Raw genomic sequence first — 72089 nt, forward strand, 5'->3', positions numbered from 1 at the left:
ACAAAACAAAACCCTAACTCCCCCAGCCCCCATCCAATATAGTACACATACCTAAATTTCAGTCCTATAGTTAAAATGGTTGCAAGTGTTGAAATAATTATAAAATAAAAAATCTGTTTGAACACATGTATTTGTTTTGGAGATATCTTCTAAACAAGCCCATTTTTTTTACAAACATCGAAACCTGCATTTTGAAACACAATGAAACTTCATGATGGATTTTGAAACCCGGTGAAACCCAATGAAATCTGAGTTGTGGTCAGCACGGTTTGGATGCAACCATTGTGTGTTTCCTTAGCATTTAAAATCGAAATTCGATGTTGGTTATTTTTTATCAATATATTATAGGTTTGACCTCCAAGAAATTCAAACCAAAGTTTTTTAAGTTTCAAAAGGTGAATTTCAAATATTGTCAAAATATATTCAATTTTGTACTCGAAACTCTCCTCATTAGGCACCCAAATATTCCAATATTTCACAGATTGAACTTGTGGTTCAAAAGCTACAGAAGTTTGAAATTTTAAAGTTATATCTAATGAAGTATGGAATGGGAGGGAGAGAAGTGGGCTGCATAAGATTCCTTAAAATGAGGAGGAGAGAGAAGGTGGAACCATCCACGCTAGATAACGGTAGGAATGCCACTGGAGTGAGTTTTCGTTTTATCTCCACGCTAGTATAACTTGTTATCGGGTTTGTTCATCTTTAGTCTTTTTCATCATGGTTGTGTGCATCCATGTAGAGGCCGAAAGTTGAACTCGTCCTTCTACTCATCTAGATACAAAGCTTAGAATTAGTAAAAGACTCCATTAAAAAAGTATATTTGTGATATGGAGGAGAAAAGATAATGGATGAGGAGCACGAAACAAACTTTTAATCAATCTTATTGACTTACTAGAATAAGCTTAATTAAGATACTCCCTCCGTCTTTAAAAAAAGTGTACTTCTATCGTTTGTCTTAAGTCAAACTTTCTTAATATTGACCAACTGGAGTATACTGAAAACGTAGCCACATTTATTGCACCAAATTAGTATCACTTGATCTATTTAAAATATAGTTTCATAATATACAAACATGATGTCATATGTTGCTACTCTTTTGTATAAATTTGACCTTTTTTTGACAAATTTGACTAAAGGTAAAGCTAGAAGTACACACTTATTTGAGACAGAGGGAGTACATCATACTGCCAGGGTTTATACTGACAACCCTAAATTTCGTGGAGAGGACAAAGAGTTGAGTGACTTGGAAAATCTTGGTGGCAATTGAATCAAAATTGATTTCGGTGCAGCTTATCAAAAAATTGTTTTCTCATTGGCCCTCAAGTTTTTGTTCTCTCTGAGTATTATTTCTCCTCTGCTTTACGTTACTCAAAAGTTTTTTGTGAAATGAGAATTTAAAACGTTGCATTTTTGTGAACAAATTCAAGTCAATTGCCTTTGGTCAATTTTTGTCAGCCAGACCACAAGTAAATGCAGCACAATTCCCCCAAAGGGTAGTTAGTGCTTCACTTGGAAACTTAACAGACGACTCCTTGGATTAGGCGTCGTCGTTCCGAATTCCAAAATTGCGTTTTAATTCAAGCACCTCACTCACACTATTTTCACTATATAAATAGGGAACCAACACATAAAGAGGCACAACACTCTCTCCCTGCACAAGACTAGCTTAGCTCACGGTAGAGTAAGCGAGGATGACCACGGCAAGGTACAACGTCCGCTTCGGCTCCGCCGTGATCGACACCACCGTCACCAGCGACACCGCGGCCGCCGACGAGTGGGTCCGCAGCGTGCGCGCCTCCAACGTCGACGGCCGCGGCCTCATCGTGGGGCTCGACTGCGAGTGGAAGCCCAACTACCACTCGTGGACGACCTCGAAGGTGGCCATCCTCCAGCTCTGCGTCGGCAACACCTGCCTCGTCCTCCAGATGTTCTACGCCAGCCGCGTCCCCGCGGCCATCAGGGCCTTCCTCGGCGACCCCACGGTGCGGTGCGTCGGCATCGGCGTCGGCGAGGACGTTGCCAAGCTCGCGGACGACTACGGCCTCGTCTGCGCGGCGCCCGTAGACCTGGAGGCCCGCTGCAACCGGCACCTCGGCATCGGCGGCGGACTGGGCAGGACCAGGCTGGGGCTCAAGGGCTACGCCAGGGAGGTGCTGGGGCTCACCATGGAGAAGCCGCGCCACGTCACCATGAGCAACTGGGAGAAGCGCCAGCTTGACGTGGCGCAGGTGCAGTACGCTTGCATCGACGCCTACGTCTCCTACAAGCTGGGCGAGCGTCTCCTCGACAACTGATGTTTGGAACTTTGGATACTGCAGAAGAATTGTCAATCTAGGGTACCTTAATCGTAATCTGCAACTTCTCTTTCGGACTGCGCCAACCTGTGACGCGTTTACTTAGCTATGCGAGTTTGGTTTCATGCATGTTCTATTGATGTTGTGCTCGATTTTAGATTATCTAATGCATCTGAGTGGAATGGAGAAAATGACTGATTGGTATGTTACGGACAATGTGCTGTTTTGTTTTTTCGAACGAGGCAGCAATTCTACCGTTATATTGCTCCAGAAGAAGTGGTTCAGAATGACCCAAGCCCCATATAAAGAACTTTCGAAAAAATGCAAAAAAACACGATCTACGCACTATTAGTGCAAATTGTTTTGCTCCTGCCTGAAGCCAAGCCTTTCAGCTCTTCTTTCATTTTGATCACCACCACAGCTAGCATAGATGATTTGCTGGAAACTCTCATGTTTCACTATTTTTCAAATGGGAAAAGACACTGCCCTCTGCATTTATTATTGCAATTGGTTTTTTTTATTAATTGTGAGTTTCACACTTCTATAAATTTCTACATGATTAGGATTATATAGTGGATCGCAATCCTGTGGTGGTCAACGCAGTTTTTCTTCACATATGTGGGTGTCCCAGCTGGTTTAAACCAAGGTCCCAATATGCTTCAAGATTCATGTTTGCAAATTTACATTTTCATCTTAAACATTTTCCATCGATCTTATCACCCTTATGGAAACCAAAACGTACTTGTGCACCTCGTTTTCTCCTCTAGTGACATATACCTCTCTCGTTATTCTCCTCTTCCCCCTCAACTACGGTGTAGCTGCCTCTCTCCTTGTCAACCTTCTCCTCCATCAACACTCCTCGTCATCATTTTCACGATCTGATTTGCTTTTGTTTGATACTTTCAAGATGGAATTGGTTCCAATCTGATTTGCCTCCATTTGTTGGTTCTTGATATTTTACATGGCTCAAGAACAAAAGGAGCTTCCATATATGATTCATGTTTTTTCTTTGGATCCCTCCTTTCCCAGACCTAAAATTATAAATGCTTAAGGTTGATTCTATTGATTACATGGGATTTTTCTGCTCTGTGTTCGGCCATATCCATTTTTTTTTGTATGAAGGGTTAGATTCAGATTTTTTTTATGAGAACATGTTCAGCACTAAGTATATTTGCTTTTGATCAGAATATGTTCTGTACGAAGTCTATTTGCTTTTGGATTTGTTGTATTGTTTGGATCATATAAGAATTCCCTTCCATCAGGAGTCACAAGCTGTTGCATATCCGTGTATTCATTGTATTCTTGATGGAGTAAGAAAAATGATTGCATATTCATACGGCTGAGGTAGAAATGGTACAGAACGGGAAACGACATAAGGATCTCATAGTAAAAAAGCGGACAGATTGAAGGGTGTTTCATGGTGTATGGTGTTTCCAACCATACACTAATGGTTTTTATTTTTTGCAATTTACTCGTTCATTGCACCGGCCTTGAAACATATTTTGGAAGCCTAGGATAAATCGGAGACACCCACTTACACTAGTAGAAAGAGAGGCTATAGTTCCGGTTGAGAGCGGGCTCCAGTCCCGTTTTCTAACCGGGACTACAAAATCGGGACTAAAGGCCCCATATTTAGTCCCGGTTGGCCACGCAACGTGACGAAAGGCTCTGCACATGGTTGCGACAGCGTGTTGGGGCTGGATGACCTTTAGTCACGGTTGGTAACACCAACCAAGACTAAAAGACGCGCTAGGTAATACCAATCGGGACTAAAGAACGCGCTAGGGTTTAGGGTTTAACACCTTTATTTTGTATTTTCCATTTTTATCTTGTGTTTTCCATTCAATTATTTTTCATTTTGTGTTCCAATTCTTTTTCATTTCAAACAAGTTTTCGTATACATATTCTATGCTACTACGTACTGTACACATTGATGCATATATAATATAGTTTCTCTTACGATCGAGTATACATATATATATACAATTTGGCATATTATCTATCTAATTACATGGAGGCATTAGTGGCAATGGTATTCTCCGTCTGCAGATATGACCTCTGCAAGCAAAAATCATGTCAATTCCTCTTGAATTGCTTGTACGCGGTCCTTTGGTAGGAGCTGATCCCGCATCTTATCGTTCTTTAAAATAAGGAGATCAATATAAATATATGAGCTTTGCGTATATATATCAAATCATCATACAAGAAACTATGAATGAAACTCAACACAATTGATGTTAATAAAAGAAAATTGTGAATATTGTTTACGTACTTGAAGGAAATCAGCTATGTGCCACGCACTGGTTCATCATGCTCATGTACTCGCAGACATAGAATGCACATAAATTAGTCTTCCGTTCCTGCCTCAACCACTTAACGAGAATATAATTCAATAAAATAATAGTCAAGCATGCCAATGGTATTGAAACTAGAATTAAAGAGATGCCCAGCCTAGTACTACTTTGTTGTATTGTGATCCAAATTCATATACTAAAGGGAGGCTAACTTCTGACGAGCGGAGCGAGGCCCGTCGCCGGAGTCTTGGGCCGAAGCGTAGCGGAGTCAGAAGTTAGCCCATACGTCGTGCCCTGCAGGGACGCCTGCGAAGGGGGGTGCGGGGGGCAGCCCCCGCGGTACGATACGGATCGTTGGCACCGCCTATATATACATCTTGTAAGCCGCCAGCTAGGATTTATCAGATTATAAGATAACCCACGGCGTTTGTAAACACCTCCCGATATAGTGAAGTTTTGTCGGCCGGCGCCCGTGGTTTTTTCCCCTTCGTGTTGGAAGGGGTTTTCCACGTTAAATCTTGTGTCCCCTGCGTGTGTTCTTGTTTCGTTCTTCGTTATTTGCTTGTCGCTTTTATAACAAGTGGTATCAGAGCCCGTGTTTCAATCTAGGGTTTTGCGACATGTCTTCCTTGAAGTTCGATCTACCGCAGTCTGGATTACACCACGAGATTTTCTCTGTGGCAAGTGAAGATGAGGGCGATACTTACCCAATCTTCTGATCTGGATGAAGCTCTCGATGGTTTTGGCAAGAAAGATGCCAAGACCTGGACCGACGATGAAAAGAGGAAAGACCGTAAGGTTTTTTCATTAATTCAGCTTCATCTATCCAACAATATCTTGCAAGAAGTGCTGGCTGAGAAATCCGCATCGGCGCTGTGGTTGAAACTGGAATCGATCTGCATGTCCAAAGATCTAACCAGTAAGATGCACGTGAAGATGAAGTTGTTCTCGCACAAGCCGCAAGAAGGTGCGTCAATGATGAATCACCTATCGATCTTTAAAGAGATCGTTTCTGATTTGTTGTCCATGGAGGTAAAGTATGATGATGAGGATCTCGCTCTTATACTGTTAGTCTCGTTGCCTAATTCTTTTGCGAATTTTCGAGACACATTATTATACAGCCGTGATGAACTAACTCTTGCCGAAGTTTATGAGGCCCTCCAGCAGAGGGAAAAGATGAAATCTATGGTGCAGGCAGAGGGTTCGTCATCTAAGGCAGAAGCACTGCAGGTCCGAGGCAGGACCGAGAACAGAAACAACAACTACAACAGAGATAAGAGCAAGACCGACAGAGGTCGCTCAAAGTCCAAGGGACGAGATGGTAAGTTCTGCAAGTATTGTAAGAAAACTAGCCACAATATTGATGATTGCTGGAAGTTGCAGAACAAAGAGAAAAGAAACGGTACTTACCAACCGAAAAACAAATCTGAGGGTGATGGTAAGGCTGCTGTTGTTTCCAAGTGATAATTCCGATGGCGATTACCTAGTTGTGTTTGCTGGTTGTGTTTCGGTAATGATGAGTGGATCCTTGATTCTCGCATGTTCGTTTCATATTTGTTGTAACAAAGACTGGTTCAGTTCTTATGAGTTTGTGCAGAGTGGAGATGTTGTGCGTATGGGAGATAACAACCCACGTGAGATCGTGGGCATTGGCTCCGTTCAGATCAAGATGCATGATGGCATGACACGCACTCCGACAGATGTGAGACACATACCTGGCATGGCCAGAAATCTGATCTCTCTCAGTACCCTTGATGTTGACGGGTACAAACACTCCGGTTCTCGTGGAGTTCTGAAGGTATCAAAAGGTTCTCTCGTTCACATGATTGGTGATATGAATTCTCGCAAAGTTATATGTTCTTAGAGGTAGCACTTTGTCCGGTATTGCTGCTGCTGTTATTCCCGATGAACCTCGGTAAAACTAATCTGTGGCATATGCGTCTTGGACATATGAGTGAACATGGCATGGCAGAATTGCACAGGAGAGACCTGCTAGATGGCTGCAATTTGAGTAAGTTTGAGTTCTGTGAGCACTGCATTTTTGGTAAGCATAAAAGAGTTAAATTCAATGCTTCCGTTCATACCACTAAAGGGATACTAGATTATGTGCATGCTGATGTGTGGGGACCTTCCCGCAAGACTTCTCTTGGTGATGCAAATTACATGCTTACTATCATAGATGATTACTCCGGAAAAGTGTGGCCTTTCTTTACGAAACATAAATCTGATGTGTTTGATGCTTTTAGAAAGTGGAAAGTTATGGTAGAGAAGCAAACGTAAAAGAAAGTTAAATTGCTTCGTATCGACAATGGCATGGAGTTTTGTTCTCATCGTTTTCAATGATTACTGCAGCGACGAAGGCATTGTCAGGCACCACACCATCCCATATACTCCTCAGCAGAATGGTGTGGCGGAGAGGATGAATAGAACCATCATCTCCAAGGCTCGCTGCATGTTGTCCAATGCTGGTATGCATAGACGTTTCTGGGCTGAAGCAGCCTCCACCGCTTGTTACTTGATAAACAGGTCACCTTGCATTCCGCTTGATAAGAAAACTCCTATTGAGGTATGGTCTGGTTCACCCGCTGATTATTCACAGTTGAGAGTTTTCGGTTGCACTGCTTATGCTCATGTTGATAATGGAAAGCTAGAGCCCAGGGCTGTTAAGTGTGTGTTTCTTGGTTATGGTTCAGGAGTTAAGGCATATAAGTTATGGAATCCTGAAACTAAGAAAGTTTTGCATAGCAGGAATGTAGTCTTTAATGAGGCTGTCATGTTTTATAAGAGTTCATCTACAGATGTTACTGATGCTGTTGATTTTTCTGATAATTCTGATGATGAACAACAGAGGATTAGCGTGCAGGTGGAGCACGTGAAGGAGAAAGAAAATGATGTTGTTGAAAATGATAACACTGTTGTTCAGCACTCACCACCTATTTTGCAGCAAATGAATAGTTCCATTGCTGCTGATAGACCGAGGCGTAACAAAGGTCCACGTCCTCGTTTAATTGAAGAATGTAATCTTGTTCATCATGCTTTGAGTTGTGCTGAACAGGTGGAGCATGATACTGAACCTGCTACATATACTGAGGCCGTTGCATCCGTTGACCACGTGAAGTGGATTTCTGCTATGCAAGAGGAGATGCAATCGCTTGACAAGAATGGCACATGGGATATTGTGCCCTTGCCCAAACAAAAGAAGGTTGTCCGCTGTAAGTGGATATTTAAAAGAAAGGAAGGTTTGTCTCCTAGTGAGCCTCCGAGGTTTAAGGCAAGGTTAGTAGCAAAAGGTTTCAGTCAAATTCCAGGTATTGATTATAATGATGTATTCTCTCCGGTTGTGAAGCATAGTTCCATTCGTGCATTCTTTGGTATTGTGGCTATGCGTGATCTTGAGCTTGAGCAGCTAGATGTAAAGACTGCTTTTCTGCATGGTGAGCTTGAGGAGGAGATATACATGGACCAACCTGAAGGTTTTGTTGTGCCTGGTAAGGAGGATCTTGTTTGCAAGTTGAAGAGGTCCCTTTATGGTTTGAAACAGTCTCCAAGACAATGGTACAAAAGGTTTGATTCATTTATGCTTGCACATGAGTTTAAGAGATCTAAGTATGATAGTTGTGTTTATATCAAGTTTGTTAATGGATCACCAATATACTTGTCTGTTATATGTTGATGATATGTTGATTGCTGCCAAGAGCAAGAAAGAGATCACTACTTTAAAGTCACGATTAAGTAGTGAGTTTGAGATGAAGGATCTTGGTGCTTGCTAAGAAAATACTAGGTATGAAAATTACAAGAGACAAAAAATCTAGTGTGTTATTTCTTAGTCAGCAAAATTACATTCAGAAAGTTCTTCATCGTTTTAATATGCATGATGCAAAGTCTGTTAGTACACCAATTGCTTCTCACTTCAAATTGTCAGCATTACAATGTCCTAGTACTGATGAAGATATTGAGTACATGTCTCGAGTTCCATATTCTAGTGTTGTTGGTTCCTTGATGTATGCCATGGTTTGTTCTCGTCCTGATTTATCATATGCTATGAGTTTGGTCAGTCGATACCTTGCTGATCCTAGTAAAGAACATTGGAAAGCTGTTCAGCGGATTTTCAGGTACCTTCGTGGCACATCCAAAGCTTGCTTGAAGTTTGGCCAGACCGGTGAGGGACTCGTTGGCTATGTGGATTCAGATTTTGCTGCCGATTTGGATAAGAGAAGATCCCTCACAGGTTATGTGTTCACTGTTGGTGGATGTGCTGTGAGTTGGAAGGCAACGTTACAATCTGTTGTTGCCCAATCTACGACCGAAGAAGAATATATAGCAATTAATGAAGGCGGCAAAGAGTCCGTTTGGTTGAAAGGTTTGTATGCTGAGCTTTGTGGAGATGATTCTTGCATTAACTTGTTTTCTGACAGTCAAAGTGCAATATACCTTACTAAAGATCAAATGTTCCATGAGAGGACAAAGCACATTGATATCAAGTACCATTATATTCGCGACATTGTTGCTCAAGGTAAACCAAAGGTATGCAAGATAAACACTCATGATAATCCTGCTGATATGATGACAAAGCCAGTTCCTGTTTCCAAGTTTGAGCTTTGCTCGAGCTTGGTTGGTATAACTGTTTAGCCCAAGTGGCTGTTGGCGCCAGCAAGTGTTTTTCCTTTGTTGTTCAGGAGATTGTTGAAGTTCATGTTACAAGATGAAATTTGTCTCAAGGTGGAGTTTGTTGTATTGTGATCCAAATTTATATACTAAAGGGAGGCTAACTTCTGACGAGCGGAGCGAGGCCTGTCGCCGGAGGCTTGGGCTAATCCTCCGATATAGTGAAGTTTTGCTGGCTGGCGCCCGTGGTTTTTTCCCCTTCTGTGTTGGAAGGGGTTTTCCACGTTAAATCTTGTGTCCCCTGCGTGTGTTCTTGTTTCGTTCTTCGTTATTTGCTTGTCGCTTTTATAACATACTTACTGGGACCAGTCGAAAACGCAGCTCCGGTTTCCATTCACCGACAATCTCCTTGATGATATGTTACCAAACCCTGCCCGAGAAACAAAATGAATAAATGAGTTATTACTTACTTGATATCAGGAAATGAAGGAAAGAGGTCGATATAGTGCGATAATGATTGAAATCACCCCCGAAGCATATAAACGATGCTCTCATACTCCTTAGGGTCTTTCTGTAATGGGTCCATGACATCAACCGTTCCGGCGTCACCTTGAATGCTTAACAGAATCTAGTGGAACATGTGCACGTTTATATATGCAGGCATGCATAACTCATCAATTTGCACTAAACATAGATAAGCAAAATATAATGTATACAAGATAGAACACTCACAAGAAAGTTGTAAGGAAATAGTACTTCCGATTCTTTCATTTTGTTTAATTAAAAACATTAGCAAGTTAGCCTCTGTGTCATTGGTGTGGTTTTGTACCGTGAGAAAATGATTGGTATATGGGTCAATGAACCTAATTTCATATATTTTTCCTCTTTTGCATTTGAGAATCTTCATTCTGCATAATAGCGTACAAAAAAATAGTGAGGATAATTACTGGCAATGAACGAGCTGAGTTGGATACTTAATTACATAAATAAATCACTTACAGACAATATCAACTGATGAGAGATTTTTCGAGGACGTCTTGATTGTACAAGTGGAAAAGTTCTTCAATCATAATACATATCATGTGTCACAAAAGTAATGCTCTTCTTTAAATTTTACCATGAGCATGTTCACCCGTCCTATGAGGATTCTATGTACCAGCCATGCCATCTTCACATTTCTGTTGGTAGATGCGAAATCTGCTCAGTCTGACCAGAGGCTTCCTGATGGAAAATTTTCATGCTAGTTCAGCCTTGGGGAAATCTCCCTCTCCTATCACCTGAGCAACAATCATACCAAGATTTCTAGCAATGTTCTCCACATGTTCTGCTGACTCCTTATCGGAAAACACGTTGAGCGGGGGCAACAATTGTTTTTCATGTTCTCCAAGGTGGAGAACTTTTTTTCCCGCTTGCACTACTTTTCGTCCGCTGCATTTCGTTATATGACTTCGCGCTCATAGTCTGATTGCCTATTAGCCACATGGTCTGGTGGTTCGCTCAAGCATTTCCACAAAGTTTTGTCTGATTTTTGGATCTATTTTCACAGCTGGCTGGGGCTGTTTAGGTGCCATATGTGTTTTCACTTTGGCATCCACGAAGTATTTGGTTTCCTCATCATTCATGTCATAAACTAACTTGGTAGGAGCTGGCTTGGCTTTCTTCGTTGCACCTGCTTTCTTCCTAGTGGTACTAGTCGACGTAGGGTGGTATTCCGCTTTTGCACCTACGACTTAGTGGGCGGAGTCGAATGACACGCCGGAGATCGAGATGGACTCGCGCTGGGGTCCCTCTCGAGGAGGGGTGGAGATGGAGGTGGATTGCGACTCTCTGAGGAGTCGGTGGCCTTGGCCCCGAGTCTGGAAACACGATGTTTTCATTTTTCCATAGAATGATACCATGCATGACTTCTCCTAGTGTCGTCTCCCCTTCACATATAGGGATGTCAAGATCCAGGTTCTCATATCCCTTCAGAACTTCATCCACCCGACACGAGCATAGCTAGCTGGAATCTCACAGCCACGGAAGCATGCTCCAGGTTCAGCAGGTAAAGCAAAGCTAACCGCCACCTTCATGGATATGTTCTTCATTGACTGATGTAGATCACAACTTGCCTTCTCCGTGATATCATCCACGGGGTAGCGAGCCGTCGATGCATCATCCATCAGTGCAAGATCATCAGCCCAGATCCCCGTGGAAGCCACGCCGCTTTTCCGCTAAGATGGGCCGCTACTAGTGAATGCATGATCTTGCTCCGGCTGAGATACCCTTTGCTGTCTAATTGCATCTAAAGGGCATCCAATTGCTCATGATGCCGCATTAATTAATATGCGTTCCAATTCATCGTTCTTTCTTTCTGTCTTCTGGAACCGCTCTGCCTCTTGTTTCTGCTTTCTCTGACGGCTTCTATAATTGTTATTCCACTCGGAAAACCCAGCCTTCCACGGAACATCGGCTCCTTTGCCTCATGTTCATCCTGGATGTTCAGGATTCCCTAGGGCGCTTGTGAGCTCGTGATTCTCTCTCTTGGGATAGAAGGTTCCTGCTCGAGCATCGGTTATTACTTGAACAATGTCTTTGGATGGTTTTTCAATTTGTTCATTTCCATAAATACACTTTCCTATTAGTGGGTCCAATGACCCCCCCCCCCCCCCCATGCCCATAAAACGAGTTTTTGACCGTTCGGGCCAATCCGCTATCTTTGGAGTTATCCCTTTACCGATCAGGTCAGCCTCAGTTTCTTCCCACTTAGGCATGCCACTCTTGTACCCACCTGTCCCCATAACATGGTGATATTTCTTTTTCGCCGCATTTGCCTTATTTTTTGGCCGACCTTTGCAAAGCTTTAGACGATTCCTTGTACTCTACAAATGAGTCCTAGTGATTTCTTATTTTCTCTAGTGGTCCAGTGAAATCTGGAGTTCTTTTTTTCTTGATATACTCATTCTATTATCTTTTAGTCTGAAATTGTGTGGCCATCTTCTTCAGAGTCCACTCTTTGATTTTCAACTTATGTTTTTCCTCTTTGTCGCACTCTGGCGGTAGGTTCAAATGTGACAAAAGCGTATCCCAAAGATTTTTTTAGATCTTTGGTCGACATAACTAACTCTATATGCATTTGACTTATTCCATTCCCGAGTGGTGATCAGGATGTACGTTATAGATGGGAGCAATCGGTTGGCCATCTTCAGTGACTGCCTCGATCATGAACATTTGATGATTGTCCAACTTTTTGGTCGGGCCTCGTTTCCTTCAACCAGCTAGATTAGCTCGATCCGGAGGGGTAAAAGATGAAAAATTCGTTAATATATAGATACACATAAATTAATACATCTAGCCATTATACTAGTGCGGCGTGCCGCCGCACCAATCTTCGCTTGTATAGTACATATGGGAGTGGCGAGACTTGAGGAGCTATGTCAAGGACAACAACATAGCGGCATCGTCCATGTCGCATGGTTTGAGGACATCGCTACATCGTCCAGGTAATTAGGAAGTAGGTACCATAACCAAAGGGACATCTTGGTGGTTGTTGTACTGTTGTTGCTAGGGCTGGAGTACTGTTGTTGCTAGGACTGGAGTACCGTAGCGAGACTTCTTCTTTTGTTAGTTTTCTTTTCCCAGCACCAAGCAAGTCCCTCAACATCATGGAGAATTGAACCTTCTTTAGCTAATCCCCCAATCCCGCCTTCATGAAATTCTTTGCTTCTGACTTCACCATGGACCAAAAGTCTCTTGATGTCAACACAGAATAGAGCTTCGCGCCGCTCCATCCAGAACCAAACGGTCGGAATAAAAGCATGGGTGCGCGCGACCGAATACCACCCGATCCTGTGAACTCCATGCAAAAGATGCACTGTTCCATTCGTTGTCGGAGCCTTCTGAAACTCATAGGCTAGATGAAGAAAGATCGGCATCCAGAACGTCTTCATCTTCGCGAAAGAAGAACCCTAGGACCATCACCATGAAAGCCGGAACGGCCGGCCCCCACGCTGCCGCCATGGCTGGGAACCACGGTCCATCTTCCTCCTCAAACCCGGCCGGTGGAGGTCAGCAGCGATCCCGCTGCCGCCTTTTCCCCGTCGAGTTCCCCCACACCACCACGTCTCCCGCCATGATCTAGGTGAAGTAGCCGAAGGCCACCGCCACCAGACCCGCCGTCCACCGTCGCCGCCCCTGGAAGACCCCGCCTCCGCGCGAAGGGGAGTCCATGGACGCGCCACCACCGCCCCTGCCTTTGGCAGCCGGACGCGGCCGCCACCGCCGACCCCAATGGTGGCAGCGGCCAGGAGGAAGAAGATGGGCCGCCTCTTCTTGGGTTCGGGTCGTCGTCCGGAGCCGCCTCGCGCGAGATGACCCGGGACGAAGGTGGGAAGGAAGGAGAGGGGATGGAAGGAGGCGGTGGTGGAGGGTGGAGGGGCGGCGGCTAGGTCAGGGGAGCTTTCATCATATTAATGCATACCATCATTAGTATATATAGATTGTCATGTACATAACTTGTTTGTGAAACTCTATGGTTTTTATGATATATGTTCTAAATGGTTCCTAATTCAGTAATTTCAACCCGTCTATTGGTGCTCCCACATCCCAGAATAAGACCAGGTCTAGACAGTTCTTCATAGTTCATATACCATCGTCAAACCTGAACCATTATCTTTATATCAAGAACACGTGAACCACATGATCACGCTCCGTCTTATTCGAACTGCCGGTAATTTACAACCCGTGCTAGCAAGATGTTTTCTACTATACTACTTAACTATCATCACACAAACAACAACCCATGTTTAAGTCTCACGCGTTCAGGTCCGTCACATACGCCAATATTGCACACGCCGTACTCTACTAATATTCCATTGCTAAAACTAACTACGACAAGACGGGTGAGCTCGCGAGCATCGATCCCTCCATGTGCCCACTCGCAAATCAATGAGGACGATGACTCGATGAGTCAACACAGTGTGCAAGGCATGGCAAGAGAAGGATAAAGAATACGCAGGCATGTCAGTAGTTCTATTCTATTCCCCATACATAAAGCCATTTTACCAACAAAAGATAATATTCCCCATACGTAAAGCCAACTTGTGTGTCCAAACGATCCGATAGCATATCTTCCCTTCCGCGGTGGCGCAACCACCAACGGCAACTTTGCACCTGACCCCCAGTGAGCATCTTCGCCATTGCCGGTCGATGTTCAAAATGGACTCGAGACTCGACCAGATTCCTTTCCCTGCGTTCTAGCTTTTGCATTTCCAATTATCATGCAGAGTATGCTACTCCATCGCACGAGCTTTGCTTTACCAATCACGCGCATGAGTTGCATGAGGAGCCACCTAACTAACCAGATTAATTTTACATTTTTCATCACTAACAACTGGGAACGTCAGATTCAGGGACTTCTTTTTATTCACGGGATTTGGGAACGTAGTAATATAATACGTAATGTAATAGCAGAAAATCTAGAATTACAATGTCACGTCCACACCGTGATTTTGCTTGCACCGAAGTACCAAACTTTGTTTGCTTGCACCATACAACAACAAAAAAAATGATTTTTCAAAATGTTTGAGTGGATGAAAGTATCTTACAAAATGAAGTGCAAACAAAATAAATCTTATAAATAGGTATATACCATAGATATTGACATTTATTTCATATACTTGGCCAAACTTTATGAAACATTAATTTGACTAAAAATAGACAATGCTATATTTTGGCATAGAGAGTAGAAATATTTGTACATGAATGTTTAGGCATTAATTCTTCAACCAGCTTATAAGTGGAGCCGGATCCTAGCCCACCCAAACTTATTCTGACTTTGGATCACTGACAGACGGATCTTATATCCGATGGCCCCACATGTGATTGACCTAAAGTTAGGGTGGCTAAGTTAGAGGATCCCGTTCCTTACAAATATAGAGCGGGCGATGGCAGCAGTTGGATGCAAAGGGGAGGGACGTCATCCAACTTATTAGAATGTATGCATATATATGGTCCACAAAAGTTGTTTTCTCTCTGGGGTCCGTAATATAGAATGTTATTATGTGATGGAGGGAGTAGTTAGCTACCAAACTAGCCAGTGACATTTTTCCTCTAACAACCGAGAATGTCAGATTTTATGGACTTATTTATTCCCATGATTTAGGAACTTAATAATACGAACAAATGTAGAATTGTCATCAATTGCCCCTACACAAATTGTCCAGCATTTTGTTTGCGCCAAACTTGTTTGAATGCAACATAGAAGAAACAACTTCTTTGAATGTTTGAGTGATGAAAAGTCTCTTATCTATGAAATGTATTGCAAACAGAGAAGATCCTACAAATTAAAAATCGAGCAAATTATTTTGGCACGTAGTGAGTATAAACAAAGAAAAGGTTCAATTGGCAATACACAATAAAAGTTCCTTAACTGTAGAAAAAATTCAACACCAGATAAATCCTACAGAAAAACATGGTATGAATAAAGGAAGTATGATTTCGACGAAATAAATATGAGGGCAGAGCCGCCGACCAGTGACTCCGTGCGTGTATCCGTATCGGGCTCAGAAGGAGTCTACGCGTGGCAAGATCCGAATCCGAGCTTGTCTGCACTGCACGCAGCACCCCTATATAGCGCACTGAACGCCTCCCACCGTCCTACCGAAGTGGACTCCCTCTCCAAGCTCAATAAAAACGAGCCACCGACTCACCGACCAAAAGCCAGGCGACTGGGGCGCGCGAAACAGTCCCCCTCCCCCACCGCCCGCCTTGAATCTTTCCCCGTTGGCCGTCCTCCCAAATCCGCGCCAAATCGGCCCATCGCCATGGGAGCTGCCTGCGACGACGCCGTCCAGCAGCTCGCCCGCTTGCTGGACCAAGGTGCGCCGATGCTCTCTCCTCTCTTCTCTCTTCTGAGCCTGTGTTTTGTTTCTGAAGTTCTAGTCATTTGTTTTATGGATTTTGCGAGCGTGGACCTCCACTCCTTCTCTCCCCGTTGTCGGATTTCTCTTTGGATTCTCGGTATAGATATGTGTGTCAGTGTGTGATATGCGGTGCTTGGTGCTGAATGCTGATTAGCGTGTATTCCTTGTGGATTTTTGCAGTCGAGGAGCCGCTGAAGAAGACCTTCCAGGTGCGGTGGATCCTCTATGCATCCGGGTTCCAGTTTTTGCACACCTTAAAAGAACTATTGGTTATTGCGCGTGGTTAGCTGGATTTGGACCATTGCTTGCTTTAGTTCAGCTCAGCACTCTGCAAAACCCGTTTCGTTCAAATGGATCAGGGGACATGGTTTGGTATTCTTATCTGACGATAAATGCTTGGTACAGTACTAGTATTAGACACTTCATCGGGATTCGCTGGCTACTTTACTTTGGCTTTCGGAATAGTGCACTAGTTGAGATCCCTGAACAGGGCTGATTTACTGAATACTGACGAACCAGCGCTAGGTTAGGTAATTTTGATCACGGAGTATGATAGTGACTAGTGAGCCTATGGCAGACTTTCGGTAGGGAAAGTTGGCGTACTGTTGCTTGGATTTGGATGCAAGGGTCTTCTTTTGTTGCTTGTTGTAGCCCCCCTCACCTTTTGCAACTTTGGGGGTAATTTTGGGTTGTCCGACAATGATGTGAGGGGTGTGTCTCTCAGAAAATTGTTCTGATCTCAGCTCCACTAAGTCAACTAGTGGAAAATGGAGGTGTTCGCACTCGAAGCCTCCTGATCTGTTTTGGGGGGCATCGAACCTCCCGATTAGCTAGTTTTCCTTGTTTTTCGCGGCTACAGATTCTTTTAGCAGACACTCCAAGTTCTCCGGCAAAATTTCCTTGTTTTCTTTGCCTTTTAGTTTGTTAATATGGTGGCACTGCACAGTTGTAGTCTCAGGTATAAGCCACATGTTGATACACATCCTAATCGAAATTCCTTGGCACTTTTTATGCTTTTGTGGTTACTGAAATGCTCTTTTAAAAAATAAGGGCTTTGGATGCTCTGAGTGTTGATCAGTAGGAGATGTCAACTTATTCGACAGAAGAATCTCTTATTTAGTGGAGTTGGAATCAAGATGGGTAGTGTGCTAAATTACAGTATAATTGTTGTGCTGAAAATTAATTATTAGGTAGACAAAGTACTAGAGCATGCAACTACGAGTCTACTTTAATTCAAAATGATAACAGTAACCAAGTCCTTCTATAGGGAAAATGCATCTCTGGTCTCAAAGGATATATCTGTGCGTATAAGTAACAAATGCATGTGAATTTGTTATGTTTATTTTCATACTTGTAGAATATCTATAACACTATGCAGAATCTATTTCAAGGGCTTATATGGGAAAAGAATATTTCCTCATTCAGTGATAAGAAAACCCAGCTTTTAAGGCTAAGATTCTATATTCCTTCTGTCATAACAAAACCTGACTTTCAAAGACAGATTCCAACCATGGGAAAAAGATTGAAAGACACTGAAGATAAGCATATACCTAGCACTTACTCAGCTACATCTGGAATCCTATCTGCTATGATTGTACTAGTAGTATCTGATCGTGGCTGGTTCCTTATTCAGTTACTCTAATTGCAAAGTTTTCCTTCTAACTTAAGGAATACTTAATGTGATCCAGCTATTATTGGGACATTAGCATATGGTAACACTGTTACGACTATGAGTGCTTACAATAACATGACAAAAAAACCATATTTTTGAGTATAAAGTTAAGCTCTGTGTTCATACTTCCTACTACCGCTTAATATGAACTTTTTACGAGTACGAGTGCTTACAATAATATGATTTATTAATTTATTTTGGAAAAATGAAATTTTATTAGTGCATCAAAATGATCAAAATAAACTCCACTAGGCCTATGCCAACACAACCCGAACACAGAGGCTAAAAAAGGGAAAGCCAAGAAGAGTAACTGTCCACAGCTGTCATCCTCAAAGAAAACACCACCTAGCCTCTTAGCTTCATGGAAAAACTAGCATGAACTACATTCGGCGTAAGAATACTATATATTTATAAGATATCAAATTAACCTCAGTGTTACATACTACCATGTGGGGGAAGAAACGTGAACCATATTTTCTGCATTTCAGCTGTTTGAGATTTCTATAATTTATTACTGTTGGTAATTGTAAAGTAGCTTTCATATGAGAGCTGAGTTCTCAACTACATGAGTTTCTTTTCCAGAATGTGCACCAGGGCTATCCAACAGAGACACTAGTGCGCTTCCTTAAAGCAAGAGAGTGGCATGTAACAAATGCTCATAAAATGGTTAGTTAGATTACATTTGATTAATACTGAAGTAAATGTTTCATGGATTACTTCACTGATTAAGAATATTTTGTATGTTCTAGCTTGTAGATTGTTTGAATTGGAGGATACAAAATGAAATTGACAGTATACTGGAGGTGAGCAACTTTCTTACACGAGATTGCCTATAACCTCTGCTCGAGGAGTAAATATATTTTTCTGTTTACATTTTCTTATTACTGATCCTCTGCATGTGTTGGGAAACTGCAGAAACCTATAGTTCCAGTAGATTTGTATAGATCGGTACGAGAATCACAGCTTATTGGATTATCAGGATACTCAAAGGAGGTATAACTGTCTTAAGCCAGTTATTATATTTTAATTTTTCCACTGTTGGTTCCTATCATTTCACTTTTGTAGAACTTGTTTCATCAGAATGTGTTTTTTAACATGCACTGTTCTGCATAATTGAACCTGATGCAGCTATATGTTCCATATATCCATTATCGCATACCAGTATATTTTTTATACGGCTGCCTTTTGATGCTAGCATATGATTGAATTATCCATTGTAGATACGTTTATGATATGGATAACATAAGATACGTTCACATTCAAAAACATAACAGTTGCGCTAATAAAGGATGTATGTATATTGAACATCAGTTCTAACAAATTTGAGAAAGGGTCCAGCTTTGAACTTCTTTGATCAGAAATGTTCGGCAGATTGGTGTCCTGATGACATGATTTTGCGTTTTAAAACTATATTTATATCTCTATGGAAGTACTACAAATTTGAGAAAAGGGTCCAGCTTTGAACTTCTTTGATCAGAAATGTTCGGCAGATTGGTGTCCTGATGACATGATTTCGCGTTTTAGAAATATATTGGTCCTTGTGGGTCTTTATGAGATACAATTGTTGGCATCGAGACCATAATTAAATGTTACATACATAATCTTTAAGTTATGTACGCTAAGCTTTATTTTTCCTTTGCCAGGGCGTCCCAGTATTTGCCTTTGGTGTTGGACAGAGCACATATGACAAAGCTTCGGTAATTTATTATATACTTGTGCACATTGGATGTTTTCACTTTCTCCTCTGCAAATACACTTCTAATGACTGTTTAATTTGTCAGTGTGCATCCATTTCAATTAGAATATTACTAAATCCCCGTTTCAATAAAAAATACTACCAAATTGTAATATTAATGAAATTGAAAATGTATTTCTACTCTATTAATACTGTTTCATACTTTATGTGCATTAAAATGATAGTATGTTGTATTTTCAGGTCCATTACTATGTGCAGTCTCATATTCAGATAAATGAGTACCGTGATCGTATTATTTTGGTGAGTGTGGAACTGATCTTCCAATCATTCAGATCACCCAGTTCATATGAGGTTGCATAACACATGTTTTTCCTTGCTTATGTTCTATCTAGCCTATGACTTCGAAGAAGTTTACACGGCCTATTACCACATGTATAAAGGTTCTTGATATGACTGGTTTGAAGTTGTCAGCACTGAGCCTATTGAAGGTACGTCCTATACAGGATGGCATGTATTTATATTTTTGTGGTTACATAGAGGAGTGGAAACAGTATTCTGTTCTCCAGGTTATAAGCACACATGAGTATTTATGACATCCAAAGGTGACAGGAACAAGAAAATTCTCTAAATAGCTGAACATTTAGATAAGATATGACCACTGTGTATACTTGTCCATATTTATGATGCAACCTGTTGTTTGATTACAGATTTTGACTGCAATATCTGCTGTTGATGATCTGAATTACCCTGAGAAGGCCGAGAGCTATTATATTGTAAATGCTCCATATATATTCTCAGCCTGTTGGAAGGTATGATGCATAAGATTTTCACTGTGCTGGTAATTTACTGATTTTTGTTCTGAAGGCTCAATAGTCATTTAATTTTCTTATTAGGTTGTGAAACCTCTTTTGCAAGAGAGGACAAGAAAGAAGGTTCATGTTTTGCATGGTTCTGGTAAAGATGAGCTCCTAAAGGTAATGTTACTTGCTAGTGTTGTATTTACATTGATCCTCCGTGGCTCAGCAAGACATCACTGCATTCTTATTAAGAAAAAGAAATGATAATACCTCAATTAAGTTTGGATGTTGTCAGCTTTCGTGTTTGCAATACGATTTACCAAAACACACCTGCATTTATATAAACTGTGCAGATTATGGACCATTCCTCCATCCCCCATTTCTGTCGACGCGAGGGCTCATCTAAATCTTCATTGAGCGGCGTCAATGACTGCTTCTCGCTTGACCACCCTTTCCACCAAGAGCTCTACCGCTACATCGAGCAGCAGGCACTGAACCAGGAACTCGTCAAGCAGTGTTCTTTGCATGTAGACATCCCTGACCAAGACCCTGAGGACGTCAAGATTGTGGAGGCCATCGAGGCTGAGTTTCACAAGCTCGGTGAGCAGAACGGCTCTGCCAATGTTGGCAATAAGATAACAGTGTCTGTGTAAGATGCACAGCTGTGTATCACGGCAAATGTGTATTGCTGTGATGAAACTGGTGATTATTTTCGGGGTCTGCTACTCTGCTTTGTTTGCTTGATCTCCCTGCTGTTGTTCGCGGGGTAACAAGTTTATAGTCGCAGATCCTTGCAGTTTTATGGTGCAGGGCTGAGGTAGAAGCAACAATTGTATACTAGATAGACATAGTCACCTATTCACATGTTGTACCCTTTGCAATGTATTTCCTGCATGGCTGCATATGTCATATATCCTCTAACTGGATGCTAGCAAATCATCCTAGTGACTGGATGCAAAAATAATCTTCGGAGTACCACAATTCAGTAAGAAATAAATGGTGCATCTTGACCTTGCTATCTGTCGCCATGTACGAACTTAATTCTTGTGCCGATTCTGTCTTGTTATCTGCAAATTTCTGATACTTGCATTTTACAAGATGTTGCAGCTCATGTAAGGCAAACACTGTTACAACAATCACATATCAGTAAGTAGCATCTGGATTCTCTTACATGGATCAATGTCCATGTAAGATGCACAGCTTTGTATCACGGCAAATGTTTGTTGCTGTGATGCAACTGTTGATTATTTCTGGTGCCTGCTAGTTTGCTTGATCACCCTGCTGACAAGTTGATAGTCTTAGATACTTGCAGTTCCATGGCGCAAAGCCGTCGACAAAGAAGCAGCAACCACTGTATACTAGATAGACTGATAGACATGGCCATCTATTCACATGTTGTAAACTTTTGAAATGTATTGTCCTCCAAAAATCATCCTACTAACTGGATGCAACACCAATCTTCAGAGAAGTACTACTCCTCAGTCAGAAATAAATGGCGCATCTTGTTATCTACTTGAAACTTCTGATACTTGCATTTCAGAAGATGTTACAGCTCACATAGGGCAAACACAGGTTACAACAATCACGGATCAGCAAGTAGTATCTGAAGCCTCTTACATAAAAATTGACATGGATAAATGTCCAATCCACCCCATATCCATGGCCATCGATGGACCTATGATGTAAGCTTCTGTGAGACCTTTTGGCAGTTGCTGCAGCAACGGGTCACGTCAACGTTCTTGCTCTCCAGGTACCTGGCAGCAAGCATGTCGAAGAGGAGACCCGCGCCGACACCGACAGCCAGGTCGATGGTGTAGTGCCCTCTGCACGCGAGCAGCCTGACCACCTGAGCCAGGTTGAGCGCGTCGTAGAGGCCCGCCAGCCTGTACCGTCCCACACGGCGCATGTCGAGGGACGCGATCACCGCACCAGCAACATGCCCTGAGTAGAAGAGGAAGAAGGAGACGTTTCCCACGGGGAAGTCCATTGGGGATCCCAGGAACTCCGCCGGCAGGGGCAGCTGCGTGGAGCAGCCGAGGAGGCCGCGGCAGGTGAACATCATGAGCGTGGCGATGGCGGCGCGCGGGCGCTGCTCGACGAGGATGGCCCACAGGATGTAGGCGGCCTGCATCGCGACGAACACCTGCACATGACAAGGTCACACGTCCCATTCAGCATGGATTCTGCCAAGGCAAGTTGGGGAAAACTAGCAAATCACAGCGGGGACCAGGTAGAGCTATCTAGGCAGATTCAGAATCTTATCAGGAAATGATGGACATGTGAAGGACGCATGGATATGAGATTCTTGATCTTATCGGGAGGGAATAGGATTGTGGTTCTGGGTGCGCCAAGTCAGTCACCCAGCACCGTCCATCAGTTTGTTGCTACTTTGCGTTTTGGTTACCAGCTGGTGTTGCTCCCCTCGGCAGAGGCGACAATTCTCAGAGAAGGTTCACTCGTTGTCACAAGAACATAGCCTAGACATAATCGTTCTTATAATTAAAGCGGGAGACGTTGATGTGCAACTGCCAACGGTGCATCTTAATTAATTGTAAGTACACCTAGAAACCTAAATTGGGATTAAACAACTACTTCCTCGGTGGACAGCGCGCGTGGAAGAACAATGTAGATACAAAGAAGTGGCAATTCTATATCCATGTAAACTAGTGGCAAACAAATTGGACACAAAGTGTGTACGAAAAGACAAAATCACTAGGAGTATGTGAAATCTGTGAGTGTTGTCGGTGTTAATTTCCACTATGTGGAGCGCGCGCGTGGCTACAATGGAGGCGCGGGTTGCTTCAGGATTGGTCAATGAGAGTCACATTGGGCAGGTCAAAAAGCGAAGTGGAAAAAAGCTGGGAATTACTGGAGCATCAGGCGGGTAGATCGGCAGCAGGTAGAGCAGGTCCAACGGATCTAGCTAGGAAGGCGGTCAGCCAAGCGCACTCACCGTGTTGAGCGCGGCGAGGAGCGAGTTGAGCCAGGGCCTGGCCTCGATCCCGGCGTGCATGGCGGCGGTGGCGACGAAGCCGAGGTCGAGCGGGGGCGCGGCGGCGGGGACCATGGGGATGGTGTACTCGACGCCCATGAAGAGCAGCAGCCCGCACGCGAAGAGGGCCGGCAGCGGGTGCCGCGCCAGGATGCCGGCCACCCCCGCGGGCGTCAGCCAGTCCGCCGCGGGCCTCCTCGTCGCCGGCGCCGGCTTCGGCTTCTCCTCCCCCATCGCGGCGCCGTCGGGCAGCGGGTGGACCCTCTTGCCCTTGCCCGCGCGGCGGACGGCGGCGGAGGCGGGGGCGGCCTGGTCCTGCGCGGCGGGGAGGCTGGGCGGCGGCATGCGCGCGCGGGAGCGGGGCGCGTGGGTCGGACGGGTTGGCGGTTTTGGTCCGTGCGTGCGCGCGCGTGGCGCGCTTGGTGGGTGGGCGGTGGCGGTGGGAAAATCTAGGGTGATTTGTTTTCTGCTTTCGCGTTTGCTTTTTGTAGCAGCGTTTTCTCCGGAGGCTGCGGCGCGGGGGCGGAGGTCCCGAGGGCGTCGGCGCGTGTTTAATGCGAATTTAAGATGGACGGGGTTGAGGTTCAGCCAGCGTGAAGTTGTGGTTGTGTTAGAGGAGAATTACGTGCGTTTGGAAAAGAAAAAAGTCCACATCAGCAATACTGCCGAACGAAACAGCTCTCGTCGCACGGAGGGGGTTAGTTGTCCGGTATTGCATAGTTAGGGGGGTTAAATCCCCATTTTAAAGTTAGGGGGTGTCCGTCCCAAACCTGATAGTTAGGGGGTTATTTGGACTTCTTTCTTTGGAAAATACATCTATATTAGCATCAAGTAATATGGATTAGAGGGAGTAGTAATTGTCAGTATCTATTATCTAGTATTACCTTCGTATGTAAATGCCGTCTAATATTTGTCTAAATCTGGATGTATTTAAACGTTTTGTGTGATGTGAGGTGGGGTCACATAGTACATTTTTAGAGCTAACTACTATACATGTTGGTTATAGAACTTGCTATAGATGATATAATTATGGCTTATAGCCAGCAGTTGATTCTACTATTAAACTTGCTCTAAAAAATTCCTAAGATAATAATAATAATTACAACTAGGTCTTTAGATGGACAAGGTTGAGGTTGAGCGAGCGAGCGTGGAGTTGTTTTTTTTTTTTTGAAACCAAATATATTAGCAAGCAGGCCGCCTCATTAAAAACCTTCCAGTCCCCTTAGGTACCCTGGTAAGGAAAAGAGTGCGTAAAAAACCTGCTGCTCAAGCATCCGATAAAACTATTACATCATTTGCTAGCTTGCTAAGGATAAACCTAGGGGGTTCATCGACCCAAATACAAGATTTACTAAAACTACAAGCATCCTTAGCAAGCTCATGAGCTACCTGATTAGCTTCCCTATTACAATGGTCAAAAATCACCGAGTTGAAACCACTACAAAGGATCATACAATCATCATAAATAGCAGCAGAGGACGTCGCCGAAAACCCTCTGTCTTTCATGGTCTCAACTACTTGCATACAATCTGTTTGCATAATGAAATTATTGCATCCAATATGTTGCGCCAAGCTCAATCCTTCTCTGAGAGCATAAGCTTCAGCCATTGGAGCATCCACAATATGTGCAATAAATCTTTGGGATCCCGCTACAAACCGACCATTACAATCTCTTATAATCACTCCTGTAGCTCCTTTTCCACTATTTTCATCAAAAGCCGCATCAACGTTAATCTTCAGTTTACCTTCTTCCGGTTTTTTCCATCCTTCTCTCTGTTTTGCCTTTGGTTTTCTAGATCCTATCATATAATTCCTGGATAAAACGATTATAGATAGCGCAGATCTACCCGGTACTTGCACAATTTCGTCATGCACTTTTTTCCTCCTTTCCCACCAAATAAACCAACCTGCAGTTAAGACCAATTCAGCAAAACCAACATTGTCAAGGTGGGTTAGTCTGCGCTCCTCGTTTAATAATTTCTTCAACGATCACCGATCCCGACCTCGTCCAACTGCCTTGCTTCATCAATCTTGTCCCAAACACCAATTCCCTTCCAGACCTCTATAGCTCTCTCACAGGAAAAAAGAACATGTTTGATATCTTCACAACTCGAAAAGCATATAGGACAGCCCCCTATATTTCCAATATGCCGGTTGGCCAGAACTCCACGACATGGGATCATACCATGTAACACCCTCCATCCGAATATTTTAATCTTGCTCGGAATTTCCAGCTTCCATAATTTATCCCATACTTGATTTCCACGACAAGGTTGAGGTTGAGCGAGCGAGCGTGGAGTTGTTAGTTCTGTTGGAGGGAGAATTGCATGTGTTTAGGTGTTGGGAGATACAACTAACTGTGGTTAAATTTTTAGGGACGGTCTAACCATCATCTAGCATTCCCCCCCCCCCCCGCACCGCTCTCAGGGGTGAGCAGTGCCTCTCCTTCCTTGAGACTAGTTGAGCGGGGCACAACTCCTCTCCCTCCCCTCTCTGGCGGCCTCGCCGGCCGGAGTTGGAGAGGGATATGAGGCCGCTATGTATATTATTGTAGGTTTAGTAGTAGTTGTTGGCCCTGGTGCCAGTTTGGCGTCACGCCGGAGGGGTGGATTCGGCTGGAGACGGCGAGCTGCTCCGGCTGGAATAGGGAGCTACTCTCGTTCGCTGCCGCGCTTCGGTGGTCGGAGATGGCGACGAGCGGAGTTCTCCATTCATCCCTTTTAATAAAGCTCGAGTGCTGGATGCCAAATTGCAAGGAAATTTCTTCGAGATATTCTTAATAGAAAAAAGAAAGTAACCACAACTCTGGTCGTAATGACTAGCTATGGAGATAAGCTCTCAGCTAAACTAGGTGATCCTAGCATACCTACCATTACTTGTGCAATAGGAAATACTAGAATTCATAATTCTCTTTGTGATCTAGGTGCAGGTGTTAGTGTTATGACATATGACCTTTATAAGAAACTAGGCCTAGGAGATTATTCTCCTACAACCATTACTTTGCAAATGGCGGATAAGACAACTAAGAAGCCTGTGGGGATGATAGAAGATGTTTTACTTAGAATTGATAAACACGTTATACCCACTGACTTCATAATCTTAGATATGCCTCATGATGATAAACTATCTATTATATCGAGGAGACCATTTTTGAGTACCGCAGGAGCAAATGTTGATTGCCATGGGGGAAGATCGTCTTCAATATTTATGATGATCAGATTACTCGATACTACCCTAAGAAGTTAGAAGAGGAAAAGTATGTGCCACCCGGTAAGCGTACTCAAGAGGTAAATGTTTTTGATAGTGGACAACTTATAGTAGGTTCCACTTATCGAAAATATACTTAAAGCACGGGTGAGCCCTTAATAAAATGCTTGATGGGAGTCAACCCATCTTTTTCTTTATTCGCAATTTAGTTATCTTAGTGTTTTGATTATTCCTCTTTAGACATTAGGATATCGCTAATAAATTATTCTTAGTTTTGATGATCGGCAAAAACTCTTGATGGAAAATACCCAAACAAGAGACCAGGAAGAAAAGAGAAACATGATCACTGTAAACAGTAGCTTCAACGGATGTCGGTACGTTGGGGTACGACCGTACCACCCGCCCGTACCGAATAAGCAACAGAATACAAGATTTCCGTCGAAACTCACTATAACTTTAACAGGCATCGGTACGGGGGCATCCACCCGTACCATCCGCCCGTACCAGTTTCGATGGAAAACTTCGCAACTTTCGTCGAAAAGGTATTGTAACTTTAACGGGCGTTGGTACGGGGGCACGTACCGTCCGCCCGTACCAGATCCAGGTATGTGATCATACGCGAACCGACGTATCCAACGGTGGCGACCACCGATACGGGCGAGTTTGCCCCGTACCGTCCGCCCATACCACGTCGGTGGCATCGTCAAGGCGTCGGGCTGGCCGGGGGAAACCCCCAAACCAGCCATTCTTCCTATCCTTTCTCTCTCACTCTCTCTCTCTCTCTCAAAAGCTCAAACCCTAATCCCCTAGAATCATTGATTCTTCACCGATTTCGTTCGTTTGAGTTGGGGATTCTTCACATTGGTACGTATCTCACCTGATCCATGTGTTATTTGCAGCAATGAACGGTTGAATCTCTCATATTTGATACCTAGATGATTTTATAGTTTATGAATTTTTTGTTGATTCTACACGTTCAATTCAAAGCGTGTGCCTGTAATCGTTGTACAATACCATAGAAACCTAATGCCTATACTTTTGCTATGATTTTTTTTGCAGCACAATGAGCTTTAGCAATTTATTCCGTAAGAGTTCGAGCGGTGGAGCGGATGGCTCGAGCAGCCACCACGACTCACGGAAGAAGGCGCGGAAGGGCAAGGAAGTGCTCGACACCGACTTCAGCGAGGAGTACAACAGGCTATCCGCCCGCAAGGTACTCCTCACGAAGTGGGTCGATGATGGCTTTCCCACCATTCACCGGCCTCGACAGTGACTTCACCACATTGGTGAGGAACGCCGGCATGGAGGTTTTCTCGGCACTCAACTGTGACACGTACAAGAATGCCACACTTGAGTTTCTCGCGACCTTCCATGACGACCTTGCCATGCTTGGGCGAAACACCACCATGAGTTTTTCGTTGAACAGTGTACCGCATTGTCTTACTTTCGAGGAGTTTTATGGTTGCTTTGGGTTCTCCACCACTAGAGAGCTTGAGATTACTGATAATGTTATCCAGGAGGCCGGAGAAGCCTGGTAGCATATTTATGTGCACAAGAACCAACAATATATGCGGAAGAAGTCCGCCACCATCCAGAACCCGACCATTCGCTACTTTGCCACCTTCTTGGCGAACTCCCTCGTCGGCAAGGGAGATACTAGGGCCATGGCTAGCTCGAGATGAGTGTCATCTGCACCATGTTGTACCCCAACATGGAGAACATGATGAACTTTGACTCCCTGCTTATTCAGCACTTCCGCCGCCAGAGGGTGGCAAACTCAGGTGATATCCGTTCTGGTGGGTTAGTCTCCCAAATTTCTTACGCCAGTCGTCTCAGGATGCCTCTGGGCAATCAGGTGATGGGCACTAAGTATTTGGATGTTAACCATCTGGCTAGAACCAAATTTCTTGGGGTTTACAGGGAGAACTCCAGTCCTCGTGCATATCAGTTTTATTTTGAGGTTAACAGTGAAATAGTCCAGGAGTTGTTTCCTTTCTATGGAGCTTTTGGTCTTCCAGGGAAGAACACTTGTGAGCTTTCACCAGAGGAGTTCCATTCTTTGAGGGTGGCGGGTGGACGAGTGCCTGCCCCCGGAGGAGACACTTCGTGGGAGCAGCATAATGATCAAGCTGGAGATGATGACCAGCAGTGGGGAGGCCAGGGATGGGATGACTATGGTCAAGCCCATCAATACAAACAGTACCAGCAGCCGCGGCAACAACCCTACATGCAGCCACATCCGGGATACGACTACATCCCGAGGGAGGAGTACGACACCTTGGTGAGTCGCGTCGGCGACGTGGAGAGCACATTGCACGAAGTGAAAACTAATGTGATGTCTCTCACCCAGAGCTTCAACGAGTTATCCACCACCTTCTAGACCTTCTACCCGCCGCCGCAAGGTGGTGGTAGCGGGCAATGATCCAGGTTAGGCAAAACACCTAAGCTTGGGGAGGTTAAGTCCTCCACCTTTGCATTCATATTTTGGTTTGTTCTTTTCATTTATTTTCTTTTCTTAATATTGTTGACGTCAGAAACCCCCTGGCGGGCAGAGACGGTCAACACGGTAGAGCCGGGAACAACTAGGGCTGCGGCTGGCCCCAGTCCCTCAGAGCGACGGCCCGCAAAGCCTCCTGGTCGCACGTCCGATGCTTATCACAAGGGCGTGCCACCTGACCTATACCCGGTCGGGAAGGTGTGGATGATGCCTCGCTTAGTTTCCTCGCATGGCATACACGTAAACATTAAATACGAGCCTCGATCGGCTCTCAGGTTATCCTGTGAATCGGCTCAAAGAGCCGATCCACCCATGATTCGGACGAGGTGTCCGAATATATGGTGGTCCTGCTTGATCAAAATAAAGCTGATTGGATCTACGACGATTTAGGGTTTTCACCGCATAATCGGATCATCCTACTCATGATTGGGCCTCGCGCTCGCGCACGGTGACCGTAAGCCGATCCTAGACAGGGCCTAAAAACCAACACGAGGTTGATCCCGGAACATCCTTTCTAGGGCTAGCGAACGTCACCCTACACGCCGCCTGGATCCTCCAACCCTTTGTAAGGCCTAACTATTGCGGATGTTAAACTAATCCTTGATGAAACAAGGAGCAACCGTAACGGATCGGATCTACTAAACCATGATCAAGCGGGGTGCCGCCCCTACACCTAAGATAGGTGTAAGGGCGGCTAGATGTGCAAGGGTCGCATAACGAAAGCATGTAATTCGAGGAACAATGCTAACCCTAACACATCTAAGATAACTACGTTGCTCGCCATCAAAAAGGCTTCAGTACGAGCAACGCATGAACAACGCGGGCAGGCTTGTGCTGCCTAGATCGCAAGATGCGATCTAGGCAGCATGGTGCTTACCGGTAGAAACCCTCGAGACGAAGGAGTTGGCGATGCGCCGAGATTTGTTTGTGGTTGAACGTTGGTTGTTGTTTATTCCATAAACCCTAGATACATATTTATAGTCCAGCGGACTTTCTAATGTGGGCGTGCACTAAACCGTGCACGGGTAAGATTCTAACTTCTAAACTAAGATGCGATCTAATATTTTACAGATACACGGGCAATTAAGCCCAACTTGGTATAAAAGGCCGATTCACGTATTTCTTCCATGTATATATCTTCAAGTCAATCTCGATCGCGGCCCACCTCTGACTCGGTCAAATTCTGGTGATAACACATGCCCCCTGGTTTTGGAAATGACATTTCCAAAATCATTATGCCTTTCTTTCGTCGGGTCATGTCGTGGCAGAGCAGAACTGCCGCAGAATCCTCATCATGATGCCTTGCCCCTTCCACTTCTCCACGTGGCCGCAAAACTCTCCTGTTGGGCAACATCTCCTCGGAAACTGCTGTGGCATTGAATCCCTCTCATATCCCCTTTATTTAACCGTTCTAAACAGCTTGCGTCTCCTTCGTCCTCCTCGCATTAGCACCAAAAACCCTCTGTGCCGCCATGTCTTCTTCCTCCTCCTCCGAGCTTTCCTACGGGTCCGACTCCTCCCGCGAGACGCCGCCGGAAATTCGTGCCCCAGAAGAATGGGACGAGGAGAGCCACGCCTCCTCCATTTGGTCTGAGGACGACAAGTCCTTGACCAGCGGGGATGAAGATCTTCAGTTCCTCGCCGACGGGGAACTGGAGTCAAAAAGCGAGGACGACCAGTTCTCCTGGGACGGCTGCACCACCTCCGAAGAAGAGGGTGAGGAAGACGACGACGATGACGACTCCCTCGAGGGCTACCCGCCGGCGAAACGCCTCCGCATGTGGTGGGACGACGACAACAGCGACGATGAAGACGGGGATGAAGCCCCCGTGGAGGGCTACGGGAGTAGCGACGAGGAGCCCATCGGCAGCAGTGCCGATGAGAGTTCTGAGGATGACGATGAGGGCAGTGATGGCCCGTAGATTAGGATCTACTAGTATAGGCCTAGCAGTAGTAGATTGGTCAATAGACCCTTCTTTTGTTCTTCCTTCCTTGAGCAATCGGCTCTCCATTGTAAGAAATCCCAATACTAATGAAGAATTCCCTTAACTTGATTTCGCCGATTTCTTTCATGCTGAGTTTGTCGATCGTTGGCCTAATCCATGCTTAGTGACTGATGGCAACGCATCAGTTTCACGATAATCTGCGAGACAGGCCAATTTAGCCATCCCTCCAAGCTAGCCAGCTCTGCCGATGACGATGGCACAGCCGATCTTAGTAAGCTGGCGACTTGATCTTTGAGCAGGCGCCTTTAAAAGAGCCTTGGACCTGTCTTGGATGCTCAAACTGATGACTCTGTAACAGAACACCACTCTCCAGACCAGTTGTGTCGTAGGGCTAGCCGATTCCAACCAAATCGGCTCCCCAGAGCGAAGACCTTTAGAGCGAGCTGCCCCCCGAGCCTCAATCAAGGCAAATCAGCCACATGTGCCGACATTAGCCTCAAATCATGACGTAGCCCCAAAGCAGAGAACCTTCAGGGTGAGCTGCCCCCCGAGCTTCTTCAATCTACTTCTTGCGCCTTGCAGGTCAGATCAGTTCCTTCCTTACCCTGATTTGCACGTCCAGTGCTGCTCTTGGCATTGTTCTTGAAGAGAGGATCCGAGCCCTTAAACTACTCCATTGAGGAGTTCTTCCATTAAAATCTCCCTTCGTGCTCCATTGACCCTCTGAACGTACCAATTATTCCTCTTGAGTCGATGGCCATGCATCGGCTTTCATATCCTTAAGTCGATGTCTGCTGCATCGGCTGTGCTCAAAATTTTTCGAATTTTTGAATTTTTTACGGCCGACTTATGCATCGGCCCCCATACTTCAATACCCATCACCAAAGGATGAGACACTTCTACTGCATATCCTCGTGTTTTATCCACCTGGGTGCCCCCCCGAGCCGATTCTGTCAAGAGAATTGATGGTATCGGCTCTGTTGGATAACATGTTGAACCCAGGCAGAACGGATGGAGAGGATAATTTTGGCCGATTGCTGGAATCGGCCTCCACGTTTCTTGCTCGGTGAAGGTCTTGTGAGGTCCCTTCATAAATTTTTGGGGCCGATCACAAGGATCAGCCTCGCCACGTTTGCTTATTGACGTGCTCTTACTACTCGTTTAGGCCGGTAGATAAAACCAGCCCAATCTCTGACTTTACCATGTTGGTGCGCTTGTTGTCGTCCACCTTGAGTGCATCGTGTAATCGTGGAGCACTAAGCTTCGTCGGAAGAACGAGCACCATGTTTGTGCCAGCCGATGTTTCATCATCGGCTTTCCTTTGCTTGGGGCGCCACTCCATTTTCCGTGGACGACCCTCTTCATCCAGGGCTCGCTGAATCTTCGCGGCCAGATCAGGCCTTGCCTTCCTCAATGTATGCAAGTATAACCTCTCGGCTTCCTCCAGGCCGCGCAATCGCTGAACCCTGCGTTTCTGAGAACGGCTGAGTCCATCAGGGCACCACCTTGGCCGGTGGTACCTGTCTTCTTCTTCTTCTTGTCCCTCGTTTTCTGAATCCTCGAGATCTTCCCATCGAGGGGACTCAACGCGTTTGCTTTGTGGCGGGAGAGGCCCTAAGCGCTCGAACACGGACACGTTGGCTGCCTCCTTCTTCTTCCGGTTGCATTCTGGGCAATTGCCGATTGTTGGCAATCGGCTCATTCCCGAATCCCAGCAGTGCCTGAAGAAGGGACAATCCCAGTGCCTGTCCTCGTCGTCTCGCTCCCTTGCCTTTTCCTTGGCACAACGCTCGTGCTCCTCCTCATCGCGATTATGCCGACGATGTCTTCTGGCTTCTCTAGCCAGACGATCTCTTTCATCATCATCGCTGGACCGTCGGCGTTGGTCGTACTGACTCATATACTTGTTGAGGAGGTGATCAGAGAGAGGTTGCTGATATCTTATGTTCTTCACTTCTCCCTCTGTTACGTAGCGCTTGCCATCTTGGCGGAGCCGATCGCGTGGAGCGGTTTCCTCTGTATCTTTGCTATGAGAGCAGCTGCCCTCATCTCCATCCTTGCCGCCGTGGTGTCCAGATCCTACCATGTTGATGCTGAACGAAGATCCTGGCTGGCAACCTTCATGGTAAGAATACTCCACCATGTTAACAGCGGGGAAGGGGTGTGTGTCGACCTTCATGGCGTACTGGTTGAAAATTAACCGTCCATTTTCTATCGCCATTTGGATCTGCTGCCGCCACACCCTGCAGTCGTTGGTGGTGTGGGTGAACGTGTTATGCCACTTGCAGTATGACTTTCCGTTCAGCTCTTGCACCGTGGGGAACTTGTGGCCTTCGGGTACCTTTATATGCTTCTCCGTGAGTAAGAGATCAAAAATCTGCTCCGTCTTGGTCACGTCGAAGTCGAACCCTTTTGGAGGGCCTTGTGGCTTCACCCATTTGCAGGTCACGGGGCTCGTCGCTCGAGTCCATTCAGCCACTGCTATCTCTCGATCTCCCGCAGCACCTTCATCCTCGTCCGCCTCAACCGGGGTCACCGCACGCTTGAATTTGTCCCGGTAAACATCCGGGTGGCGCTGCTCATATGCCGACAGCTTCGCACCATGTGCGCCAATGAAGGGTAGTCCGCTTGGGAGGCCACGTCCTTAATCGATGATGAGAGACCCACCACCGCCAACTCGATCGCTTCCTTTTCACTTATATGAGCCGAAAAGCATCGGTTCCTAATGGTCCTGAAGCGCTGGACGTATTCGACACCTGTCTCCCCGCGCTTCGTCGTACTTGCGCTAGGTAGGCAATACCAACATCGGAAGCCTCCGAGTGATACTCGCTCATGGAACTGTTCTTCCAACCGCTTCCAAGTCCGAATGGAGTTCGGTGGCAGCGATGTGTACCACCCGAAAGCCGATCCTGTGAGGGACTGTGCAAAGAACCTCACACGCAACTCGTCTGATGCTGAGATCGTGCCCAGCTGTGCCAAATATCGGCTCACATGCTCGATGGAGCTGGCACCATCTGATCCACTAAACTTTGTGAAGTCCGGGAGCCGATATTTGGGTGGTAGCGGGATCAGTTCGTAGTCGTTGGGGTACGGCTTGGTGTAGCCGAACGTCTTCCTTTTCGGCATCATGCCAAACTGATCTTTCAGGATTGCACAAATCTGATCCGCTGTGATGGCTGAAGGTGTCGAACCCTGAAGATTCGCCGGGGTGGCATACTTAACCAGCCATGCTTGCTTTTCCGGTTCTGAGCCAACTGCAGGAGCTGGGCTCTGGAGGTTTGTCGGAGTGGCGTACTTAGCTAGCCACGATTGCCTCTCAGGATCGGCTCCTGACGTTCCTCCTGCCGTTTCAGAGGCCCCTGATATTGCAGCCTGGTTCGAGAGTGCCCAGGTGTTGCAGTCCGGTACGTACGCGCACGCGTATCCGTGCGGGATCTCCTTGGGTGCCTCGGGTAGGAATTGGTAGTCACTAGGATCACCACCAATCTTGTAGACGACGTATGCCGATGAGTTCGGCGGTTCCGGTGCTGCCCATGCGAACGGCCGGGGCTGGAGCGGCATCTCTCCCTTGAAAGTCCCCGGAGCTGGTCCCGATGGAGAATACCGGTGGCTCATGATTTCCTGGACGACGCGCGAGCGACACGCTCCAAAGTGTTCACCAGGCTCTCGAGTGGCGGTGCGGCGAATGAGCCACCATGTAGTTGATCTCCTGTCGCAGCGACCCGGTGCGTTCTTCGACGGGGCGGACAGGTCCACTCCATCGAGTGCGCCTTCAGGTGTGAAACCCTTCCACCTGACGCCATGGGAGCGGGTTCGGTGGAAAGAGCCGATGAGTTCAGCTTCGAGGACTGCCTTGATTTCGTCATGCTTCTTCTTCAGCTCATCAGGCAGATCCTCGTACTTGACCGGAGTGCTTTCCGCCATCTCGGATGCAGACGGCGATGTCGTGGATGTCGAAGGTTGTCCCACCGGGCGTGCCAGAATGTGTTGACGTCAGAAACCCCCTGGCGGGCAGAGACGGTCAACACGGTAGAGCCGGGAACAACTAGGGCTGCGGCCGGCCCCGGTCCCTCGGAGCGACGGCCCGCAAAGCCTCCCGGTCGCACGTCCGATGCTTATCACAAGGGCGTGCCACCCGACCTATACCCGGTCGGGAAGGTGTGGATGATGCCTCGCTTAGTTTCCTGCATGGCATACACGTAAACATTAAATACGAGCCTCGATCGGCTCTCGAGTTATCTCGTGAATCGGCTCAAAGAGCCGATCCACCCATGATTCGGACGAGGTGTCCGAATATATGGTGGTCCTGCTTGATCAAAATAAAGCTGATTGGATCTACGACGATTTAGGGTTTTCACCGCATAATCGGATCATCCTACTCATGATTGGGCCTCGCGCTCGCGCACGGTGACCGTAAGCCGATCCTAGACAGGGCCTAAAAACCAACACGAGGTTGATCCCCGGAACATCCTTTCTAGGGCTAGCGAACGTCACCCTACACGCCGCTGGATCCTCCAACCCTTTGTAAGGCCTAACTATTGCGGATGTTAAACTAATCCTTGATGAAACAAGGAGCAACCGTAACGGATCGGATCTACTAAACCATGATCAAGCGGGGTGCCGCCCCTACACCTAAGATAGGTGTAAGGGCGGCTAGATGTGCAAGGGTCGCATAACGAAAGCATGTAATTCGAGGAACAATGCTAACCCTAACACATCTAAGATAACTACGTTGCTCGCCATCAAAAAGGCTTCGAGTACGAGCAACGCATGAACAACGCGGCAGGCTTGTGCTGCCTAGATCGCAAGATGCGATCTAGGCAGCATGGTGCTTACCGGTAGAAACCCTCGAGACGAAGGAGTTGGCGATGCGCCGAGATTTGTTTGTGGTTGAACGTTGGTTGTTGTTTATTCCATAAACCCTAGATACATATTTATAGTCCAGCGGACTTTCTAATGTGGGCGTGCACTAAACCGTGCACGGGTAAGATTCTAACTTCTAAACTAAGATGCGATCTAATATTTTACAGATACACGGGCAATTAAGCCCAACTTGGTATAAAAGGCCGATTCACGTATTTCTTCCATGTATATATCTTCAAGTCAATCTCGATCGCGGCCCACCTCTGACTCGGTCAAATTCTGGTGATAACAAATATTTGAATGTTTAATTCTTGTTTTGCATCTACAACCAAAAACACAAAAAAACTAGTTAAGATTTCTTGTTATTCGCGTGCTTACTTTTAGTTTTGAATTTGAAAACACAAAAAAATTAGTTAACATTCCTCATTTTTATTTGTGTGAAGCTCTCTTCATGTTTTCTAAATTTCTTTGAGTTATTCGTTGCTAGTGACTTTGTGATGGGAATGAAAGGGAGAAAGACTTAGGTATATAAAGCAAGCAAGCGAGATGAGGTACTATTTCTCATCTTCACTCTTGTTGTAATTGCATTCTTGATCATATGATTATTTTCTTGGTTGCACTCTAGTCTCGCTCCCCACTTAGCTAGTCGTCATATAAATTTCATTCCCATGCTAGTGTCACTATTTTGGTTTTGCTTCACAACAATTGGATGAGGTATGAAAAAACAACTGCAGTTGGATCTAACTCCAAACATTTTTACAACAAGAACAAACATCTCTCGATGACTTTGGTGCCATGTGTTTGTCTTGAGGCTTTAATCTTGGTAGTGTTCAACCAAATGTCTTGATGAACTGATTCGATATCACTCATGATAGGAATTATTGGATTGAACTGAAATCTAATAGTGGCTGAGCTACATGATGAACTTTAATGGTGTGAATCAATGTGAGATATTGCTTTACGCGTGTCACCACTTGAATCAATATTTGATATAACTTTACGCGTGTCTTCATGTTGTTCTGCACATCCTTGGGACACTTGCACCTCCACTAGCCCCATGGTTGTCGCAACTTTACCAAATAGTCACTCATGTCCCTTGCTTGGAAACTTTCATCGGAATCTAATTTATCACTTCAAGGTCTTGTCATGAGTTCGTTACTATTAGGTGGATTTTCTTAAAATACAATGAGAGGATTGGATGCTGGAGAGTCATGATTCTTGATGTGGAGGTCAATGATTTGCTCTAAGATTAATTCTCTTTTGACTTATACATGTGCACCCTTAATTTGATCAAAGCATTCATTGCTTAAAATTCCAATTTGCCTCTCAATAAGAAGAGAGGCACCAAAATGATGCATTGGCGATCCTAGTCAAACCCTTGACACCTCCTATGGGTTTAAAGTTTATTTTGATTGATGAACTACACACGGCTAAGATGCGACATTAGGTGCAACCATTTTAATATCTTATGATCATGTTTGAAGTTGCAAGGTTTGTGAATATGAATTTAATATTGCTTCAAACTTGTGAGCTCTTCTACTCAAGGTTTATTTCTCGCTATTATTCTTTTATCACTTTGTCACTCGATGGCGAGTAATAGTTAAGCTTGGGGATGTTGATAGCTCCAAATTTCGATGCATTTCACTACAGATTTTCCATCACCTATCTATTGGTTTCATTTGGTCTTTATTGGATTTTGTGTTTCAACTAACGCTAATATCGCAATCCAAGCGAAACCTTGATTTTAAACTATGTATTTTAGGAAACCATCATATCTGGAGGATCCAAGAATATTTATGGGCTAATTGCAACGAAATAAAGGCATTTTCTTTTGAGGCCAAATCCATCATGGCGACACAGGAGCTTTAACGGGCATCGCTACGGGCGGGGGTGACCGTACCGTCCATGCGTACTGGCCGGCGCCGCCTTTGCCTTATCAAACCAAACCCTTTCTGTGAAGGGACATCGACGAAAAACACAACACAACCGACAACATTCGCACTAGAACAGAGGAGATCAGACCTGAAGAAGGAGAAGATCAACCTCGACTCCACCGACGATCAATCTCATCAAGATCACCACCTCATCCATTACATCCCACTTGTACTGAGAGAGAGATTCATATTTGTAAGATTAGGGATTGAAACATCTATTCCATCCTGGTTTGTATTTGATTTGATCTTCAACTATTGTGGCTTGCTATGATAATATCAAGATTAACTCCATTTACTATGCTATGATATTGTTATGCTATTCTCCTCTCATGTGTGAGTAGATTCCATTGGCATGGGAGATGTATGGGATTGGTGAGATATGATGTGCCAATTTTATTTCGTCTATTTGTGAACCTATGTTTGAGATTATTACATATATGAGTATGAATGTTTACGTGCACCTAATGTTGTTATCTAATTTAAGAGCCCAGATAGCATGATCTCAATAACTCATAAACATGAACTTGTTTGCTAGTGAATCGGCGACTGATACGTTGCAAACGTATCTATACTTTTTGATGATCCACGCTTGTTTTACAACAATTGCTATATGTTTTGTTTACACTTCATGGTATTTTAATGCATTTTTTGAAACTAACCTATTAATAAGGTGCCACAGTGCCAGTTCCTGTTTTCTGCTATTTTTGTATTTCAGAAAAGTTGTTTAGAAATATTCTCGGAATTGGACGAAACAAAAGCCGAAGTTTATATTTTTATGTCACGAAGACGGAGTCCAAAGGGGAGATGGAGAAGAGCCAGGAGGCGGCCACACCACCCCTAGGCGCGGGACCCCGGCCGCGCCCAGGCATGGTGTGCCCCCCCGGGCGCCCACCGACATCGCTCTTTCGCCTATATATTGCTCCCGACGCGAAATCCCTAAATCAATCAGCCTCCATCCATGAAAAGTTTCGTAGCTCCACCGCCATCCAATACAAGTTTCAGGGAAACAAATCTCTGTTCTGCCACCCTGCCGGGACGGGGAATTTCCCCCGGAGCCATCTCCATCGACTACACCGACATCTTCATCGCTGTTGCTGACTCCCATGATGAGGAGGGAGTAGTTCTCCCCCCGAGGCCGATGACTTTACCGGTAGCTATGTGGTCTATCTCTCTCTCCCATGGTGTGATCTTTATGTGATCATGAGCTTTGTAATCTAGTTGAATAAGTAGATGTTACTCTTCATCTATTATGCTACTCAAGTGGTTTTATTATTGTGATTTCCGGAGACACATTGTCCCACGGTGTGAAGGTGACAGTGTGCGCACCGTGTGTGTCTCTTAGGCTAAAGATTACAGAAATACTTATCATGAGTTAGAATTTGAGTTGGATGTCTCTATGAAATTGTGGTATTTGTTAGTACTATCTTTGGATGCTCAAAGTGACAGCGTGGGGTGTCGCTAGGTTTGGAACACGAACTTTAAGGAGTGCTTTTGCAGCCCTACGCGGTGAATTGGTGTTCGTTATCCAACCGGAGAGCGGTTCAGAGTAGCATAGTGAAGAGATGATATTTATGTATTCAATTATAATATCATTGTTGAAAGTGTCCACTAGTGAAAGTAAGATCCCTAGACCTTGTTTTTAAGCATTGAAACACCGTTTACAACCAGTTCTGCTACATGTTCGCTTGCTGCCATTTTTATTTCAGATTGCAATTACCACTTATAATCATCCATATTACCACTCATAATCATCCATATTACTTGTATTTCACTATCTCTTCGTAGAACTAGTGCACCTATACACCTGACAAGTGTATTGGGTGTGTTGGGGACACAAGAGACTTCTTGTATCTTAATTGCAGGGTTGCTTGAGAGGGATATCTTTGATCTCTACCTCCCTGAGTTCAATAAACCTTGGGTGATTCACTTAAGGTAAACTTGCTGCTGTTCTACAAACCTCTGCACTTGGAGGCCCAACACTGTCTACAAGAATAGAAGCATGCGTAGACATCAGCGACCCCCCGAGTGACACGACCGATATCAAAGAGGATCTAGAAATACTCGAGAAATCACAAGGAACCACCAAGTTTAAAACTTTACTCCGGTCTAACCACCTTAATAGATGTGCTGACCATGGCTTTGGTAACAGGCGGAAGGATTATTGGAGGAAGATAAAATCTACCAAGAGGAGTCTTTCTCTCTTATGGGTTGCTTGCCTTCTCACATACAAATATGAAGAATCATATTCACTTATCACATTTATTCCATCAGGCACATTCACTATCGCCATGAACCGAATCACCTCGCGCATACTTTTCCACTTGCAAAAACTAGTTTAATTCTTATTAGCTGTTTACTTTTATGCACTTTACTTTATTGCATTATCAATACTCCAAACTCTTATTATTTACGCTCATCACTTTCCATTTCAATTCTTGCAGTCAATTCCCCTAAGACTTGTGACACCTTGGTGCGACAGAAACACCGCAAATAAACATCCTACTACGCTCTTTGTCGGGATACGATATAAAAACCGAAAATAATACTTCCACAAAAATATGCACAAATGACCTTGTGTTCTTGCAGGCCATCAATGCGCCACTGATTAGCTCTTTTATAGTAGTGAGTGGTGCTAACGAGCACTGGTACATGTGGGACTTGTTCGTACTGACCACTCGTACCACCGGGCACCGACTTCGCCTGGTCAAAGCGAGCAACTTTCGTGAAGGCACCCATATATTTTTTCAGACTCCAACCGCCACACAGAGAGCCACCATTCTAAGATTGTATCAGAAACACACATGAGGAAGATCCACCGCTTCACCTCCACCATTGTTCATCATCCCCATCTCATAGCATAGCCATAGCCATATCTTGTTATTGAGATTTCCTCGTGATTGGCGACCTTGTAAGAATATTTGGTATTGATCTAATTAAATCTACAATGTTTTTTTCATTGATCTTGTTATTATGAGTGAGTAACCCTCATGGTTTGCGGGCTGAGGACTAGCTTTGCAATAATTATGTGCATCTAATTACATGAGAATATTATGTGGTTATTCATAGGAGATTAATATTTGTGCATCTAATCAATGTTGCATACCTCAATTCGAGGACTTGTCAGGTACCCAAGACCCTGAGGATTGATCAAGGTTCGAGGTGAGATATGTGGTAAACGACGTCTACATGTGAAACCCAGTGAAAAAAACGGGAGTATAGTATTCGTTCAATGATCCACCTAGAGTAACAGTAACATCACCATTCTTAATGATTTGGTATCTATTTTACTTAATAATCGTTGATAGCTCGGTGCTTCGTGGTATAACGGTTGGACCAAGAGAATAGCTATGCCCGTGACTCGTGGGGGCTATAGTATTTACAGATGTGTGATACGTCTCCAACGTATCTATAATTTCTGATGTTCCATGCTAGTTTTATGACAATACCTACATGTTTTGCTCACACTTTGTAATGATTTTATGCATTTTCCGGCACTAACCTATTAACGAGATGCCAAGGTGCCAGTTCCTGTTTTATGCTGTTTTTGGTTCCAGAAAAGCTGTTCGGGCAATATTCTCGGAATTCGACGAAACAAAAGCCAAACCTCCTATTTTACCGAGACGGACCCAGAACACCGAAGGAGAGACGGAGAGGGGCCAAGAGGGCCCCACACCACCTGGCGGCGCGGCCAAGAGGGGGGGCGCGCCCAGCTATGGGGTGGGCCCCTCGGGACCCCTCCGACGCCGCCCTTTCGCCTATATATTCCTCGCGACGCTAAAAACCCTATATGAATCAATCATACTCCAGAAAGACTCCAGGGGCGCCACCACCATCGTGAAACTCCGTTTCGGGGGACAAAATCTCTATTCCGGCACACCGCCGGGACGGGGAAGTGCCCCCGGAAGCCTTCTCCATCGACGCCACCGCCTCCATCATGCTCCGTGAGTAGTTACCCCATGGACTACGGGTTCTAGCAGTAGCTAGTTGGTACTATCTCTCCCATGTACTTCAATACAATGATCTCATGAGCTGCCTTACATGATTGAGATCCATCTGATGTAATCGGTGTTGTGTTTGTTGGGATCCGATGAATTGTTACATTATGATTAGTCTATCTATAAAGTTTGTGAAGTTATTGTTGCTGCAATCTTGTTGTGTTTAATGCTTGTCACTAGTGCACGAGTGGCATGATCTTAGATTTAAGCTCTATAATTATTGCTTAGATTGTATCTACAAGTTGTTTGCACATGTCTATGTCCGGAACCCGAGGCCCCAGAGTGACAGCAACTGGGATAAGTGGAGGGGATGACTTAGATATGAGGATCACATGTTTTCACCAAGTGTTAATGCTTTGCTTCGATGCTCTATTAAAAGGAGTACCTTAATTACCAGTAGATTCCCTTGAGGCTCGGCTGCCACCGGCTGGTAGGACAAAAGATGTTATGCAAGTTTCTCATTGCGAGCACGTATGACTATATATGGAAAACATGCCTACATGATTAATAGACTTGATGTTCTGTTTTAATGCTATTTCAATCCTATCAATTGCCCAACTGTAATTTGTTCACCCAACACTTGTCACTTGTTATTTGAGAGTTACCACTAGTGTAGATAGCTGGGAACCCCGGTCCATCTTTCATCATCAAATACTCATTCGGTCCTATATGTCATTAGAAGTAGTATCAACTATTTTCTGGTGCCATTGCCTCTGTGTTACTGCTACTGCTGATGTGTTACTGTTACTATTGCTCTCATATTACTGCTGCTTTCACATCACCCCTATTACTAGTGCTTTTCCAGGTGCAGCTGAATTGACAACTCAGTTGTTAAAGCTTATAAGTATTCTTCGTCTCCCCTTGGGTAGAATCAATAAATTTGGGTTTTACTTCACTCGAAGACTGTTGCGATCCCCTATACTTGTGGGTTATCAATGTGCTTCCCACAAATCCTATCTATATTAGATCATCTATACATGAGTGTGCTTAACTTTATATTTATGCGATATGTATGCATATATGCATGTGAAACTCAATCGTGGCATATCTCCATCCATCGACACAACTCTAGATACAAAGTAATCTGGAAAGGTCTAGTAAACGTAAGATAAAGAAAACTAGCAAGTCATCAGCAAGTGTTTCCCAAGATTTGATAAACCTAGGTCTTATGGAGGAAAAAAAATACTATACTGCATCCGTAATCTGGATCGAAGGTATCAACCCTTTGTCTGGCGCAATTTTCGGGGAAGCAATTTCGCTATCTTTGTAAGGTTACTATAGACCTTTTTAGTTAGCCTTTTTGGTTTAATTTATTTATTGTTATTAATTTACTTCTTCTTATCTATTGAAAACCCAAAAAATAGTTACTATTTTTTATCCTTCATCTTATACCAAAACACATAAAAATTAGCACTATGGTACAAAAGAAGATTGGGGATTATGCTACCCCTAATGATTTTAGAACTATGAAATTAGACCTAAATTCTTAATTTTAGTTTGACAGAACCAATTTGAAGGCTCTACTGTTGAGGATTTAGGTTTGCATCGTGAACCCGTTTACTAAGATATATGATATGATGCTCATAAAAGATGTTGACTCCAATGCAGTCAAGCTGCGTTTATTTCCCTTCTCATTTAGAGGAAAGACAAAATATTGGTTGCTAGATTTTCCTAAATACACTATTACTTCATGGGAGGAATGCACAAATATTTTCATGACTATGTTTTTTTCTCTAGCTAAGACTATGCAATTTCGATCTAATATTATAGGCTTTAGACAAGAAGATTGCGAGCTACCAGCGCTTAAATGGAAGAGGATGAAGGGATCCATAATGAGATGTCCCAACCATGAGATGGAAGAATGGTTACTTCTCCATTTAATTTATAATGGTATTAACGCTATTTGTAAGTCTATACTGGATACTGTAGCTGGAGCCACATTCATGGGAAGACCAGCTTCTTGATGGTATGTAGAACATTCATGACCAATGGCATGTAGAAATGTCCTCATCAAGAAAGATAAATTCAATCACCGAGGAGAATAATGAAGAGCTTACTACAAAGGTTGATGCGCTATTAAACATTATCAAGGATAAGGAAGATACCCAAGTTAATGCCATCATCAATACTAATGTTGAAGAGGTAAATTTTATTGCCAATAATCTTTATAACCATGCGTGGAAGAGTCAATACTATGGCTCGAATTTTCGATAATATGCTAATTCTACAGGTGCTCCAAACAACAATTTTAGTAATTATATTGGTGGTGTGACAGACCCTCCACACGCCCCATTTATTTCCATTGGCGTGGCGCTACATGGTGTGGCTAAAATGTATTGACACACAAGTGGTGTGTTAGGATAGTTGTCCCACCACTGGTGTGTTATTTTTCCATGTTGCTATTTTATATTAATAACGGGTTAGTTTATTTGTTTTAAAATACATTTAAAAATTAAAGAAATAAAAGAGACCACCCACCGACCAAGCTTGAGCCATGCCACTAGTAGCCCACCGAAAATCCTCCCGGCCCGCACCGACCACAACTAAATAAGAAATAGAAATAGAAAATACAAGAGAGGAAAACACCACATCGGCTGTGTAGCCTGATCCCCCACTCTCCCTTTGGCACACCCCAACTGCAAGCCCCACGCCACCCCACTACGATCCCCTCCGCTTTCTACCACCGCCTGCTCCACCGTCGCCGCCACTCCCTCTCTCTTCCTTGCCTCTCCGCTGCCCTCGTGTCGCCACATCCCTACCTCTTCTCTTCGCTACAGTCGATCTGTGCGCCGTCGTTTTATCGAACAAGCTGTCGCCGCCCTTCCCTGCCTCTTCTTTTTGCCACCATCGATATGCATGCCGTATTTCTCTCGAACAACTGCCGCCCGCTGAAATCATCGCCGCCCTTGGAGCCGCCACTACCTTTTCAAAGTTGCAGCTGCCGCATGAATTGCATCCCTATCGTTCAGGGGGGGGGGGGGGGCTTTCCTCTTCCTCTCTTTTGTTCTAGTAAGCTATTTGAGATGATGTAGATTATTGTTGATGATTTAGTAGACAACTTTGCAAGTTCGTTAATTTAGAGATGACATATGTAAATTATTATTGATGATTTAGATGATGTTAGAGATGATATATATGTAGAATTGATAGATGATTTTTTTGGTTTGCTGATTTATATGATGCAGATTATTGTTGTTGATTTAGCGATGATATAAAGTAGTGCATCTTTTTTAGCTAACTATTATACATGTTGACTATAAGATGGGTATACATGACATGAAAATCGCTTATAGCCATCAATTGAATATTTTATTAATCCTGGTCTTATGTTGTCCTGACCAAGACGGTTCCTCAATATTAGAAGGGACATGGACTACATGGATGCGGATTTCAAATAGCTGAATTGTGTGCTCCATTCTATTTAAATCACAACAATCAATTTAAACACAAATGCTTCTCCGCGCCACTGCACCAATCGAAAAGTATTGAGTGTACCCTCTCTGCTCCATCGCTCCCCCGCCCCATGCGTTGAGATTCGCGCCCAGGTGTTTCATCATCGGAGCCAAACATACCAAACTCTCTCGAGCACCTCCACCACCCACAAGACTCGTCGGAGACGCCAACGAAGTTGATTCATGGACTTAGTGTTGGGGAGGTAGGGGAGGGTCAGGTCTTAGATTTGTGGGTGTTTTGCCGGCACCGGGTAAAAAAGGGCTGCGGTGGGGAGACTGAGAGGGTTGTCGACATGGTGACAAACCGATAGAGGCCATGATTTGGGAAGTGCGGGGTGCAGCGAGCCAGCGCAGGAGCGTCGGCTGGCAATTTGGCTTGTAGTGGGATGTTCTTCTTTCGCTCTAGTTTTCTTCTTTCTTTTTTCCTATCTTAGGTTTCGGTGTCTTTGGGACGAAGCCTAACTGTCTAAATAATCCATAATGTGGAAGCAGATTTGATGCACATGAGCACTAGTGCTCCTAGTTTTTATTTTTTTTAAAAAAACTGTACATCTATGTTTCAAAAAACCATCACATTTATTCCACGGATACATACACATGTTCTGAATATTCGTGCGAAGTTTCAGTAAAAATTGCATTGTATTTTGAGCTAGGGGAAAAATAGTTTGTAGCTACCTATAGTGGTAGATATTTATCAGAAATTTCTCTTTTTTTATAGCTTAAAGTACAACATATTTTTCTCCAAAATTTCTATATAGGTATTTAATTTCAACTTTTTAATTATCTAAAAATATAATTTTTAAAAATTAGACACTTTTTGGGTAATGTGGATTAACATAGCTCTGCATACTATTTTTGTACTATATAGACAATTAAATAATATTTCAAACAGATATGTATGAAGACTGATCCTGGCGGAGCAAATCTATGTGACGCTTACAGCTAAGCTTCACCATGCAGCATACGTGTCAAATGCATGCAATGTCGGTTGACACATGTCGAGCTGTGTGGGCTCCTTGTTTCTACAGTGGAGACTGTCTGCACTGGTAGTATAAATGGCGGTGGGGGACAGAGGACTCTGCCTTACCTTCGTCGTCTCCGTTTGTTTCCTTTCCTCCACAGATTCCACAAGGAGCAGATCCGTGTTCGCCATGGCTGATGGACAGGTGAGCCGTTCGTCCTTTCGCCGCTTAGCATCGTCAATTCAGTAGTAGGAGTACTTCGTTTGATGCAAGAACACAGCCAGCTGTTCTTACTGTTTTTCCCGCAAGTTCGTGTGATTAGTGTTCTTCCTTAATTAGTTCCTTCCGTACACATCTGTAAAGTTTGCTACTAGTACTGAATACTTTCGTCTGTTCTTACTGCGATGCAGCCACCGCAGGTTTTCTACATTTCCAGGCGTTCTATCTTGGAAGAAGTCAGTGCGCACACCGGCCTTGCTATCCACAGGTACGGTTCCACCACCAACAAGGCGGGTCTCGTGAAGGGCTGCGTCGTCGTCGACGTGCCCAAGATAGAAGGAAGGCCGCTGGAGACACGCCGCGCCTTCTACGGCGAGCACAAGGGCGACCTCGACGGCGCCTTAGAAAGCGCCGCCGAGGTTGCTCTCCGCCATCTGTCCGACGACTACGGCGTCGTCATCAAGGACTGGAACTACGAGGCTTTCGCTGCATGCAGGCAGAGCCTGCTAGCCGCAGTGGAGTCCAGGCGCAAGATGGAGGCGGAGACTGAAGCTGCGTTGAAGGAGGCGATCCGCTATAAGCGGGCGATTGATAAGCTGGTCCAGGATATCAAAGATCTCTGCCTCCGGTTTGCTGGATTGCTGCCCGTGCGAGCCGGTGGCGCAAGCGGCATCGAGTATGTCGGCCCGCCTTCGCCGCCGACTGGTGGATTTGACAAGCTGGCCCTCGATCTTGTTCAGGTTGTCCAGACAGCATATGATGAGTTGCCAGTTTGGGCGTCGTCTCCACTTAGTTAAGTCTTAGGCTGGGAGATCGCCGTATGTGTCCCTTTACCTGCCTAGCTTAGATCGTGTAGTACTGAATAAAATGATGTGCTTCATGTATCCAGCTTGTTCATTTTGGTGAACGTACTAGATGATATCCCGCGCTTTGCTGCGGAATAATATGGCATTTTTCTTCTAAATTAACAAATATATAATGTTTAAGTTACAACCATATGAGAAATTCTACCGGAAAGTATGTTGAACTACACTGCACACATGGTGCAAGCCCAAATATAACATCTAGCTATTATTTGGATATGATTACAGTGTAGCCCACAAAATAGAGAATAGTTGCATGTTACCGTGTAGTCCCTCCTTTAAAAAAAACTCGCAACTTTATTTGACATGAATGTATCCACGTCTAAAATGCATCTAAATGCATCATGTTTAAGTTGTGATACTTACTTTTGAGCTGAGGTAGTAGCTCACAACAATTGGGAATAGTTAAGTCACGAGTGGTACTATTGAAGGAAAGAACATAAGCTACATATTTTATACTAATTAGTAGCCACAGAAGTATTGCAATGATTACAGACTGAAGGAGATTAGTTACAAAAACTTCTATACATCTCTGCCTTTCGAGCCCTGAAACTGCAGTTGCGCCTCTTTGGCTGATTGCCCTCTGTCCTCTCAGCTTTGGTGCAGAGTGCTTGCCCAAGATCATCTCCCGCCAATCTTTCGTGCAGGCTGCTGGTAGATCATGACCTAGGGTCTGGTACAAAGACCAAGAGAGCCAGATTGAGTCTTTGCCTTAGCATTTATTTTGCCTCTGTTTTTCCTTTTCTTTCCGGTTCAAGTTTTTGGTTTCTTGCTTTGAAAACTCCCGTACTTTACACTCCATGCAATGAAAAAGCAGTTCCGTCTGCATTTTCGTCGGAACTTACAGTTTCTCTTTTCCCAAAGATCAGTCATGGACCAAAAATAAAAATGATAGATTGTTTGTTGGATAGATAAAGAGTTGTCAAGCAATCAAGTGTTTGAATAGGCAAGAAACAGATCATAGTTAATGTAAAATTTGAGAAAACTTGTAATGCTATTCCTTCAAGTGGGAACTCTATGCAGAAGGCAATTCATCATGTAGTCTTGAAAGCATAGTAGCCAGTTACATCTACTTACCCTGCTGAATTATCGAATAACATGTGATGATCACTTGGAAGATACTCAGCCGGTTGAATAAATTTAGAGAAAGAAGTAGCTAACCTCATAACATGTTGAACTAATTATGATTGACCTACATCAACCACTTAGAAACAAAGTTAAACAGCAGGCATGGATAATAAATTTCTAGAAGCTTGACGTAAAGCAGAATATAGATTCTTTTTTTGAAAGCTCACAACTGGAAACATGAAAATAGTGGTGGGATTGTTATGATTTTTCTTCAGAAACAGTAAACGTAGTGTTTATGTCTAAAGTGATACCTTAATCTTTTCTCTTCTATGTAATGATCAGTAGTTAGAATGACATCCCTAAGAGAGTCGTATTCCAGAAATCCCTGAAAGAGCCAAAAAGAAGAGCCATGTGTAAGAATTAGCTAAAAATGTGTTAATAAACTAAAGATATAGTTTAGCTGGCAAAATAAAGTCCCAAAGAACAATTAAGTTAACTAAGCAACCAGAAAGCTTCGATGACTGACGAATCTGTCAAACATATATCAAGATAAAATCTCTGCTACATACCTTCAAATACAGTGCATACATGACATATTTTTCTAGCAAAATGCAAGGTTTTGGAGTCGGTGAAGTACCTGGCGTTTAGATAACTGACAAAATAGGAATGCACTTTTAATCTGTGATGGAACTATTGAGATGGAAGATCTCAAATCTGAGTCCGTCCATCATCAGAATATTAGTATTAGCCTAGCACCTTGTCTGCTATACTTTTTTTAGAACAAAAGAGCCTTGCACTTGCACCTTGTCTGCTACTTCCTCTCCTTTCTGTCTTGCTATTTCAGATAAACAGTTCTGGCCAAATTTATCAGCTACCTTCAAGCAGCAGAGAACGTATGTACAACAACAATGAAATAATCACATGGTATGTATCTGTTAATTGTAACTACGGTACTGCACATGCGTATTTGGGATCAATGATGCATAAGAGACAGGATGTACTTGTGGGATTCTGTGGATCGGAATAAGAAACCTGTATGGCCACAAATCGAACTCCACTCCTCAAAGAATAAGCAATTTCCTGCAATTCTGCTGGTCTACGCTGTTGTCGATCTCCAAATACCCATGAGGCTGAGGTGAAGAGGATAAAGTTTAGTTCGCAGTACAATGGGTGTGAGAGGGCGTAAAGATGGACAAACAATGCTGGTAGAACAGTGATCTAGGGAGAGCTAGATCCATGGAAGATGGGGGTCAGGTCAGGTGAGCACATAGGAGAACGGTACTGGAGCTAAATAATTTGGCCGTGAGTGCGTGGTGCCGTGGTGGAGAATAAAGAGTCGTTGGCCGCTCGTATCCCTTGCCGACCGATCGTTTTGGTGCCGTAGTGGATAATAAAGAGGCGACGGCCGCTCGTATCCCTTGTTGATCGATCGTATTATCTGAAACTAACAATTATTTGCTGTTTAAAATAAAACATAAAATAACATGGTAAATAGATTAGTGGTGGGCCTGCTGAGGTGGCATAGCTGCATGTTGAGAGAAATATGTTAGTGGGGATGATCTTCTTAGTTATATAGGATGCTCTGCACCGTAGGTGCCAGGGCTACGTAGAATGAGCTGGATTTACCTGTATAAGAGGACCGTTTATGCTATCTAAAAGCACTTGTATAATAGATATGGTAGTTGTTCTCTGGTTGTTGTGTAGCTCTTGTGAACTATTGTAAATAAACTATCTGTATGCTTAGTGTCTACAATGTGTTCTTGTAATCGTTTTATGGGATCTGTATGCTCTTGTGAGCTACCGGAAATATATCACTAATGCTCAATCTGATCTTTGCAATTCTAACTTACAGCTCAACTTCTCACAATACAATAAATATATGTTTGAGATGGAATTTGCAAAATAAATGCTCATTACAAATTTGTCGCAACAGAGAACCATCTTATTGCTAATTATGATCTACATTTTTCCTTCCCAGTTAAGGGTGACACTACCTGATCACATTGTATTGGGATATCAGAGCTGCGGTGGTGAAAATCTCTAGTTCAATGCAATTAAAAAAAACTTTTTTAAGAGCTTGGAAACAACTCCAGTCCTAGCAAGAGCTTAAGAGAGAATCCATTAAGGACGCGATGAACACCAACCATTTGCGGAACAAAACAGGGGTCCAGAGAAGCTAAGCTTGGAGGAACAATCAAGCGATGGGACTTGGTGGAAAAGTGACCGTACAGTAGGCTCTGGCGTTTCTGGCGTTTTAGAGGCGATTTTGAAATTTCCGGCCGCGTGGCGGCGGCGGGGAGGGACGGTGCGCTGGGATGGGGGCGCCGCGTTCTCCCTCGACCACGGGAGCGGGGAGCTGCCGGGGTCGGTTCTGGGTGCTGGAGGAGGTGGAAGGGGAGGCCTCGCCGGCGTCCGAGTCCGAAGATGTGGAGCTCTCAGATGCGGGGGAGTCGAGCTCTCCTCGCAACCTTCCGTCGGAGCTGAGGTTGGATAGCTTCGTCCAGCGCGCGGCGGAGCTGGGCGGGGCGCTCAGGCTCGGGAGGCGGACGGAGTTCGCGCCCGGAGGAAGGGGATCCCGGTTCCGGCCGCGGGAGGAGCCCCGCTTCCGCTGTCTGGGAGATCTGGGAGGGCGGAGACCTCGAGGTGCAGGGGCACGAGGGGGAGCCTCCCGTTCTCTCGCGTCGGCGCCGGCCGGGGGCAAGACGGCTGCTATGCGGGCGGAAGCGGGGTCGCCGGGGACGCCGGGTACTCCGGTGTCGGCATCGCCAAGGTTGTGGGTGACTGAGGACGACGGAGGAGGCACGCGTGGCTCGGGGGCCGCGGCCTGCTCCCCGGGTGGGCCGGAGGTTGGGCCGCTTGGCCCAGCTAGGGCTGATCTGTGCAGCACCCCGGAGGGCTTTGGGGAGGACCGCGAACCCTATTCGCCGCTTATTGCGGGAGCGATTCGCTCCCGCTCAAGCGACGGAGTGGGTGGGCCGGCCCATTAGCGCTTAGGAGGTACGGTTTTCCCTCTTTTTTTTGTTTTTTTTCCAGGGTTTCTTAGGTTTTTTTGGTTTTGGATGGTTTCTTTTTATGGTTTTTTTTGCTGTGCTGGTTTTACTGATTCCAAAATTTGTTCAGATTTTTTTCTGTTCTGATTTAAAAATGTTCATATTAAAAAAATTCGAATTTGAAATTTTTTCAAATTTGAATTTTGTTCAAATTTGAAATTTGTTCAAATTCAAAATTTGTTCAAATATAAATTTTGTTCAAATATAATTTTTGTTTGAAATAAATTCTTTGAACATTTTCAAAATTTGAACTTTTTTAGATCTGAACATTTTTGGATTTCGAACTTTTTGAGATTCAAACATTTTTAAATTCGAACATTTTTAAATTCGAACTTTTGAAATTTTGATTTTTTTGAGATTCGAACATTTTTGGTTTTTGAACTTTTTTATATTTGAACATTTTTTTTGAATTTAAACATTTTTAAAGATCTAAACTGAAAGAGAAAAAAAAGAAGAGAGAAACAATACCTTTTGTTGGGCCCAGTTTTGGAGCGGCCCAGGGGGAGACACTTCAGGCGGAGCGAGCGCTCGCTCCCGCTTAAGGCGGAGAGTAGGTGCTCCCGGGGAGGACGCTCGAGGGAGGCTCCTGGCTGACGATCTCCCAAGCCGTTGGGCTGTCCATAGCCCAGGTGGAGGAGGAGCCTGGCCCGCCTGGCCTGGTGAGGCCCAACCGACGGGAGGAGAGCCTCTTTAGGTGGCTTTGGCTGCCTAAGGGCTGCACGATTCCGTCCCTAGGGTTTCCAGCCCGTGCGAGTGAAGTGAGGCAGAGGCTCAACGACCCGTCTGCGCCGCCGCACCTGCTTCTCCGCAAGATCGCGCCACCACCCCCACTTTCTCGCTCCTTTGCAGCGGCGGTGATGGACAGGGGGTACAAGGAGGGACGGAAGAGGAGGTTGGAGGGGGAGGCGAGCCAGTGGAGGGCGGACGGTGGTGACTACGGCGAGGGTCGCGGCTCCGGTGCGGGCCGTGGCGACGGCGGACGGCAGGATGGTGGCGGCAGGCTCGAGGGGAACGGACACCATGGCGGCGAGTACCGCTACCAGAGCGCTGACCACCGGTACCAGGGGCGCGGCCGGGATGACTGGGGCCCACCGCCGCCGTGGTGGGAAGAGCAGCAACGGCGTGAAGCAGCGCAGCGGCATGAAGAGGAGCAGTGGCAGCGTCAGCAAGAGGCGATGAGAGGCAGGGGTCAGGGGGACCGCGCGGCTGCCGCGGGTCAGGGAGACTGTGCTGGCGCGGGCGCCCATCGCCAGCATAACAACAAGGCGAAACCGTTCAAGAAGGCGCAGGGTGCGGTCGGGGGTGTGCAGCAGCCCTTGGCGAAGGGGAAGAACAAGGCCGATGCTTCCAAGGGTGGAACGCTGGTAGGAGGGGAGTGCTTCAAGTGTGGCCGCGAGGGACATTTCCAATCGGAATGCACCTTCGAGCCTCTCTGTGTGATCTGCAGTGCCGAGGGACATACCTCGGCAAACTGTCCGTCGAGGGGGAAGACGCTGAGGCTGCAGTCCATGGGTCACGCGATCACCGGGGGCGGGTTCTATAACATCGATGTAGAGCCGCTGAGAGGTGGCCAGGCACCGGGGGAGGTGTTTGCGGCAATCATTAGCTTCAAGGGGAAGCCGCTGTCGGAGGAGCAGCTGTCCGATGAGCTCAAGCATCTGGTGGATGAGCTTTGGGGTTGGCAAGTGCGCAAGCTCTTGGAGGTGGAGTTTTCCGTGGTCTTCCCGTCCCGCGAGACGCTAAGCTGAGCACGGGCAATGGCAAGGTTTTCCTCCCGCTGAGCAAGACGGATACTTCTATCCGTGAGGCGTTTCTGGCACCAAGACCGAGTGTGATGCTACCGTCGACGTGGGTTCGCTTGACCGGGGTCCCGGTGACGTGGGCATTACCCTTCGGGTAACCGACATTGCCCTATCCCGTATTGTTTAGTTGGAGGCCCATGAAGGCACTTGGACGGCGCACCAGAAGATTCCTTGACGGGCAAGACAAAGAAGCGGCCGAACAAGGAAAGATTAGATTTAAAATTACTGTAAACCTAGTCGTACTTGGTTAGACCTCTTGAGACCTGGCCTCCTATATAAAGGCCAGGAGAGGGGCTGCCGAGGGACTACAATCAATCCTAGCAATCTTAGCCACCAAAAGCTTAGAGCTAGGTCACGGTAGCACTTAGCCTTCTCGACGAGATCTCAGCCGAATTATTCGGCACCCCATTGTAACTCAATATCTTCATAATCAAGATCAGACAGGCAGGACGTAAGGGTTTTACCTCATCGAGGGCCCCGAACCTGGGTAAATCGCTCTCCCCGCTTGTCTGTGAACCGATGTCTCGTGTCAGCTTGCAGGATTTCATCAACCCTAAGCCCCAATCGGAGGGCATTGCCGAGGAGTACCCTCGACAATTGGCGCCGTCTGTGGGAACCCTGTCGGCACAAGATCGGTCATCGGCAGATCCAGTCATGTCATCGGCAACTCCATCGACACCGTCATCGCCAAGCCTGGGAAGCCCGATTCGATTCGGCTCCTATGAATTCACCCCGCACAGCGACTCCTCTCGCTCAACCTTCTCAGATCTACAAGGAAACATGGAGATGACCTTCGGTAGCGTCCACTACAACATCAACGCGGAAGGAATCCTTCGGCTGCTGGAGTCGCCCACTTCCAGATCGACGAGTCCAAGCGCGTCATCATCACTCGACCTTTCGGCTGGTCTGACAGGCTCAACGAGTTCGCCCGCGCCCTCGACTCCCCGTTCAGCGTCTTCCATGTCGGTAGGATCCGACAATCCCGCATCTTCGGAGTTAACCTCGTACTACTGCTTGAACTGCGACACCAGGCACGGGCTGGGATCGAGCGACACACCGTTCATCTACAATGCCCAGTATTCATCGGGAGAGGACAGTGTCGACAGCATCGTCCAAGCAACCACCCGGAAAACGGCACACCACCAGGTTTATGTCGCCAATAACACGGGAAACACAAGGCACAGAGGAGACGGAGATCACACTCCTCGTTCCAGTAGACGAGCAAGTTTCGAAAACAGCGCCAGCAAACACAACAACGATTACACCATCGCGGACGAGGAGTGGGCAGCAGCCAAGGCAGCCGTACTTTTTTTTTTTCAGATTAAGGCAGCCGTACTTAACAACACGCCGCTCCCCGCAGGAACCTCGGTTGGAACTCTCAACGCCTATCGCTCTATACTAGAGAAAAACCGGGAGCACCTATCGAAAGAGCAAGCCACCCTCGAGAGACGCCTATCTGCGGCAGACCGATCCAGCGAACGACGAAGAGGCTCGCAAGGAAGCGCCTCTCGAAGTACTCAGGGGGCAGGCAAGCACCGATCAAGACTATCCAGGCTTTCGGAAGATGACGCTAGAGAAATAACGTCGAACCTGACCATGTCCTTTATAACCACGGACACCGCGGGCATGCCACGGCCGAAAACCGTTGCGGGAGCAACAGCCAACCTCGCTGCATACCTCATCAACCAGCGCCCTGAAGGATCCATAGCTCAAGCCCACCGAGGTGCCCTAGAAAGTCTCGCGATATTGGGAGATAATCTAGTTCCGCGAAAGGAAAAGACCACGTTGCAGGCTAGTGGCTCAAAGCATCATGCGAGAGATGCTCGGGATGAAATCACCCAGAGCAGGATCGACAAGGCAAGGCGACGATGCGCCGCTAGGGAGGAGTATGACAGTGATTCTTCGGATGAGAGTCAGGAGAACGACGGCGAGCTCAGGGGAGCCGATTGTTTAAGCTACAAAATCCGTGAGGCGATGCCACCTAGAAAGTTCAAACCCACCCCTACTGACGCTGCCAAATATGATGGGCAGCAGGAGCCAAGGTCCTGGATAGACGACTATCTGCAGACTGTGATTCTGCATAAGGGGAACCAGATAGCAGCAATGCAGTGCTTGCAGCTTTACCTAAAGGATTCAGCGCGAGCCTAGTTAAGGGGTCTGCCGAAGGGTTCCATCAAATCATGGGACGACCTAGTAGATGCTTTCGTTGCCAATTTCCAAGCAACGTACAAAAGACCCGTCGGGATTGAAGAGTTACGGCACCGGCCAAGAAAAGCGAAGGAATCGATGCGCTCATACATCGGGAGATTCACCAAACTCCTAAACGCTGCCGAAGATGTATCTGTCGACGAGCAATCGACGCCTTCAGCGATGGCATCCGACGTGAAAGCTACATAGAAGAACTCGGACGCAAAAAGCCAAAAACCATAACCAAGTTAATGGAAATCGCCAACAGCTGGGCTGATGGCGAGGACAACGTGCGAAAGCCGCGACAGCGCAGTGACGACGAAGACGATGACCAGCCGAAGCACGACTCGGGTGGTCGAAGGGATCGTCACAAGAGAAGGATGAACCGCAGCGATGACGACAACAACCTGGTAGCCGCAGGGTACTCCGATCGGCAGGACGATCGATATGACGATAGAAGAGACGATCGACAGGACGGTAATCAGAACAACTCTGGGAACCGTGGCAATTATAAACCACGGCAGCAGAGGACTCCCGAACTGCCCTACGCTGAGCAGATCAACGCTCCCTGTTACTTGCACTCGTATGTCGATTCTAAGGACGACAAAACGAAGTCAAGCCACTTGCCCAGGGACTGTCGGCAGTTCATTGACATGCACAAACTCATCCAGGAGGCAGGCCAGCAACTGCCACCACCACCACCACCACCTCCACCGCAACATCAAGTCCAGCAGGCTCAACCTCATCAACCAAACGAGGCGTTTCCACCACCACGTGGGCAGATGAGCATGATCCATAGGACAGGTGTCTCGAGAAGAGAAATGAAGAAGCTCACCCGAGAGATTAACTTGGCAGAAAGTATCATGGCGAACATCCCCGAGTATGTCGAGTGGTCCTCTCAGAACATTACGTTCAGTCGAGCAGATCACCCGATGACCATACCAAAACCAGGACACGCTGCCCTAGTAGTCGAGGCACAAATCGGGGGGTTCAAGATGAGCAAAGTTTTCATGGATGGTGGAAGCAGGCTAAACCTGATATTCGTCGACACAATCAAAAATATGGGGATCACCATGAGGATGCTAGAAGAAATAGATACTTGCTTCCATGGGATTCTCCCAACTTCACCGTCGTACTCTCTTGGCAAAGTTTACCTGAACGTCGTCTTTGGCAAAACCGACAACTTCAGGAAGGAAAAGATCGAGTTTGAAGTAGTGAACTGGGAATCACAGTATCACGCTATACTCGGGAGACCAGCTTATGCCAAGTTCATGGCTGTACCGCACTACGCATACCTCAAGCTGAAAATGTCTGGGAACAACGGGACAAACATCACAGTCTATGGAAGTTTTTCACGCTCGGACAATTGTGATCGCGACTTTCAGAGGATTGCTGCGAAGTTTGGGTTACAACAAGAAATTGTCGACCCTCCGCCCAAGTTGTCGATACGTGAAATCAAGGAGGAAAAACATGTCAGGGAAACCAAGAAGAAGCCAGCCGACCTTGCTCTAGAAGCTTCGGCAGAAAAAGTTTCGGCAGTTGATGGCACAGAAGACATAGGAGACAGCAAGACGCTGGCAAGCATTGTCCAGGCCCCTGGCGAAATCAACAACGTTGCGGCAACCACTAACGTGGTGAAAAAGCCAGAAGATGAGAAGAACCCCTTCCTTGCTTAAGCAATTTACTAGCGTTTAATTTTTTCCCTTTATCTTAAACAGGGCCTTCCTTTTTTTGCCCTCTAGTCTCGTGCTTACCTTATTAATGAGAACTTAAGTTTCGATCCCTTGTTAAGCATTGCAGTAATTCAAAGCATCTAAGCCGCATCACTGTGAACCTTGCCTACGCCCCCTGGCAAACGACGGTGTAGCGTAGTACGCGGCAGAAGATCGTGCTTCAAAAGAAAAGCCTCTACGAGTGCTAAAAGATGCAAAGTAAACAAGGACATTAATCCTTCCCTCTGCTATAGATGCCTCTACGAGTGCCGTAAATAGCAAGAGTTCGGAAATACATATAAACACAACCCACGGATATTTTACTTATGGAAATATCAAAGAACAACGGGCTCATCGGCAGAATCATTGCACCCGAAATATTCGGGAGTGACTGTCGAAACATACATCGGTTGAAAGCAAAGTTGCGCATACAACAGGTTTAGCAAAACCTGCAACACGAGCTGATCACTCAAATGATTTGCTGACCAACGAGTACACATACATCCAAACGGGCAATTAAGATTTGCTCCTTCAAAATTTGCCAACGGCATTAACACGGTAAAAGTACATATACATGTATCTACCGAATAAAAAGTTTCGGCTAAACAATCCTAACACTTGGATAAAGTAGCCAAAATAACCTATTTACAAAACAACCTTAATCCCTGAAATCACCCTTGCGGAGTTTCTCTTTCCTCAGGTACCTTTGAATCCTCCTCAAGCTTGTCGACAATTATATTGGCGGGAAGCAATACCTTCGGATACAGAGTCTCCAAGTCACCAACCGCGTTGGCGATAGTGAGCAGATTTGCTGAGGGGTAACGTGCAAGGACAAGGGCAAGTGTAAACCTGGCCCCTGCAAAAACCTGAGCTCGCACCAAGTATCGAATCTTCTTGGTATTCCCAAACTCAGACATCAGAGTCAACAGTGTAGGAGGGACCGCGTTCAAAGGGAACATAGTCCTCCAAATTACCCTCAGGGCTTTGTAGCACTTGTCGAAGAAATGGTGGACTTGTTGGACCCGATCCTGAAATTGTGCGACAGCCGAAGCCTTCGAGTGTTCCCGCCAGAAAATTTCTTCGGCTGATGACAGCTGGGTCAATGCGTGCACACGCTCGTGAATCCGCTTGTTTTCTTCCGCACGGTTCAAAGCTATGACTGGCAAAGGAATCAATAGAGGATCAGACAATGCATTGTTGACAAAAGAGTGCAAGGACCAAGAAACTTACAGTTCAAACTCTCGGTGGCTTTATGCAGTTCAGTAAGAGTGTACCGCTCTACTTCGGCTGCAATCTCGCTCTTCTTATTGACAATAGCAGCTAAGGCATAAGTGCTGCGCAGATCCTTCTCCATCCGAGCGATCCGATCCTTCATACGTTGGATTCGGTCACCTTCAGGAAGAGCACCCGAAGAGTCGTCGACAAATGCGGGCACTGGGAAAACCTGCAAGAAACAGCGTTAAAAGGGATGACGGATCGTATCAATTCAAACATCCGAAGTAACTCCCATCGGGAGAAGTGCAAGAGAAAACATCATAACAAAGGTGTATTAGCAACATTGCTAGCACAGAGTTTATTACAAACATAAGTTTTGCGACAGAACATTGTTCCACATCAGCTCAAAGGAAAGTTTGTTACAAAAATCATAGGGCTTGGGTCTGAGTAGATAAACTGGGGCCAGCCGATGTCTTCCTTGATGAAACCAGTTCAAGGAGCTGGCGAGCACACTTAAGGGCTGACGTTTTGAAGACGCTTAAATCAATGAACCGCCCATCTTGCTCTTTCGGCAGCTCCTTAGACATTTCTTCGATGTCGGCCTTAAAGCCGTGACCCATCATAAGTTGGAAGGCAAGGAGGGCACCATAGGTACGCGAAGTGCGTTTGAATACCTCGATAACCTCCTTGGTGTCAACTGCGAAGGCGTCGATTAACTGCCCCAGAGTTTTGTCTTGATTGATCTTGGGGAAGATCATCGAGTGCATCCGCGCCATGGCACCTTTTCCTTTTTCAAGAAGTTCCCGCGTAAGCTGGTGGGAGGCGAGAGTCATCGACACTCCGTTTGCAGGAGAGTTATTTGGAATTTTGTCCAAGGCATTGGCAGGGATGTTGGCGGCTTCTGCAAAAGAATAAGAATGAAAAAGATCATTGACAAAAGATCGAATTCGTAAGCACGATAATCGACAGAGAAGTATAAAAGAGATTACCAAGCAAAGCCAAGGAAGACTGGCGAAGGAGTTCATCTTTTTCAGTTGCCCAAGCCTCGACAGCCAGCCTCGATGCCTCCTCTTCTTTCAGGGAGTCGACTTCTTGGCGAGCTTCGGCAGCTATCTTGACTGCGCCGTTCAACTTCGAGGAAGAAGATTCAACTTCCTTCTGCAGCCGAACCTTGTCTGCCTCCAGAGAAGTGAATTGGGAGGCGAAGGCCTCCAAAGAGGATATAACACCCCGCAGGTCCTTGAGGAAGAAGGATGTTTGACAAAGAATCATTAAACAAGGTACGCACCAGGAAAATTCGCGTTGTAATCAAAAAATGACTTACAGAAGGAGGAGTCGCGGCGGCGGCAGTTGAAGGAACATCTTTCCCCTTAGAAAGGGAGGAAGCTGTCGATGCCTGAGCCGCGGGGGCTGCCTTGGGAGCCGAAGCTTCGGAAGCTGCAACGTCCGGTGGAGCAGCGCCAGATTTGGCCTTCTTAGACGGAGGCTCAATGAAACCTTCGTCACTGCAAAAGGAAATGATTGATAGAAGTTATGAAAAGAATGCGAGAAATAAAAGGACAAAATATGGCTTCAGGGAAGAAGGTGCTTACATATCGAAGAGATCGTCTTCATCGGCAAAGCCGCCGGTTGATCTCTTCATGGGTGAAGCCCTGGTCTCCTCCACAGCTGCATTAACAAAGGCATCACGATCAGCGTCATCATCACGCACTGATCCCTCTGTGTCGCAAGCATCATCGGCTGAGGGAGGAAGATCGGTGTCAACAGCTTCATAATCTATCGGATCATCGTGTTCGCTCTCTGGGCCTGTGTGCTCGACAGTGTGAAAATCAACAGGTACTGAGGAGCCTCTTCCCTCAGAAGTATCATTTGGCGAATCATGCAAGTTTCCAGAGACTATGGGAATATGTCGAAGAGAAGAACAAATAAGAATAATAGTAATTATGTTGACTAAGTGGAAGCAGCGTAATAAGGATATGAGAAGGAAAGATACCTCTGATGGTGGATGATCGGCATCAAGGGGAGTGATGTCTACGGGTGCTTCTATTCTTGTAGACAGTGTTGGGCCTCCAAGAGCAGAGGTTTGTAGAACAGCAGCAAGTTTCCCTTAAGTGGATCACCCAAGGTTTATCGAACTCAGGAAGGAAGAGGTCAAAGATATCCCTCTCATGAAACCCTGCAACCACAAAGCAAGAAGTCTCTTGTGTCCCCAACACACCTAATAGGTGCACTAGTTCGGCGAAGAGATAGTGAAATACAAGTGGTATGAATGAATATGAGCAAGTAGTAACGGCGCCTGAAAAGTGCTTGCTGGCGTGCGGTTGATGGTAGTAATATTGCAGGAAGTAAAGATGCAGTAAAACGAGTAAACAAGCAGCGATAGCGATATTTAGGAACAAGGCCTAGGGATCATACTTTCACTAGTGGACACTCTCAACATTGATCACATAACAGAATAAATAAATAGATGCTAGACTCTACACCCTCTTGTTGGATGATGAACACCACTAACCGTGTAGGATTACACGAACCCTCAATGCCGGAGTTAACAAGCTCCACAATATTCAATGTTCATATTTAAATAACCTTAGAGTGCATGACAGATCAACATAACCAAACCAAGTACTAACATAGCATGCACACTCGTCACCTTCACACTACGAAAGGAGGCATAGATCACATCAATACTATCATAGCAATAGTTAACTTCATAATCTACAAGAGATCACAATCATAGCCTACGCCAAGTACTACACGATGCACACACTCGTCACCATTACACCGTGCAGGAGGAATAAACTACTTTAATAACATCACTAGAGTAGCACACAGATATATTGTGATACAAAACACATTGCAATCATAAAGAGATATAAATAAGCACTTCACTATGCCATTCATAACAGTGAATAAGTATTCTCTGAAATATAGCCTAAGAGACCCACACGGTGCACACACTGTCACCTTTACACACGTGGGACAAGGAGTCTCCGGAGATCACATAAGTAAAACCCACTTGACTAGCATAATGACATCTAGATTACAAGCACCATCATATGAATCTCAATCATGTAAGGCAGCTCATGAGATTATTGTATTGAAGCACATAGGAGAGAGATTAACCACATAGCTACCGGTACAGCCCCGAGCCTCGATGGAGAACTACTCCCTCCTCATGGGAGACAGCAGCGTTGATGAAGATGGCGGTGGTGTCGATGGAGAAGCCTTCCGGGGGCACTTCCCCGTCCCGGCGGCGTGCCGGAACAGAGACTCCTGTCCCCCAGATCTTGGCTTCGCGATGGCGGCGGCTCTGGCAGGTTTTCTCTGGTTTCGTCGAACGTGGTTTTTCCGTATCGAGGTTTTAGGTCCGGGACCTTTATATAGGCGAAGAGGCGGCGTCAGAAGGTCGAAGGGGCGACGACACCATAAGGCGGCGCGGCCAGGGCCTGGGCCGCGCCGGCCTATCATCTGGGGCCCCGTGGCCCCCCTCCGGCGGCTCTCGGGTGTTCTGGATGCTTCCGGTGAAAATAGGAACCCGGGCGTTGATTTCGTCCAATTCCGAGAATATTTCCTTACTAGGATTTCTGAAACCAAAAACAGCAGAAAACAGGAACTGGCACTTCGGCATCTCGTCAATAGGTTAGTTCCGGAAAACGCATAATAATGACATAAAGTATGCATAAATCATGTAGATATCATCAATAATGTGGCATGGAACATAAGAAATTATCGATACGTCGGAGACGTATCAGCATCCCCAAGCTTAGTTCTCGCTCGTCCCGAGCAGGTAAACGATAAACAAAGATAATTTCGGAGTGACATGCCATCATAACCTTGATCATACTATTGTAAGCATATGTAATGAATGCAGCGATCAAAACAATGGTAATGACATGAGTAAACAAATGAATCATAAAGCAAAGACTTTTCATGAATAGTACTTCAAGACAAGCATCAATAAGTCTTGCATAAGAGTTAGCTCGTAAAGCAATAATTCAAAGTAAAAGGTATTGAAGCAGCATAAAGGGAGATTAAGTTTCAGCGGTTGCTTTCAACTTATAACATGTATATCTCATGGATAATTGTCAACATAGAGTAATATAACAAGTGCAATATGCAAGTATGTAGGAATCAATGCACAGTTCACACAAGTGTTTGCTTCTTGAGGTGGAGAGAAATAGGTGAACTGACTCAACATAAAAGTAAAAGAAAGGTCCTTCAAAGAGGAAAGCATCGATTGCTATATTTGTGCTAGAGCTTTTATTTTGAAAACATGAAACAATTTTGTCAACGGTAGTAATAAAGCATATGAGTTATGTAAATTATATCTTACAAGTTGCAAGCCTCATGCATAGTATACTAATAGTGCCCGCACCTTGTCCTAATTAGCTTGGACTACCGGATCATCGCAATACACATGTTTTAACCAAGTGTCGAAAGGGGTACCTCCATGCCGCTCGTACAAAGGTCTAAGGAGAAAGCTCGCATTTTGGATTTCTCGCTTTTGATTATTCTCAACTTAGATATCCATACCGGGACAACATGGACAACAGATAATGGACTCCTCTTTAATGCATAAGCATGTGGCAACAATTAGTGTTCTCATATGAGATTGAGGATATATGTCCAAAACTGAAACTTCCACCATGATTCATGGCTTTAGTTAGCTGTAATATCCCAGGTAATGGGGTTACAAAAATAGAGGAAACAGATGTGTGCATTGCATTCATGCATAGAAAATCTGGGGAATTTTCGCGCTTTAAAGTAAAACGATCCACGATGAATCGAAGTTTCACTTGATCTTGGTGGAATTGTAGTAGCTCATCAAGTCAAGCGCTATAAACCTCAGTGTGACCTTTGTTAAAACCTGTTTTGGGTAGAGATGATTTGATCTAAGGGGTTAGATCAAATGGAACTAATAATCAACACAACAACATTTTACTTAATGATCAATTGCTTGATCTTATAAAAGATTATAATATGATAATCCTTGCCACAACATATGAACATCCATATAATGGGAAATCAAGTAACAATCATTGGAGTAACTATTCCTAACTTATCTTCTCCATGTCTTAAAACTAACCCATTTTCTTACCATGATCCTCATGGTAATTCTTGAACTCAACACCATCACAAGCTTATCATTAAACCCTAGAGATGGGAGAAGCCTATAACCATCAAATAGATAATAATCAAACTCTAAGTTATTAACACTTAAAAGTTAAGAAACTACACTTGGGGTATAATTGAATTCACTTTAAAACTAATTACCAAATATGGTAAAACACAAGGACCTAAGTGCATAAAAGCCCCACATTCTTATTTTAAGCATAACTATTTAAATATGTGGAATATCACAAAACTAAATTCATTTACATTACGAATTATAGTTCAAACTAATTGAATAAAATAAACTATGAGTACTTTGAAACTCATATGATCATGCCTTGGTGAAATTAAACATCATCATTCAAAATTGGGGTATAATTCTTATTCTTGACATTTTGATCCCAATTATAATATAAATACAATCACATATGATATAGTGACTCAACCATAAGCATAAGATCATTCATAAGACAATTAGTAACAAAAGCCACTTGGCTCTCCAAAAACAAATCACAAGAGAGGATAATACTCATGCCACATAGGATGAAAATATCTACATAGCTTGCATCCTAAGCAATGCCACCTCATGCTTAAAGGATTACTATGGACAAGAGCATGACAACCAAGCACCTTACTCATCAAATTAAAACAAGAGTCATCCACCTATGTGTCATGATATTAGAGCATGCCCAAGCCTATAAAAGGAACCCTCTACCTCATTCATCTCATCATCTTGCACCATGATGCAAGAAGACCAACACATTGAGCTACTCCATAAAATAGTTAGGATCAAGATGAAGCAGCTAGGAGGTGGAGGCATGCCACAAGATGCAGAGTTTACAGAATTCCTGAAGAACAAGCTACAAAAGATAGCAAGGTAGAAATTCTAAGGAAGACCACATATTTAGATAATCACATCATCATTCCTTGAGTAGAACATTAGATTATAATCCAAGTCCTTGTGGAGTGAGAGGGGTAATTGGTACAACCATATCTAAATATTTCTAGTAATAACTTAGGAAGCCAAACCTTGATCATTATAAATTGTGTAGTGATCATAAACCCTAAGAACTTGAAGTAGAAGATATAAGCTCATAAGTAAAGCTTAGAGATAAAGCCTATAATATATATGGTGAGAAACCATTCATCATTATAACCAAAGTTAACTATAAAAAGAATTATAGCTACTTTAGTTACTTTAAACAATAGATTAAGAATATAATAGAAATCTATTGGTATAAGATAAAAACCAATTCTCAAGTCCTTACTAATTAAAGGAGAACATAAAATGCTAAGTAAACAACTACCTTATCATGGTTAAGGGAGATTAAACCCTAGCACATGCAATATGGAGACATCCCATCTCTATAACCTAGAATTAAATCTCAAACCTAGTTTATGTATCACTATGGTGATCATAATACAAACCATGCCATAATTGAGATTCAAACCAAATGCCATTAGGTAAATATCATTGGAACCCTAATGGTTCATTAATTAAATACAATGTTTCAATTATAAAACATAAGAGCCACCTAATGCTAAATCCTATAAGTAAACCCTATGTGTAGTGATCAACCATTTATCTTTGTAACCAAGATAAACCATGATGGAAACAATCCCTACTCGAGATACTTTCAAATGTAGTGAGAGTATTAACCTTAACAAGAGGGTTATACTAGAAATGATAAAACCCTAATAAATAAGGTTCACTTAAAATCATATGCAAGGGGATCAATTCTCAATTGAGAGAACAAACCCTAATAACAAACTCTAAAACATTTAGAGTAGAAATCATCAGTTCTAATAATTTCGAACAGAGTTGATTACACAAGAAAAAGAAAATTAAAATGAGTGTATAAATTCATGATTAATAAAAGTGTGCAATGTAACTCACATATATTAAATGTTTATCCCAAAAACAATGCAGGAAAGCATTCATACATTAATAGTCCTACTGAAATTCAAATTATTGGATACCTGCATGGTATCACATGAATTAAATTTGAATTAAAACAGATTACGAAATAGAAAATGAAAACAGAAAATAAAACAGAAAAAGAAACCAGAGAAAAAAATGGAGAGAAGGCTTACCTGTAGCAGAGCCCGACGAACGGAGAACCACCGAGCAGCCCGACAAGCATGGGCCAGCACAGCCCAGGATCGGCCCGAGATACCCCTTCGTCAAAAAACAGAGGTGAGGAGCTCGTCCTCATCCTCTCCACCGTGCATGAGCGCCAGCACGACGGCGTGCTCGCCTTCGTCTCTCGCTGGCGGCTCCTCCTCGACCGAAGGCGTGACGAGGCGCGTCCGGGCGCCATATAAATCCCCACGGCAAACCCTAGCCTCAATTCTTTTTCCTCTGCTCGATTTTTCCCCTTCATACCGAAACCCTAGTCTCGCAGACGTCAACCATTGCCGCCGTTCGGTGCATCCCCCAGCTTTGCCGTGAATGCCATCGCGTTCGCCGTCCTCGACTTGCCCAACCTGTCCAAGGAATTGAGCCATCACGCTCGAAATCGACGCCGTTGAGCTCATCTTCCCCAACGCCGGGAATAACGAATTCCGGCGATGCCGACCTCCCCTCGCCTCGCCGACAAGCGCGTTGTGCTCCTGGTGAGCCACTGATCCCTCTCGTATGCATATCTCGCTCGATTACGACCCGAAGCACGCCCCGCGACGTTGGCCAGTGAGCTCTGCCGCTCGGCCTCGCCGCCGGCCGAGTTCCGGCGACCATTTAGTGGCGGCGCGGTCACCAGTAGGATCAGCTCATCGTCCTCGTTCGTTGGATCCCACGTACAGCCCCGCGGGAACCCTCTATCGCCGGCGCCGTCCATCACCGGCCGCCGGCAGAGCACAGGGTTGCCACGTCGGCATCACGTGGCAGCCAACGTGGCCTGCCCCACCTGTCTGTGGCTGCGGGTAGCCCTGTCCGTGTAGCTTTAGTTAATTTTAGCTTGAATTCAAATTTCACAAATTGCTGCAACTTTACAGAAATAAATCAAATTCATTTCAATTCTGAAAAATACTATTTGTGATATCAAAATGATCCTAGAAATAAACTCTATCCAATAAAAATATAAATGAAATTTTTATTTTTAATAAAAATTTAATTATTTTATACTTGATTATTTAAGCCTTTATTCTAATTCCAAATTCAATTAAAATTCAATAATTAGTAAAAATATCATAAAATAAATAAAAACCAGTAAGAAAATAAGGAAAACATTAAAATCAATTTTCCTTTTCTATTAACTTATTAAATCCTTATTAGGAGGATTTAAAACCCTGATTAATAAATACCTTATTTATTAATTATTTAAAAATTAATAAAATGTCAAATCCAACATTATTTTTATCTCAAACTCATTAATAACTTCAACTTGATAATGAAGTTATTAATCCAAGAATTATGGGGTAGTTAAGAAACCCTAGATCCATTAGAAACCAAGTGATAACCTCATAATTTCATGTGAAACTTAAATTGATTCTAACCTAAACCCTAGGTTAGAATATGTGATCATGGTACCTACTTTCAAATTATAGAACCACAGTAACAACTAAATAATTGCCATGACCACATAAAATGTAGAAACCCTATCACTAGTTAATTGCCATTCCCTGTTCTCATCCAAATACAACTAGGCTGATCAAATAGGGTTAACCAAATGCAAACCCTAGTTCCTATTCCAAAGACCACCATCCTTAGTTATCCATAATTAGCATCACACCATTGTGATGAACCCTAATAGCAACTACACCTACTATTTTGTATTACATTCCCTACTCCACTAAACCCTACTAGTGTTGGATACCAATTATCAACCATCCTATTTAAAAGCCAATTATTCCTTACTTAACGAACCAACGAGTAAATCCTAGACAACCTCAACCCTAATTGATATACTTCTTATTAGTTAAGAAGTATGTTCTTCAAAAGTTATTCTTTTGAAGAAAATATAGAATAGTCATCAACCCTGCCTAATAGAATCCATAAACCCTAGCCAGCTATCACCAGCAAGATATACCAATCTTGATAGCAACCATGTATAAGCAATTACTTAAGATGTGCTTCACTAAAACCATATGATCCCTAGCTATTGATGAATCCAACATTGTTGGGATCCATTTAATACTTACTCCAGAAACCAATTAGAACCATAGAAAACCCTAGAACCCCACAAATCTAATAATCATACTTGTTCTTTATTAAATAACATGTTCTTCAAAAGTTATTCCTTTGAATTATATAATAAGTAATCATCAACCATGCACTACAAGACATAAAATTGACAACTACTCTTTACTTATTATACAACTACTATTCCTTGATATGTATGATTGTTACTATGCATGTTACCACTTGCTTATGATTCTAATACAACAAGACCCTAATAAGAACCTTGTTTGTGAATCACTCTAAAAGTGCAACACACCCTAAACAAATCATTTCAACTCACTAATCCTAAATCATCGGGGTTAGGTCACGCTTAGAGCGATTGCATCTCATACTTATGCATTATTGCATCCTTGCCAATCTTTTAAACATCGTCCTTACCGGACGATGATGCTATTTCAGAATTTGGAGTTATTGCGCATCGAAGACCTTGCCTGCATAATCTTGCAGTCAAGAAAGGCAAGTTCATCACTTGCTCATGTCATTTGATTATCTTTATCAAACTACTTGCAAAGTACTATGGTTATCACTATTGCATAAAAATCAAAACCACTACTTTCATAACTATGAATATGACTATGTGGTGGGCAATGGAACCATGGATTGTGTTGATATGGTGGAGGTTCCATTGCACGGGTTTATATCCATCTAGGATTAAACAACAAATGTCGCCAGTGATTCTTGTGCCGTAATACCCGTGTTAACCATAAGATCCGGAGTGGGACGGAATAGTCAATTGTATTTCCACCTCTTGTACATCAACGGATGCGCTTTACCGTAGACCCTTGATCCAAGAGAGGACAAGTGGTACCCTTGATCCAAGAGAGGACAAGTGGTAGGGTGGGGGTCCCGATGAAGTCCCCACGGTAATTGCGGTCTATGATGGGTTGCAGCTGCCTGGCGAAGGAGTTCATGGTAGAGACCTGAACTGTTGTCGTGGTCGGGGTCCACCCGTAAGTGGGAATAATGGGACCGGCGAGGACCCAGGGTCGGAGTTTGCAGCAAAGGGTGGGTGTATGAGGTAGCGGAGGAATATGATTGGCTATGACCTTATACCGGGCCTCACACCAAAGGAAGTGTGGACGGGGTGTACGCTCGGTTGGCACCAAGGTTAAGATCTCTTATGGGTAAAGCAACACACCTCTGCAGAGTGTAATGAATCGTGACCTGTCACTCCCTGTTCCGGGATATGGAACTGCGAACGCGGCCGGAAAGGAGCTCCATGAAGTTCTAGTAAACCGGTGAAGGCGGACGGACATAGTTCTTCTGAATAAAAGCAACCTCTTGAAGAAATGGTTATGAAAACCTCGCATTGGTATTAGACTTTCTGGTCTAATGCCGTAGCTAGTGCATTAAACACCTCTTTCCTATAATGAACTTGTTGAGTACGCTCGTACTCATCCCACTCTTAAATCCCCTGCTTAGATATGGAGGCATCGAAGGAGGATTTACAGTGCACACGAAGACCGAGGAGTCAACAACTACTTCAAGGGACAGGAACCTGTCAGAGGAGGCAGATACCACATCCAACAAGGAGAAACCTAGATTAGCAATAGCAAGGAACTAGCTTCCTAAACTTAGCTCCTATTTAGCTAGAATCTATTCATAGCCTCTGTAGCTAGTTAAATACTCTACAAATAGAGTTCGTGTTAAGACTAGTCTACGAGTCGTTCTTCTGGAGTTATTTGCAGTTTTACCTCATTGTATAGTAGGAGGCTGTGATGATCTTATGTAAAGAGTCTGTTTGTAATTATATAGACATGCCTTGGACCCGCATATGTTTCTGTTGTACCACTCTGAGCGATGTAATACTAGTGGAACGGTGTTTCATTGGTGTTATGTCAGACTTGCATACTACACCATGCAGTGGTATGCCGGGTCACCACAGTTGGTATCAGAGCAAATGCTTTGACCCTAGGATTAAAACCCTTTAAAGGAGACCTATAGGATTGGTAGTGTCTATAGGGAGTTGTCTTAGGTAAACCAAATCTTTTTATGACTTGAGATGGATATTCACTTGAGAATAATCCTGACACACTTGAGTCAACATTTCTTACCTATCTTTCCTAAGTAAAATTAGCTAATCCCAGACATGTAGCACATCATTACATTCTTAAAACAATAGATGAGTAGATCACAGTTGATATATACAATACATGGTAGTCCAAAGAGAGGATACAACCATAAGGAAGATATCCTATTGGAAGATGTGTACCAATACATGTTATGGTTAAGTGAGAATTATCCAGACATGTAATAGGATTTATATCAATTGATCAAGATAATTAAGATATCCCAATAGAAGATGTAGACCAAGTTAAGTAATGAGTAAGTAAAACTATGTAGACATGTGAAACAATTGATAGTAAGTGATAACTATAAGTCATATGAGGTAGTATAGACCATGATGAGTCAATCATGGGAGATAAGGGAGAGAGATATGAATAAAATATGATTACTTACATGGTAGAGTTGTTAATCATATATGATTCACCTGAGAATCATTATGTGATGGAATAGAACGTTATAAGTATTTTGGAGGAGTACAATAAGAAGCCAAGTGCAAAACAATAGTGCAAGAATTGTGTACCAAAACAATGGGAAGTGTGCCAAACACATCAAGACCATATGTATATGGGAAAACTTGGAAGTATTAGAGCTATATTCCAATAGTTATGTATTTAGATTAGCTATGTTAGAATCTAGATATACCATATGAAGTAGTCCTCAATAAAAATGGAAGCCAAGTCAATACTTTCAAAGAAAATTAGGTTAATCACAACTATCCTAGACCACTTTGTTTCAAGTTTACCTCATTGCAAATGTGCAATTAAGGTAAAGGTTGAGACAAATAGTAGAATTTCCCATATTCGTGCTAAGTATCACGATACAAACCTATCTTATGTGGTGTTATATACTACACATCAGAGCCTGATGTTTAGAGATGTCATACTCAACTATTTTATTCAGGCTTATGATGGTGTGTACTATAAACACAAAGCTGAATCTTCTTGGATTTTATTGGATTTTCATTGTTTGACTAGATCCATACATGAAGTTTGACTTTGGTATGCAAATGCATGTTGCTATATCAAGTTCTTACTTGATGCTATAGATCTAGAGGGTAATGGTATTCGTGTGAGGAAGTGACGAATTATGTATATTTTGAAGACAAGATGAAGGTTCACCAGATAAAGGAAACAAAGTTGTGGGAAGCAACCACAATACTCTGAAGGAAGTGCCAATCAACATTCATGCTTTACCTCAACAGAGGAGTACTTTAGTACATGAGAAGCATGAAGGTAAGAAATATGGTGATTATGGTGAAGCTGAAGCAGAGCCATAGTCAACATAGAAGAGGGAATGCATGGGAAATCACTTAGGATACTATAATCATAGTGTCAGCTAGTGGTTTTCTTGCAAAATAAACCCTGAATGAAGGAAGGTGATATATGAAAACATAGCAGACATAAGAAGACCATAGTCGATATCAGAAGACCACAACTGGTATAATATCAATACTGCGAGATAAAGTAGAAGATGTCTCGTCCAATTAATCAGAACCTATAATAGAATCCATTTTTAGATATCAAATAGCCACAGTTGGTATAATAACCACAGCTGGTATTAGTTGGTATTACAAATAGTCCACGAATTAATTATTTGTAACAAAAGTTTGTGAACAAATAAAAATCTTATCAGCCAAATAGCTAGATATATAATCATTTAGTCGAAGGATTCACATTGGATGTCCACAATTGAGTGGATACACCACAAACATTCTTCGCGAGACCTTAGAATAAGTACAAACCATAAGCTAGACCCAGACCAATATTCTAATCATAAGCTTAATAGTTGGAAGAAAAGGAGTCGAAGAACATAAGTAAACTCTAAGGGGTAGAGTAAAGATTGAGTTGGATGTACAATGACTCAATACTTTAAGCTAGATAGAAACAGAAGGTCTGAACTGAGAGGAAGTTCGATCTTATTTTCATAAGATTGTTGGACATTACTTTCAGAAGGATGTCAGACCGAAGCCGAGGTTTATACTTCGAGGAAGTAAGAAGTGGATCGTAACTTGAGAAAGTGAGTAATATTTACTCAGAAGTATGATAGCCCAAGTAAATTAAGGCTAAGGAAGTTGGATGAAGGATTGTAGGAGACCAAATAAAGCTCAAGAAGACCCAAAAGCCGAAGGAAATTGACCATACCAGAACCACAGACTAATAGAATAATTCCTTTCATGGAACCTAAAGAATCCAAAATAGTTATAAGCATCAACTATAAACCATGATTGGATGGACTAAATGAGTCTAATCCATTCCTAGGAAAATAAACCATCACAACCATTTCCATGGTAAGTACCTTATCAAGCACCATTACTGCAATTTTGGTAGTAAGGGAAAAACAAAGACCTATTTTATCAAATAGGAGATTGTTATCCAATTAGTCCTCAATTAAGACTGTACAAGAAGAAGTTCCAATCATTGAATATTCAATGAGAAAGGAAACAAGCTTATAATATTGGAGGAAATCATGGAAGTAAAGGAAGTAATAGTTGTTTGATGTCAAACAC

General features: G+C 44.4%; 3 protein-coding genes across 3 annotated transcripts; 2 read left to right on the forward strand and 1 right to left on the reverse strand.

Moving 5' to 3' along the window:
• The first annotated feature begins 1691 nt into the window (after positions 1 to 1691).
• On the forward strand, positions 1692 to 2294 carry LOC124684792 (Werner Syndrome-like exonuclease). The gene has a single exon (XM_047219042.1). The coding sequence runs from the start codon at positions 1692 to 1694 to the stop codon at positions 2292 to 2294; it is 603 nt and encodes a 200-aa protein (XP_047074998.1).
• A 13532-nt stretch (positions 2295 to 15826) lies between these two features.
• Positions 15827 to 21280, forward strand: LOC124695781 (SEC14 cytosolic factor-like). The gene is made up of 11 exons (XM_047228599.1): positions 15827 to 16051; positions 16276 to 16304; positions 18350 to 18433; positions 18517 to 18570; positions 18683 to 18760; positions 19411 to 19464; positions 19704 to 19763; positions 19856 to 19951; positions 20171 to 20272; positions 20357 to 20437; positions 20614 to 21280. The coding sequence occupies exons 1-11, from the start codon at positions 15997 to 15999 to the stop codon at positions 20911 to 20913; spliced, it is 993 nt and encodes a 330-aa protein (XP_047084555.1). The 5' UTR covers positions 15827 to 15996; the 3' UTR covers positions 20914 to 21280.
• A 490-nt stretch (positions 21281 to 21770) lies between these two features.
• Positions 21771 to 23657, reverse strand: LOC124695793 (phosphatidylcholine:diacylglycerol cholinephosphotransferase 1-like). Its single transcript, XM_047228611.1, has 2 exons — positions 23214 to 23657; positions 21771 to 22403 (listed from the first exon to the last, which is right to left on the reverse strand). Exons 1-2 carry the CDS (start codon positions 23595 to 23597, stop codon positions 21936 to 21938), a joined length of 852 nt encoding a protein of 283 aa, XP_047084567.1. The 5' UTR covers positions 23598 to 23657; the 3' UTR covers positions 21771 to 21935.
• Between the last annotated feature and the right edge of the window lie 48432 nt (positions 23658 to 72089).

The sequence above is a fragment of the Lolium rigidum genome, chromosome 1 (assembly GCF_022539505.1).
Source record: "Lolium rigidum isolate FL_2022 chromosome 1, APGP_CSIRO_Lrig_0.1, whole genome shotgun sequence".
Lineage (NCBI taxonomy): Eukaryota > Viridiplantae > Streptophyta > Magnoliopsida > Poales > Poaceae > Lolium > Lolium rigidum.

Coding starts and splice junctions, on each gene's coding strand:
- LOC124684792 (XM_047219042.1), top strand. CDS start 1,692: ATGACCACGGCAAGGTACAACGTCCGCTTCGGCTCCGCCGTGATCGAC.
- LOC124695781 (XM_047228599.1), top strand. CDS start 15,997: ATGGGAGCTGCCTGCGACGACGCCGTCCAGCAGCTCGCCCGCTTGCTG. Junction 16,305..18,349: donor CGCTGAAGAAGACCTTCCAG/GTGCGGTGGATC, acceptor TTTCTTTTCCAG/AATGTGCACCAGGGCTATCC. Junction 20,273..20,356: donor TATTCTCAGCCTGTTGGAAG/GTATGATGCATA, acceptor TTTTCTTATTAG/GTTGTGAAACCTCTTTTGCA.
- LOC124695793 (XM_047228611.1), bottom strand. CDS start 23,597: ATGCCGCCGCCCAGCCTCCCCGCCGCGCAGGACCAGGCCGCCCCCGCC. Junction 22,404..23,213: donor TCCTCGCCGCGCTCAACACG/GTGAGTGCGCTT, acceptor TGTCATGTGCAG/GTGTTCGTCGCGATGCAGGC.